This window comes from Protopterus annectens, chromosome 5.part0 (genome assembly GCF_019279795.1).
Source record: "Protopterus annectens isolate FY-2018-M chromosome 5.part0, PAN1.0, whole genome shotgun sequence".
Lineage (NCBI taxonomy): Eukaryota > Metazoa > Chordata > Ceratodontiformes > Protopteridae > Protopterus > Protopterus annectens.
In genome coordinates, this window is record NC_056735.1 from 1,633,033,505 (window position 1) to 1,633,105,593 (window position 72,089).

Sequence of the window (72,089 nt, forward strand, 5' to 3'; positions counted from 1 at the left end):
CCTACCTCTCTGGTAGACAACAGGCAGTCCTATGGCAAGACGAGCTATCCGCCCAGCTACCCATCACCCTAGGAGTCCCCCAAGGCTCTATATTAGGTCTCCTTCTCTTCTCCATCTTTATTAATGATCTCCACTCCGTCATCCCAAATGCCACTGCATTCAGTATGCAGATGATTCCACTTTGATCTGCTCAGCCTTCTCTCCGTCTGAACTAATGACACTAACCCAAAAACACTTTCATCACCATTGAAAATTGGCTCACTAATCAACTACTGCTCTTAAATCCTAACAAAACTAAGCTGCTTCTTTTCTCCCCCACCCACAGGTCCTCCCCTCCATTCTTTACAATAAACTCTAAAAATGGCACCATTATCTCTCTTGAAGTCCACACCAAGCTCCTGGGAGTTGTTATAGACAATAACCTCAAATTTGGTATTCATATCAATCAGACCATCAAAACCATTAATAAAAAACTTGACTCCCTCTATAAAATCAGACCTTTCCTTATGCCTCTTGCTATAATTTATTTTATTTATTTATTTATTTATTTTACATTTGTTGACCGGGATAGTCCGACTGGATACATGTCCATTTTCAGCGGAGGCCCGGGGAGAAAAGCTCCACAAGGAATGATACAATATAGTTACAAAAAAGTGAAATAGTAGTGCAATAAAAAATAGCAGAAAGGAGAAATAGGAAAATACAAAATTACAAAATTACATTCAATTTAGTTACTATAACCTAACAGTTTAATTAGGATTCTTAGTGCAATTATTACAGTAGTACAATAGAAAAAAAAATGAGACAGAAATTAAAAAGTAGTTCCAGTGGTGAGCAGATAGTAGGCAACTGGATTAAGTATCCCCTCTGAAGTTGTCCTATGGAGTAAGTGAAGTATCTGTTTGACTGAGGGCATTTAATCTGGATGTATGCATGGGCAGAGCCATTTTGCCTTAAGATATTGTTTTAGAGTTTTTTTAAATTGATCAAGGGAGGAAATTAGCCTAAGGTTGTTGGGGAGGGCATTCCATAACTTTCCAGTGGTGTTAGCAAAGAGAGCTTCACCACCCATATTGTTGGATTTGGTGGTGTGGACAAGGTGTCTATTAGAGGAGCGAAGGCAGCTAAGATTGGAGTAAGGAATAATTATTGTACTCAGTGCTGGGTTTTTTTCGGGTTGTTTTAGGATTTTAAATGCTTCTGTGAGTTGGTTCAACTTGAGAAGATTGGGTAGTTCTAGCCAGTCTAGTTTTTTCAGATTAAGGCAGTGATGTGTTCTAAATGGGGATCCAGTTACAAATCTAGCTATGTGGTTATAAGAGGTACAGAGTTTGTTCAATTCACATTTGTTTAGGTAAGAAAGAACAGGAGAGGCATATAGGAGAGTAGAAAGAAGGTGAGTACGGGCTATGGCTAGTTTGGCAAAAGGGGTGAGAAAGTTCTTTATTCTGTATAAGGATCCAAGTTTCTTATTTACAGTCTTAATAGTTTGATTGATATGCAAGTCAAATCTAAGTTTGTTGTCAATGACAACTCCTAGTAGTTTTGTATAGGGGTCAGGTGAGATGATGGTTCCATTATTGGATTGAAGGGTGAGATGTATGGGAGGAGGGGTAGGAGTGGGGAAAAGGAGAAGCAATTTGGTTTTGTTTGGGTTTAGGATGAGTTTACGCTCTGCAAGCCATTTCTCGACTGTAGTAAAGCAGAGTTGGGTGGCTACTTGTAACTTGGATACAGAGGCATCAGAACATATAAGGGTAGAGTCATCTGCATATTGGATACATGTGGCTTCAGGGATAACTGAGTGTAATTCATTTATGAAGACTGAAAAAAGAAGGGGTCCCAGAATAGAGCCTTGGGGGACACCTATGGTATTAGGTAACAGGTGTGAAAGCTTATTATGCCACTGGACAGCTTGTTGTCTTCCAGAGAGGTAAGCATGGAACCAATTAAGGGCTGAGCAATCTAGGTGAAGGGATTCCAATGTGTTAAGAAGTAATTGGTGGTTTACCATGTCAAAGGCCTTTGACAGGTCCAGAAAGAGGGCAGAGGATATTTTTTTATTGTTCCGGTTTTGGTTAATTGTATCGGTGAAGGAGAGTAGAGCTGTTGTCGTACTATGGTGAGGTCTGAAACCATGCTGGGAGTTGGTCAACAGATTGTTATGGGTAAGATAATGAATAAGTTGTTTATGTACACATCTTTCCATAATTTTGGCTAGCGGTGACAGTATAGCTATTGGTCTGTAATTTGATAATTCTGTGGAGGCACCACCTTTATGGAGTGGAATGACATAAGATATTTTCCATATAGAGGGGATTGTGGCCTCGGTTATGGCTCTATTGATTAGAATAGATATAGGGTAGGCTATAACATCTGCAGTTATTTGCAGGTATTCAGCTGGTAGTAGGTCTGCAGAGAGGGTAGTTGCTTTTAGTTTCTTCAATAAGGCTCTGATAAAGGATGTAGGGATGGGCTGGAAGGTAAAATAGGGAAGTGATTTTACTGCAGTGTTTTTAAGAGAGGAGGAGGAGGGGGGTAGTTGGTTGGCTAAAGACTGAATCGTCTCGGTAAAGAAGGAATTGAAATTATTTGCTGTTTCTTCAGGGTTTTTGCCAATGAGTGTCCCAGGGGTAGGTGTTGTTGATTTGCCAGAATGGAGAAGGTTATTTAAACCTGCCCAGAATTTCTGGGGGTTATTTTGGTGTTTATTTTGTAGGTGACAAAAGTAGTTTTTTTTGTCCAGGGTGATGGCTTTTTTCGTCTCATTTCTCAGCTGTTGGAATTTGATACGGTCTATAACTTCCATTGCCTGATCCCATTTACTCTCTACCCTTCTTTATGCCTCCCCTCTATTCACAAACCTGAACAAAACCAACCTAAATAAATTATCCTGCTGTTACAACCACATTGCTAGGTTTGCTACTGGCATGGCATATAGGACACACCACTGTCATAATCTAAATACTTTAGGGTGGCTTGAACTGCCTACTCTATTGTAGTTTATCCAGCTCATAGCAGCACACAAAGTCCTCAACCGACCAACTAACACACCTGTACTTAAAAACATTATCTGCCCCCATTATAACCACAGGACTCTACGCTCATCTAATAGACTACTGGTACTAACATTCAAATCCAACAACTTGGCATGGGATGCTGTGTTTGCCAACTCTGTTGGCAAAACTTGGAATTTACTTCCTGCCCACATTACCCAAGAATCCTCACTATCCCTATTCAAGAAAAGTCTCAAAAAATATTTGAAATCATACTGGCTATGTCCTTGCTCTACTCCTGACTAGTACCATCTCTATACTCTTCATAAGACATCTCAGTGGAATTTATCTATCTAAGTATCCTTTCATACACATGAATGCAAGTACGCTATATTACAGATGAATTGTTGTCATAAATTGCTTGCTCTGTCAATCTATGTAAAATATGTTTGTGCTATATTCACTTTTGTTGTGTTGCTATGTGGAGATTTTCTCCCCGGGCCTCCGCCGAAAATGGACATGTATCCAGTCGGACTATCCCAGTCAACAAATGTAAAATAGATAAATAAATAAATATACGTTAGTCCCCCAGAAAATCCAACAAATTATGAAAAAGTCTAATACCTATATTTGTCTTGTTAAGCAGAAACTTGGTTAGCTAACTTGTCTTTTCTGCATTCCTTTCTGCTAACTTGTATGTAATCCCTGCATTGTTTTTTTCTTTTTTACTACAGTTTGCCACTGCCTTTTTTGTAGAAAATTACAGTAGTAATTTCTAATGGTTTAATTTGTAATTAGTAGTCCTTTTATCCTTGTCTTTACTATATCTGCTATGCAGGTTTTTTCTTTCTTTTCTTCACTTTCTTAAATTTTCTTTTTCCAGCTCAGTATTCCACCACTGGCTGACTGAGTCACATTAAGCTGCCTGAATAACCTCGACATTGTCAGTGACCACCCCCATGTCTCTATACAAAGACTTTCCTTACATCCCATCAGGCAACACATATACATAGAATGCTGCAATCTCTCCAGCTGCAACACAGAACAGTTCAATAATATACCTAGCTCTATAAACTGGTCCTTCCTCCGAAGCCAACTACTAGAGGATGCAGTTCTGAACTTTAACCACATTTTCCTGGATACTCTTAACTCCCTTGCTCTTCTCAGTAAAAAGAGTCAAAGCTCGCCATGCACCTTGGCTCTCCCATTCTACCCAAATCCTTATACACAACAGGGGACACAGCTTGTAAAAACTGTCTTAAATCCAAATTCCCCAATCACCTTCAAACCTATAAACAACTTCATAACCATACAAGAAACAAGCCAACATAGATAAAAAAAGCTTTTATCTACAACCTCAAACACTCCATCGAAACAACCCCCAAAAATTCTGGTATACCATAAATTAAATCCTGAACCCTGGGTCTCCAGGGATACCAAACACATTCCCAAACCTCTCTACCTCTGAAACTGCCACTCTATTCAACTCCCACTTCATTGATTCCATCAACAAATTAATGCAAAACATCTCCAACCCTTACCCCACACCACCACCCTCACTCCCCAACAACATAGACACTTTCTCTCTTAAACCAGTCCCTACTGCATACATAAAATCTTTCCTTGCCAAACTTAAACCTTGCTCTCCATCAGTGGATAAACCTCCATCCTGAATTCCTCAAACTTGCTGCTAATTCAATTGCCTTTTGTACTTCCATCATAATTAATGTTTGTCTTCAAAAATCATTAGTCCCTTCTAGCTGGAAACAATTTTACATTGTTCCACTTCACAAAGATGGACAATCTATAACTCACTAAGTTAAGGCCCATTGCTGTTCTGTCCCATATCTCTAAAAATTTAAAAAAATGCATTCACAAACAACTTCTACAACATCTCCTAAACAGAAATCTACTCACATTAACCCAACATGGCTTCTACCCCAATCACAGCACAACTACCACTCTACTTTCCTTCACACTTACCATCATTAAAGCTAGAGAAAGCAATAACCTAGTATCTGCCCTTCTTCTGGACCTCTCCAAAGCCTTTGACACTGTCTCTCTCTTCTTCATAAAATGTCTGCCCATGGCTTCTCTAAATCTACTCTCAACTGGTTGTCTAGCTACTTTTCTAACTGCCAACTGACTGTTAAGTGGCATTCCTCCTTCTCCAACCTCCTCCCTATTAACAATGGTGCACCTCAAGGCTCCATTCGTTGGCCAATTCTTTTCAACATCTTCACCAAATGCCTTCATACATCCTGCTCTTCCTCTTCCCTTACCCAGTATGCTGACAACACAGCCATCATGTGCTGCTCTGACAATCTCAAACACATGCAAGCACTTACTAAAAAATTCTTTAACTCAATAGAACTCTGGCCAAACAAAAAAAACAATTTATTCTCAACCTCAAAAAAATCTGCTTCTATTCCTCCCAAAGTCACTATCTCACCAAAAATCATCTTTTACCATTACTTCTCTTGACAACACCTAAATAGAAGTAATGGCATATTCTAAACTCTTGGGTGTTATCATCGATGATCAACTAAAATTTGACCTGCATGTCTAAAACTGTATCATACAAACTCACCTAAAACTGGGGATGTGTTACATAGCTAAAATATTCCTCACCAGTGACACTAAACTTGCCCTTGCTAATGCTTATCTTTTTCCCACCCTCCTTTACACCTTTCCAATCCTAACCAATCTACAATCCACCCTTAAAACAAAGCTAGAACTCTGCTACAAGAAAATTGATAGATTTGCTGCTAACCAGCCTTATAACTCACACCACTGTATATCTCTAAATATCCTCAAATGGCTTGAGTTACCTCACCATCTCCTCCTCTTACTTCTCCTCTGTCACATCATAGTATATAAACCTATATCCTGTCCTTCCATTGCTCCACTCTTGACTTCCTGTACACCCACCTGCTCACTCCATAGCTCTGACCAATTCCTGTTAGAAATCTACAAGCCTACAAAATACCTAGGTCTTTCTCTATACAGCTACACGGTTGCTCTAGCCTGGAACAAAATACCTCTAACCATCCAATCTATGCCAGACTTGGCTTCAAGAAAGCATTAAGAGAAAAATTCCTTAACTCCTGGCTTTGTCTTTGTCTTAGAAACCCCTAACCTCACACCTATCTACCTCACGTTTCTAACTCCTCCTCTTATTTCCACTCCCTGATCCCCCCTCTACCCTCCCTACCCGCAATCACACTTCTGTGCTACTCTCTTCCCCATACTCACTCTTAATTTTCCACTATCTCCCCTCCCATCCCCTAGCAAGTCATCCTCTCATTTCCATGTCCCTACACTCTTCCTTTTTGCTCACATCTTTTTTTTTCTCCTTTTCTACTACCTTCATCCTTTTTTTCCTTGTTCTCAACTCCTCTCATCTACTTGTACAACAACTCTGCAGATAGTTCAGGTTCTCCCTTGAAACTTTTTCTGCTGTTGAAACTTATTACTAAACTGCACAATTCTCACTGATAACCTTCCCTGTCTTCTTATTCTGGTATGTGTACTCACACCATGTTTTTTACATCATTATGTTTAATCTGTCTTTGCTAATTAATTATGGAAATTTTTAAACATTATTGTCATTATTTTTATATTTTATATTTGTATCTTTTATTGTTTAGTATTATTCTTGTTTTGCTGGTGCTTTTTCTACTCAGGCCTTTGCTGTAAAAAGGCTTGTGCCCAGTTGGATGACTTATCCCGGTTAACAAATGTCAAAGTAAAATACATACATTTTTTCCAAGCTCCTACTGCTGAATTCATATTTTCTAAACCAAATATTTTCAAAGATTTCTTCAGAAATCTACCCTCTTTTCTTATATTTTCCCTTCTTGGTCCCCCAGATACATCCTCAGTGTTCCAAATCAAGTTCCAGTCCCCACCTATAAGTAATTAAAGCTCCATAATAGTAGTTTAAGTTAGAGGGAATATAAATACATGCCAGCATAATCCTCATCCCTTGCCAGTAGCCCCTTATTCATAGGTTTATAGGTTCATAGGTAGGTACTAGGCTATCTGCCCGAAAACATTTATAAGCTTAGCCGGAATGTGTTGGCTTTCGCCACCCCCTTAGATTAGTTCCCTGTGCCTCTGTCCAGCAGATCCATTGAAGTGATCCCTGGGGTAAACTTTCTGTTTCCCATCCACTTGTCAAGGTTTCTCCTGAAGAGGGTTAGTGAGGAGCTGTGCCTAATGTAGATTGGAATCTTGTTCCAGAGCATGGGAAGTCTCTGGGACAGGAATCTCTCCCTCCAGCATGTCCTATTTATATTGTTGTGGTGAGGTTTAGATCCCTGGAGCATGTGGCTCGAGGGGATATGGTTTTCTTTAGGTGGAGCATGTCCATCAATTCTGGGTTGGACATGGCCTTGTATGTCAGGCAGAGATCACCTCTGAGTAGGCGGTATGCAACCGAGTACAGCTGGAGTTTCTTCAGTCAAGCTGCATAGGGCATCTGCTTAAGGCCAGTGATCCTCTTGGTGAGGTACTTCTGTGGTCTTTCCAGTTGTTTTAGGTGTCTTGTAAGGTACATCCTAAATGGGGCATTGTACTCTATGATGGGTCTGAAGAGTGATGTGTAGAGGGGCACAATGACCTCTTTTGATCTGGATGCAAACCCTTTTGTAATTAGGTGGGCCACATAGAAGGATTTTCTAACCACTTTGGCAATGTGATTATCAAAGGAGAGGTTACTATCTACCTGGGTCCCCAGATCCCTTATTACGTCTTCTGTATTTAGGGGGCTACCACCTATGTGGTAGTTTGTGGGTACTTTGTTTTTTCCAAAGATGATGACGATGCAGTTTTTGGCATTTAGCTTGAGGCCAGGGTTTTGACACCAAGTATCTGTCTCAGTGAGACCCTTTTGGAGGATATCTGTGTCAGCCGGAGAGTCAGTTATAGCCTCTAGTTTGCAGTCGTCTGCGAATTTGGTCAGCCATATTCCTCCTGTGCTTGCCTGTACCTCTGAGACGTATATGCCGAACAGCAGGGGTCCTGGGACTGAGCCCTGGGGAACGCCAGTTGTAACCGGTTTAGAGTCAGACCTAGCTCCCACAACTCTTACCATGTGGGTTCTGTCTGTGAGCCAGTTGGCAACCCATCTTGTGATGTAGGGGGTTATGTTCAGGCTGGTGAGCGTATCTATAATACCTGAGTGGAGAATGGTGTCGAAGGCCTTTGCAAGGTCTAGGTGGGATGTGTGGACCACCTTTCCCTCGTCTATATCCTTGGTAACTGTCTCAAAGAAGTCCACCAGGTTTACCAAGCATGATCTGCCCTTAACAAAGCCGAACTGGGTAGGGTCCAGTGTTTGGAGGTTCCCAATGTCTCTGTTAATGAGATCCATGATGATGCGCTCCATAGCTTTGCAGACCAAGCTAGCCAGGCTTATAGGGCGATAGTTCCCGGGGTCCGTTGTGGCTCCACCTTTGCGGAATGGAATAATCATTGCTGTGCGCCACTCTGTGGGCACGTAGCCTGTGGAGAGGCTGAGTTTAAACAGTGTGTTTAGGTGAGGGGTTAGTTCATCTTTGAGCCCATGTAGGACGCAGCCTGGGACACTGTCCAGTCCCACTGATACTGTGTTTTTTAGCTTTGGAGAGGGCTGTTTTAACCTGAGTGTTTGTGATTTCAGGGGCACTACATTCTTCTGGTATAGTTATGGGCCCTTTTGGGGGTGAGAGGGGGGTGAAGTTTGCACTGAACCTCTCTGCCAGGATGTTGGCTCTGTTGGTTGGTTTAGTGTATTTTGCGCCATTCTGCACTAACTCCGAGCAGATCTGAGAGTTGCCAGTTAGATTTTTGACATAGCTAAAGAATGCCTTGTGGTTATCTTTGGAGTCCATGGCAGTTTTTCTTTTGAAGCTAGCCTGGGATGATTTTATGAGTTAACATAGTTTCTTGCTGATACTGATCAGGGGATGTCTTCCCTTCTTGGGATTTTACTTTTTTCTGTACTAGTTTCCTCCTTCTGTTGTAAAACTTGTTTATGGCAGGGGGTCCACCAGACTGGTTTCCTTTTCTTGGAGGAGTGAGTCTTGGTTTTGTTTGGGATAGCACAATCCATGCATTCTTGTCGGTGCCCGTAGAGTGCATTAGTAAAGGATTTTGCAGCTTGGACAGCGTTATCCTTTAGCATGGGGGCTTTGAAACTTCCCGCCTCCATCTTAAGTAATGTGAAGTATGCTTTTGAAAAGTTTTTCACGGTGGTTTCTTTGATCGGGGGTGGTGGCTCAATGTGGATATCCAGAGTGATTAGTTTATGGACAGATCTAACCAGCGAGGGGTTGACCTCTGGTGTGGAACACCGGTCGCACATGTTGTTGATGACCAGGTCCAATATGTTGTAAACTCTGGTGGGGTGTTGACCAGTTGATCCAGGGCATTTGAGTTTATAAATTCTAGAAAATGTTGGGCAAGGGAGTTTGTACTTGAGTAGTTCTCCCAGTTAATGTTTGGGTAATTGAAATCACCCAATATCAGGGTGTTTGGTAGGACCTTTATGTTTCCCAGTGTTTCCAGGAATGTGGAGTGGGGGTCCTGGGCCATGGTGGGTGATCTGTAGCAAGCTATAATTTGAATAGCAGTTTTGCTCATTGTTAGTTGCATGTGGATGATCTCTGAACATCGTGCTGTGCCACTAACCTGGAGGTGTGCATATCCTTGATGAATATGGATACTCCCCCACTTTTTTTATTTCGGTCCGGGTTTTGTGGCCGAAATGTATGGTATGAGTTGTAGCTTGGTAGTGCTGGGGTGCTCTCTGGAGCCTTAAACCAGGTTTCTGTTACTGCACATATATCGATTTTCTCCATACTGAGGAGTGCCTCGAGTGTGTGCATTTTGAGGTTTAGACTTCTGGCATTGAGTAGCATTATCCTCAGTTTTTTATTACTTGTGCTATTTATGGTGGTGGGTTTGCCTTGCCTAAAAAAGGCACTATGGGGGTGGCAAGAGCCTTGGCCAGTATTCGAAAGCCTAAGGGTGACAGGTGCAAGCCGTCTCTAACGAAGCAGAGTGGCTTGTCGAGCATGTCATCCCAGGCTGACAGACACTGGATCCCCTTTGAATGACACCAGAAGCTTAGACAGTTGTTGAAATTGATAATTTTTTTCTCTATACCGTGGTATCATTCTTGGTGAGGGTAGGATGCTACTCAGGGTCAGGGTCATACCGGACTGGGCTACGTGATCAGAGAGGGCCTCCATGTCTCTTTTCATGTAGTCCAGGGAGGTACGTCCCAGGTCATTCACACCAACATGGACAATGACAGAGTCATATCTGTACTTGTTCTGGAGTGACCTGAGTGCTTGTGTTATGTGGCAGATCCTTGGCACCTGACAGGCAGCTAACAGTAACCTTCTCCTTGTTCAGCCTAGTGAGTGGGACGTCAGTGTGCCTGCCTATAGAGTCACATATTACTAGTGTGTTGGGTATGTTATTTTGCCTTAAGGGCTGTGATTGCATGGCACACTGGTTTTGTGAAGTATGTGTTTCTTGTTTTGTGTTGGCGGGTGGAAGTTGCTTGGATGTCTGCTTTGGAGGTCTCTGTTGCTTTTGCAGATTTTTATTTAGAGCCTCCGAGTATGTTTTCATGTATTTGTATGTTTTTTGCCAGTGCTGGTTTCATAGGTCTATGTGCGACTGGTGGTGTGATGCAAGTAATTCCCTTCTCCTCTTGACTGCCTGGTCCAGTCTTGGGTTGAGAGAGGCTAGCCTCCAGTTTGGCTGTATAATTGCATCTCTTGCATGTATTAGTGTTTGGTGGAAGGACGAGAGGTTTGTCTGTGTACATGAGGCAGTTGTAACATTGCCTCAAAATGCCCAGATTCACCAGTTGGACCGGAGAGTACACCTGAAACTGCCCTTTGGACATGCCTGGATAGCAACAGTGAACTGTTTTACTGATTGGCTGGTAAGGTCAAATAGAGAGCCTTGTCCTTCTCTACAGTATAGGGGGGGGGTCTAGTGCTAAGGTTTATTAGTGCTTGCTATGAGTTTTGAGTGAGTGCCAGGATGAGAAGTGAATGGTTTGAGTGCTTAAGTTGAAGGTTTGTCTAGTTCCAAGGGAAAAATTGAAGAGTAGACTTTGTGGAGCTGGGAATAGTTATACCCTAGCTAACAGGCACTGCCCAGCGCGCAAAACTGCGCAAATGTGGGTTTTATAGCAGGGAAATGAAAGAAATGGAAAATTGCTCAAAATGGCCAATAAACTACTAATTTCTGGCCTGAAACTACTCCTCCAGGGACAGATAGGCTGCTCAAAGCTCCTTGTCTCACAATGAACAGAGAAACTTCCTTCTATCCAACTAATGTATGGGCAAACACAGAAACTTGTAACATAGCCCTGAATTCAGCACTAACCTGAAAGCTGGACTATACTAGCTTAGAAAGGTGGGAAAACAATTTTTTTGTTGTTTTTTTTTCAGAAAATAAAGCAGATACAATCAAAAAACACTTTAAATGCACAGAAATGGCTATCACACTTGAGTGTGTTGCCTACAATAGTTAAACAGGTAATTTAAACACAAAAACGACTTTGTTAAAGTGCAGGCAGTAAAATAAGTACAATATGTAGCTGAAATAAGCTTTTTAAATCACAGAAACTGTAGAAAATTTGTGTTTTAGGCAGAATTAGCTAAAGGCAGCAAGAAAATGCAGAAAAATGATACTTAATCATTCCAAAGTCTCTCTTTTGTCTCTCTGCTGCTGTAGAACTCTGCAGGGCACCAGACAGGAGCTTGCTGAGCTGTATACTAGTGCAAAACCTCACAAATGCAGGTTTTATAGCAGGGAAATGAAAGAGATAGAAATTAGCCCAAAATGACCAATAAACTACTAATTTCTGGGCTGAAACCACTCCTTATTACCAGAAGTATACCATTATTACCTTTTTTCTCTCTTCTCTTGGAGCTCCTCTAGCAATTAATATAAGTAATTTTCCTCTGTCGCTGATATTCTGTTGAATATCCATCCTGAAATCCATTCTTTATCAAGTTCACATGCTTACTTCTTCCAAATGTGTTTCTTGCAACATTGCTGTTTGTACTCTGCATTTCTTAATATAATTCAATACTCTAACCTTTTTTGTGTATAACTGTGAGGCCATTCACATTGAAAAATAATGTGGGTAGTGTAGCCATTATGATAGGAAGTTATACTAACTTGGTATAATGGTTAAGGTTTTTGCCTCCCATGCACAAGGTACAAGGTTCAGTCTTGACCACTGGCCAATACCTGTGTGGAGTCTTCATATTCTTTTTGTATCTCTGTGGGGTTTCTCCCACCTCTGAAAAACATGCTGAGTGTTTCCTTCTCAAACTCACTTATGAGTGGATCTGTGGGCAGCAACATAGACAACACATGGTGCTGTTAATGTACAAAGTAAGTAATAAAGAACTTTACATTTTGACTCAGTCAAGAATGACACGTCAGCATCTGCAAAGTACTTGTTTATTTCATAAACAGAGCTGGGAGGCTGCCTGCTAAAATCATTAGAATCATTCTTAAGAAACAAAGAGAAAACACACACACACACACACACATATATATATATATATATATCTATATATATATATATATAGATATATATATATGTATGTGTATAAACCTTTTTTATCAGTTGCATGCATGTACATGTAAAACTTTGATGTTACATTACTTTTAGCAAATCAATATTTTAATATATTTTTTGTCCTCATGATTCTCGCTTAGAGCTTTATGTGAACACTTCACAAATATGCATTTTAAAACACAAGCCACTTGTGTTAAAATTTATTGTCTTTTAACCTTGCAACATTCAGTACTAATCCACGCTATCTCACAGACAGCCTTGCAAAGACTCATACCCCAGACTGAGAAGGCCAGTGTGTAACTGTTGATTATTCTGGTTTCCACAGATACCTGCCACAATTCATTACCTCTTTGAAAATAAACTTTCCAACATAGCATAACATCCCTTAACTCCTTCAGCACTTACTTTGTCTTCAACTATTTGTCAGTACACTATAGTTTGCTAGTAGAGAGAATGCAGTTGTAAGTCATTTACAATATAAGACTACTACTTAAATCATAGGAAATATATTTTGCATAATTATGCATCTGTTTTTCAACGTTCCTTTAACATAAACTTATAAACATTTTTTTGACTAATCTGTGAAGAAATTAGAAGTTATTGCATATTTAGTGAAGAATAAAAATGAGACATAATATTTTTCTGCAACAGTGCCCAATAGGGGAAAAGTTGTATAGACCATCTGTTTTGGGCCTCTACTGTGGTGTACAGTATCCTCAAGATAGGAGAGCACAGATCACAGACAGTGCCATGGCAGGGCTAGAAACTCAGTGGTGTTAAATATGGCTCTAAGTATTTCGGTCATGTTGACTAATATCGCTAATGAGTTTTTGCAAGTGATAAGTGGGTTGAAGACCCGGTAATGGACTACATTAGCAAACAGGTCTGAGGGGGAAGATCAACAAAGTTGCTGCATGCAGACAATTGGCATTACAGGCAGACTCTGAGCAAGAACTTCAGCAAAGGATAGGGGAATTGAATACAAAACTGAAGACACATGAGATGAAACTGAGTACAGATAAGACAGTGGTAATGGCAGCAAACGGGAGAAACAGAAGAAGCTGAGATTTGAGATAGAAGGAAAGATAGTGGAACAGGTTAACTGCTTCAAGTATCTGGGAGGGGTAGCTGAGGAGAAGGAAAGTCTGAATGAAGAGGTCAAAGCTAGAATCAGAAGGGCCACAGCAAACTTGCATAGAGTGTCAGGTGTAGTGTATGACAGAAGAAAGCCAAATAAGCTGAAAAGTAAGGTGTACAAAACAGTGGCATGACCAGTACTACTGTATGGTACAGAAACTTGGCAGTAAAGGCAGAGCAGTTGAGGAAGCTAAAGGTTATGAAAATGAAGTGCCTGAGATGGGTGGTAGGGTGCACACTGTGGGTCAAGACAAAGAAATGAGGACATAAGAACAAAAGCCAAAGTAACTCCAGATTACAGTTGTTTGGGTGTATGTGCAGAAAAGCAGAAGACAATGTGGTGAAGAAGAGTTGGGACAGACAGGAAAAAGGCAAGAGGAAATGTGGGTGTCCAGCAAAGACATGAATGGATTGTGTGAGAGAAGATCTGTGACAGTCAGGCATGAGTGTCAAAGAAGACAGGAGTGTGGCATTGAATCAAGAGAGATGGCAACGGTTAACATGACACCCCGATGCCACATAGAAAATTGGTAAAAAGTGGGTTGGTGATGATGATTATTATTCCCATCAATTATACATGACGTCTTTTTTAATCCTCTATTTCCGACTCTTGTGTTACATGCACCCACTAATGTTTGGCAGGTTGATCTTTTATACAGTTGTTTCTTGTCATCTTCATTCAAACCTTTGTCACATTTCACAAGACTTTTTTTTTTAATAGAAATCCTCAGACAAAAATCAAACACAACTCCAGAGCACTTCCATAATCTATTAATTTAAAACAAACACACAAAACTATGTACATCTTCAAATAATGAAGTTTAATCCTTCTGATGGGAGCACTTGTCTCAAATCAACAGCTACACCCACAGACATTTAAACTAAACTTAATATTATCCATGCTAAGGCACATGTTACAGCCTGTGCTCTTTCTTACAGCAATTGCTGTCTGTTATTGTCTTATCTTTATTCCCCTTCCCGATGTGAAAAACAGCTTGTATGTTTTCAGAATATATTAACCTTTAGCCTTAAGAAAAGCTGCAGTGGCTATCTTTAAATAAAACTAAATTATACACTGTTCTAGTAAATGCAATGAGGTATTTGGGTGCCAGGAAAGCTGCTTTCTTTTATGCACTTCCAGTAATTTCAGACATTATTTTGTATTATGCTGCTTTACCTTGTACCTTTTAGTTGTATGATTCCCACAGCAAACAATGCACAGAACTCTCAAGATTTATTGTCTGTGCCTGTAGTCAGCTTTTTTTCCATACAAACATAAGAACAGAATGCACAGCTGCCTTCAGTTGCAGACTTCTCAATTCACAGTGAACATTTATTTACTAAAGGAAAGCTTTTCATCACATTCACAGTGTTCTCTTATTTTTAAAGCCCACATGCCTGCACAAAGGAAAAAATGGTTATTAGATTAAGCCAAGGGCATTAATCCAGACATTCACCTATGCAAAAGTAAGAGAAAATATCTTAACTCTACATACATTATTATCAGTGCACTGTTGCACCCTGTCACCCACCCCAACAGCCTGAGATTACAGCATATTAACTTGAAAATGCTTTTGTCTAGCCTTTCTTCTGCTTCTACATTGTAATGCCTACATTTCTTAAAACTAAAAAAGAAAAAAGTACTTGTTTACTTTAATATATTTATCTCTTTTAACAACCACTGAAAATGCTTGACTATACAAACATGCAATTTATATATAAAATGTATTATACTAATATTGTTAAGAACAAAAATAGTTTTACTTACATTACTCTCCTTTTCTTTTTCCCCTTTAGTGTCCTTTCAAACACTGATGACATGAAGTGGGGTATATGCCTTTCAGCCCCCCACAAGTAAAAGTCAAAAAAGTCCAATCTTTCTCAAGCACTTTTTCTTGTAAACTCATATTTCACACATATGATTGATCAAAGACATTTTTGATGCAGGACAGGCTAAAGATGAAATAAAAAGTATATCCAAAAAAGTGAGCCGGCAAGCAGAAGAGGGCTCTGCTTCTCATTCCTTTGACAATAAACCTCATAAAGAAATTTTGCCAATGAAACCTTTCTCCAATGTTCCAAAGGAAAATGCTTCAGAGAGACAGAAAAAAACACAAATATTGACTAGAAGAAGAATCAGGAGTACCTTGGACTTGAACTAGAGTCTAGTGTTGGGAGATAGAGATGATCAGGAAGAAGACTAGCAACACTGAAATTAATGAATAAATGTAAGATTAGAAAGCATCAATCACATTTGTGAGTTTATTAAACTGACTACCTTTTTCATTATCTCATCAGACAAATGTCTTGATAACCCATTCAGACATTACAATGTTGTGTCTTTTGGCTTTTCCCGGTTAGGAAACGCCACAGTGGAACTCCGGTCCGCTAGTGATTGGCAGTTGATTTTTATGTGCTGAGTTGCCAGCCCTAATGCACAGCCTTCAACGAAGGTACGCCCATTCACGCATGTCTCCACGCAGAAGACACTCTAAGCTGAGAGTCGAACCGGTCAGCGTCTTACTGTGAGGCAAAAACACTACCGCAGCACCACCACCGCGGATCATCCAGACATTACAATAAGTCTTTATAATTCATCCTCATACCCTAATGTACTATGTCCCTTCTATTTTATTATGTCTATTAGCTGCTAAACTAAAGCCCCCAGGTATGACTTCTATTGTATATAATGTACATAGTTAATTCTACTGTGTTATTTTTCTTTTTCTTTTTGTAAATACTTGCTATTTTGCTAGTGTTTAACCTTGCTAGAGGGACTCCAGTAGTGAAAGAAGAAGAAGAAAATACAATGATGGTAGATTTGTGGTAGTAAGGGGCTATTTGCAAGGGAAGAGGATTATGCTGCCATGTATTAACAATCCACCAAAAACTGCTGCTATGGAGCTTAACAAATACTTGGGAGAAATAATCAGTTTTCATTAAGGAATATTACTTATAGGTGGTGACTGGAACTTGATTTGCAGTAGTGAGAATGTATCAGGGATCTAGAAGGGTAAATACAACAAAAGAGGGTAGATTTCTGAAGAAATTTCTCAAATTATGTGGTATAGAAGTCATGAATTCCATAGTTGGAACTTGGACAGCATTGTATATTATTTCCTAAGGTACAGTAACTGGCGTAAACTGGATTGCAATTATATTTTACAGGAGCATGTTCATTTCATTGAAAGCTTCAACACACATCCAATAACAATTTCAGATCACACACCAATAAAAACTAAAATAAAAATGCAGGGTAACTAAGTAAAAATGAGACAGTGGTGCATTCCAACCTACCTATTAAAAAGAGGAATTTAAGGAATAGATAGTGGAAATTATTTGAGAGTTGTTAGGGAATACTGAAATTTCTTCAGAAGGAATACCTAGTGAAAATTAAATGGAGTAGAGTAGAAATAAAATATAAAGATATATGGTTAGGCAGTAATGTGAATTATTTAGAAGGGCTGGCAAGGATTAAAGTATTTCAGAAATAATGGAATTTTACAGATCAAGAAGAGGAGCAACTGCTGTGTACTAAAGATATGGCAATATTTAGATAATACATGTTGAGTTGAGAAAGATTGCTGTTAAGCAACAATTTTTTGCTAAAAACTTCAAAGCACAAAAACATTTTAGCACAGTGATTTAGGCAGCAGAAAGTAGAAAGGGTTTTGTCAAACTTAGGGAGCCTATAACAATATAATCAAAGATCCTTAAGCGGTATTAAAGATTTTGCGTACATTTTATGAATATTTGTATAACTCAGAAATAGAGAAACCAAGAAACAGCACAAATGGAAATATTTATAGAAGACTTAATTATGCCAAGATTAGAGGAAGATGACGTTCAACAACTAAATGTTAGGAGGAGATGAGATAAAAATGGTAATGCATAACCAATTGCAGGGAAGTCTCCAGGAACAGGTGGTATTCCTGTGGATGTCTGGAAATTAGGAGAGAAGAAAGTGAAAAAGATCTGGAAGATTTTGTTTAATAGTATTTTAAAAGCAGGGGAAGCAGCATAATATTGGAAGAAAGCCATAGTGCCTATATTATCCAAACAGGGTAAAGGCTCCTCAGATCCAACCTTATGTAGACTCATTTAAACTTAGAAAATGATTAGTAAGTCTAGTTTTCAGGTTAGTGCTGAATTCAGGGCTGTGTTACAAGTTTCTGTGTTTGCCCATACCTTACTTGGATAAAAGGAAGTTTCTCTGTTCACTGTGAGAGAGGGAGCTTTGAGCAGCCTATCTGTCCCTGGAGGAGTGGTTTCAGCCCAGAAATTAGTAATTTATTGGCCATTTTGGGGTAATTTCTATCTGTTTCCTTTCCCTGCTATAAAACCCACATTTGTGAGGTTGTTGCACTAGTATACAGCTCAGCAAGCTCCTGCCTGGTGCCCTGCAGAGTTCTACAGCAGCAGAGAGACAAAAAAGAGACTTTGGAGTGATTAAGTATCATTTTCTGCATTTTCTTGCTGCCTTTAGCTAATTCCGCCTAAGACGCCAATTTTCTACAGTTTCTGTGATTTAAAATGCTTGTTTCAGCAACATATTGTACTTGTTTTACTGAATGCATTTTAACAAAGTTGTTTTTGTATTTAAATTACCTGTTTAACTGTTGTAGGCTACACACTCAAGTGTGATAGCCATTTCTGTGCATTTAAAGTGTTTTTTTTTATTGTATCTACTTTATTTTCTGAAAAAAAAAAAAAAAAATACTTGTTTTCCCGCCTTTCTAAGCTGGTGTAGTCCAGTTTTCAGGTTAGTGCTGAATTCAGGGCTATGTTACAAGTTTCTGTGTTTACCCATACCTTACTTGGATAGAAGGAAGTTTCTCTGTTCACTGTGAGAGAGGGAGCTTTGAGCAGCCTATCTGTCCCTGGAGGAGTGGTTTCAGCCCAGAAATTAGTAGTTTATTGGCCATTTTGGGCAAATTTCTATCTCTTTCATTTCCCTGCTATAAAACCCGCATTTCCGCAGTTTTGCGCACTGGGCTGCATTGATTAGCTAGGGTAACTATTCCCAGCTCCACAAAGTCTACTCTTCAATTTTTCCCTTGGAACTAGACAGACTTTCAACTTAAACAGTCAAACCATTCACTTCTCATCCCGGCACTTGCTCAAAACTCATAGCAAACACTAATAAACCTTAGCACTAGACCCCCCCCTTATACTGTAGAGAAGGACAAGGCTCTCTATTCGACCTTACCAGCCAATCAGTAAAACAGTTCACTCTACCTATCCAGGCATGTCCAAAGGGCAGTTTCAGGTGTACTCTCTGGCCCAACTGGTGAATCTGGGCATTTTGAGGCAATGTTACAATTGCCTCATGTACACAGATAACCCTCTCCTCCTTCCACCAAACACTAATACATGCGAGAGATGCAATTATACAGCCAAACTGGAGGCATAGCTCTCTCAACCCAAGACTGGACCAGGCAGTCAGGAGGAGAAGGGAAACACTTGCATCACACCACCAGTCTCACATAGACTTATGAAACCAGCACCGGCAAAAAACACACACAAATACATGAAAACATACTCGGAGGCTCTAAATAAAAATCTGCAAAAGCAACAGAGACCTCCAAAGCAGACATCCAAGCAACCTCCACCTCCCCCAACACAAACCATGAAACACAGACTTCACCAAACCAGTGTGCCATGTAATCACAGCCCTTAAGGCAAAATAACATAATCAATACACTGGGTGACTCTATAGTCAGGCACACTGATGTTCCACTCACTAGGCTGAACAAGGAGAAGGTTATTGTTAGCTGCCTGTCTGGTGCCAGGATCCACCACATAACACAAGCACTCAGGTAACTCCAGAACAAGTACAACTATGACTCTGTCATTGTCCATGTTGTTGTGAATGACCTGAGCCGTACCTCCCTGGACTACATGAAAAGAGACATGGAGGAGCTCTCTGATCACGTAGCCCAGGCCGGTATGACCCTGACCCTGAGTAGCATCCTGCCCTCACCAACAATGATACCACGGTATAGAGAAAAAAAATTATCAATTTCAACAATTGGCTAAGCTTCTGGTGTCATTCAAAGGGGATCCAGTGTCTGTCGGCCTGGGATGACATGCTCGACAAGCCACGCTGCTTCACTAGAGATGACTTGCACCCATCACTCTTAGGCTTTCGAATACTGGCCAAGGCTCTTGCCACCCCCATAGTGTCTTTTTTAGGCAAAGATCAAAAGACAAACCCACCGCCGTAAATAGCACAAGAAACAAAAAACTGAGGGTAATGCTACTCAATGCCAGAAGTCTAAACCTCAAAATACATGCACTCGAGGCACTCTTCAGTATGGAGAAAATCGATATATGTGCAGTAACAGAAACCTGGTTTAAGGCTCCAGAGAGCACCCCAGCACTACCAGGCTACAACTCATACAATACATTTCAGCCACAAAACCCGGACCGAAATACAAAAGGTGGGGGAGTATCCATATTCATCAAGGATATGCACACCTCCAGGTTAGTGGCACAGCACGATGCTTCAGAGATCATGCACGTGCAACTAACAACGGGCAAAACTGGTATTCAAATTATAGCTTGCTACAGATCACCCACCATGTCCCAGGACCCCCAATCCGCATTCCTGGAAACACTGGGAAACATAAAGGTCCTACCAAACACCCTGATATTGGGTGATTTCAATTACCCAAACATTAACTGGGAGAACTACTCAAGTACAAACTCTCTTGCCCAACATTTCCTAGAATTTATAAATTCAAATGCCCTGGATCAACTGGTCAACACCCCCACTAGAGGTGACAACATATTGGACCTGGTCATCACCATCAAGGGTGACCAGTGTTCCACACCGGACATCAACCCTTTGTTGGTTAGATCTGACCATAAACTAATCACTTTGGATATCCACATTCCGCCACACTCCCAGTCAAGGAAACCACCATGAAAAACATTTCAAAAGCAAACTTCACGTTACTTAAGACCGAGGTGGGAAGTTTCAAAGCCCCCATGCTAAAGGCTAACGCTGTCCAAGCTGCAAAATCCTTTACTAATGCACTCTACGGGCACCTACAAGAATGCATGGATCATGCTATCCCAGACAAAACCAAGACTCACTCCTCCAAGAAAAGGAAACCAGTCTGGTGGACCCTGCCATAAACAAGCTATACAATAGAAGGAGGAAACTAGTACAGAAGTTAGTAAAATCCCAAAGAAGGGACAACATCCCTGATCAGTATCAGCAAGAAACTACATTCCCTCATAAAATCATCCAAGGCTAGCTTCGAAAGAAAAATTGCCATGGACTCCAAAGATAACCACAAGGTATTCTTTAGCTATTTCAAAAATCTAAGTGGCAATTCTCAGATCTGCTCGGAGTTAGTGCAGAATGGCACAAAATACACTGAACCGACTGATAGAGCCAACATACTGGCAGACAGGTTCAGTGTAAACTTCACCCCCTCTCTCACCCTCAAAAGGGCCCATAACTATACCAGAAGAATGTAGTGCCCCTGAAATCACAGACACGTAGGTTAAAACAGCCCTCTCCAAAGCCAAAAACACAGCATCAATGGGACTGGATGGTGTCCGAGGCTGCGTCATACAAGAGCTCAAAGATGAACTAACCCCTCACCTAAACACACTGTTTAAACTCAGCCTTTCCACAGGCTATGTGCCCACAGAATGAGGCAGAGCAACAGTTATTCCACTCCACAAAGGTGGAGCCACAACGGACCCTGGGAACTATCGCCCTAGAAGACTGACTAGCTTGGTCTGAGAAGCTATGGAGCACATCATCATGGATCTCATTAACAGAGACATTGGGAATCTCTAAACACTGGACCCTACCCAGTTCGGCTTTGTTAAGGGCAGATCATGCTTCCTAAATCTGGTGGACTTCTTTGAGACAGTTACCAAGGCTATAGACGAGGGAAAAGTGGTCCACAAGCCTACCTAGACCTTGCAAAGGCCTTCGACACCATTCCCCAACAGGTATTATAGATAAGCTCACCAGCCTGAACATAAACCTCTATGTCACAAGATGGGTTGCCAACTGGCTCACAGGCAGAACCCACATGGTAAGAGTTGTGGGAGCTAGTTCTGACTCTAAACCGGTTACAATTGGCGTTCCCCAAGGCTCAGTCCTAGGACCCCTCCTGTTCGGTATATACTTCTGAGAGGTACAGGCAAGCACAGGAGGATTATGGCTGACCAAGTTCACAGATGACTGCAAACTAGGGGCTATATTTGACTCTCTGGCTGACACAGACATCCTCCAAAAGGGTCTCACTGAGACAGATACCTGGTGTCAAAACCATGGCCTCAAGCTAAATGCCAAAAAGTGCATAGTCATCCCCTTTGGAAAAAACAAAGTACCCACAAACTACCCCATAGGTGGTAGCCCCCTAAGTACGGAAGATGTAATAAGGGATCTGGGGACCCAAGTAGATAGTAACCTCTTTTTTGATAATCACATTGCCAGAGTGGTTAGAAAATTCTTCTATGTGGCCCAGCTAATCACTAAAGGGTTTTCATCCAGATCGAAAGAGGTCATTGGGCTCCTCTATGCATCACTCATCAGCCCCATCATAGAGTACAATGCCCCATTTGGGATGTACCTTACAAGACACCTGCAACAACTGGAAAAGACCACAGAAGTACCTCACCAAGAGGATCAATGGCCTCAAGCAAATTCCCTATGCAGCTCAACTGAAAAAACTCCAGCTGTACTCTGTTGCATACCACCTACTCAGAGGTGATCTCTGCCTGACATACAAGGCCATGTCCATCCCAGAATTGATGGGCATGCTCCACCTAAAGAAAACCATATCCCCTTGAGCCACACGCTCCAGGAATCTAAACCTCATCACAACAATAAATAGAATGTGCTGGAGGGATAGATTCCTGTCCCAGAGACTTCCCATGCTCTGGAACAGGATTCCAATCTACATTAGGCAGAGCTCCTCGCTAACCTTCCTCAAGAGAAACCTTGACGAGTGGATGGGAAACAGAAAGTTTACCCCAGGGATCACTTCAATGGCTGTGCTGGACAGAGGCACAGGGTACTAATCTAAGGGGGCGGCGAAAGCCAACACATTCCGGCTAAGCTTATAAATGCCTTCGGGCAGATAGCCTAGTACCCACCTATGAACCTATTATAAAGTGTTTATACTAATTAAAAGAATGGCAAAGGTGTTACTAAAATTGATAGATATGGATCAGTGTCGTTTTGTGGAGGTGAGACATACATTTGACAACATTAATATAACAATGATGATCCAGAGGGAAGCAGAATCTTTTTGTTGGGTTCTGATGTAGATAAATCATTTGCCAGAGTAAGCTGAGATTTTATGAGTAGGATGGTGGAAGAATTTGCATTCCCTTATACAATAATAAGGTTAATTAAGAGGATTTATGAAGGACGAGAAGCAAGAATTATAATGGAAAGGTTTCTCTCAAGATGAAGCTCTTATTAAACAATATGGATAGTAAGATACAAGCAGTGCAACTGTTTTTAGTTCCTTTACTTTTATATATGGGTCAAGTATATATTTTATCAACCAGAGGAATAGTTGTGGACAATTAACAAAGAGTTGAAGTAATATAAGGGCAAGAGTCAGGTGGGATAAGTTAATACTCCCTGTAGAAAAAGTTGGTTTGTCATTTGTCATTACCTGATTTGAATGGATATTTTTAAAGCAACAGAGTTAAGGCTCATATGCATAACACAAGCAGAAGGTTATAATTTAAAATGGAAAGGGATGATGATGAAGCACAGAGTGAATTTAAGAAATAGAGAGAGAGAGAGAGAAGTATTTTGGATGCAGATCCTTAAGGAGAATAATAACCACCATACAGAATATTATATTTGCAGAGTTGCATTAAGTATTCTAGGAATTAAGCCAATATATAATGGAGAGAGGACGTTTTGCCAGTAGGGATGACTGCAAGTAGGGATACAGAAAACAGATGGGGGGGGTGGAATTTACTGGAGAAAACTGGCAAAAGAACTAAAGTATTGGGAGGAAATAACTAGAGAGGACAAGGTAATATAGTAGGATGAGGCTAAGAGGTTGTTTTGACTACAGGCTACAGACTGTTTTCCCTACTACTTATCTGATTTGAAGGGATATTTTAGAGATACACAGTTAAGGCTTATATACATAACATACTCAATTCTAGAACAGAAGCTGCTGTTAAAAATTGAATAATTAGTAGGGCATATAAAATATTGCATGATAACTATAAGAGTCAATGAAAGGAGGTTAGAAAGGATTGGAAGGGAGGCTGTAAACGCAATTTACAGAAGTACAATGGTAGGACATATATATACCTTCCAAGTACGCAACAAAGTTAATAAGATTTAGGATTTTTGCTTAGAAGTGTTTGCACAGGTATTTTTATAACCCAAGCAGACTTCAATTAAATTTTCCTCTGGTAGATACCAAATGTGGAAGAGTCATGAGAAAGGAAGATGTAACTGGAAACAAGTTTTTATGAGTGCATTACGTTGACAGATTTAAAAATTCCCACAGAATACTCTTGTTAGAAATATTGGGTGAGCAAATGGATGTAACTGAGAAAATGATTCTTTTGAGCTGGGACTTAGGATCTTAATTGCCTAGACATAGTAAGGCCTTATTAAGTTTAATTCTGTTGGCTGCTGAGAAAACTATTACTAGAAATGGAAATCAAAATCTAAACCAACTATATTTGAAGTACTGTATATTTTAGAAGAGATAAAAGAACTGGAAGAGGGATCTTTTGAAAAGAAGGTGCAAATTACAAATGGAATTTGTAAGAACAATGCATGCAGAATAATGTTCAGGAAGACAAGTGAGGTTTAAGGGAAAGCAGGGACTGAGTGATTTATGTAATGCTGGACTGAGACACAAATGTTATAAAGAAAGAAAATACATAATGTATAATGTGTGTAAATAGAAAATATAAATATGGTTTGTTTTATATTTATGCATATGCACCTATGTCTTAAGTGATATTTTAATAAAGGTGTTTAAAAAAGAAGGAATGATAGAGGTAGAAGAATTGTAAGGGTACAGTAGGGATAGAAGTGAGGTAGAACACTTAAAAAGGTAAACTAGGTAACTTTGTCTCCTTTTGTTGTTAAGCAAATGTCAAACGTCTGATTTATTCTTATTTTCTGAAAAGGTTTCCCTTTAAAAAGAACAATGTAAACCGCTCTCGTATGTTGAATCTTTAGGGTAAGTATCATTTTGGGCCTAGTTCCTCCTCTAAAGGTACCTGTCAGTCAAGGACACCAGCTCTTCTGGGGAAGTGAGAGGCTCAACTACTTTTGGACAACATTTGGTAACTTCTGAGAACTATTTTCCATTGCTAGCAGTTCTACAATGAGTGTCTGAGTTCACCTCAGGCTGTAGCTGCTTCTTAACCAGATGTAATGGATACTGTAACTGGGATCTTGTGGGGTTCACAGTACATAACGTCTATATGTAGAAGCAAGGACCCTCCTGGATGAGTCCTATGGCTGGTTTACCATGTTCAGAAGTCACAACAAGACATTCTTCTCAGAAGATCCAGTAAAGTGTGGCATGTGTACTCATTACCAATGAATGCTATGATGTCATACTCTAACTACATAAGTATATCTAGTCTGTCAGGTTCTTTTGTGCTATTTACATAGTTTGTATCTTGATCCTGACTTCTGTGAAAATTCCTGTATTATTGTCAAGACATAGCTAAACTAAGTGCCCCCAATAATCAGAATACAAGTTCATACCTGCTGTGGCTTTGCTTTATTTGTCTCAAGGAGAACTGCAATGTGAATCACTGCCATAATTAACAGCAGTTCAACCTTACCACTCACACATGTTGAAGAGAGAAGCTCCTTGCCTTCCTTGTTGCCATGGTAGTGCTTAAAATCTCCTTCCTGGTTATTAACAGGAGGGTTCATTTCACATCCTCATGCCTTTGCAGGAGCAGTATCACAAGAGCTGAAGCTCAGAAAGTCAGCTACAGCCTAGCCCTCTTTGAAATGCCTATTTCAAAAATGGCCTCCATTCCATACAGGAAAAAAGCTTACTCTCAATTAGCAAGAACTTAAGTTCATAACACTTTTATTTTGCTGAATGGTGAAGGTCCTGGAGAGGCACATCTCCATTTTCCATTCTGGGTGGTACTTTTAGGGGTGTAACTACTGCCCATCTCCTGGTTGATTGGTCAAAGCTTGAGGCTAACCAGCTTGATCCCACAGAGTGATTTCTGGGGCCACTTGATCATGAGTTAGGGGTACCTGAGGCTAATTTTCCCCTTGCAGTATGTCTCCCAGTTTTGTCAAGGTCTGTTAGCTTAGGCTAAGAGGGGATCACCGAGCATCAAGACTCACCATTCAGAACTGATATAGTAATGAGTAGTAAAAGATTCAGTCAAAACTTTAGGACCATGCCATTATGGAATATGGTCTGATGTTAATGCTGGGCCCTGTGGGGGGTCTCACTTTTCTACATGTCAGTTTCTCTCACCCAACACCCAGCAAGAGACTGTTACAAACTTGTTGTTTCATGTCACCTTTTGCAGACTAGCATCTGGAGGTATTGGACTGGGTAATCTTTCTCATTCAAGCTTCCGGGAATGGTCTGAACATTCAAAGACAATTATTTCAAATAAAAAAAGTCCCCTTGCCCCCTGTAGATGGCCCTTTTTAGAGAGAATATAAGGCTGATGAGGTCATTTATGGATTGGTCTTACACTCCTGCACCCTTTCCTAATGGTACCTATATGTATTTGGTGAAAAGGCAGACGTGTTGGGTCATTATCCTATGCTGCTGATTATTAAAGATATGATCCTGGTAACATGGCATTACTTACATTGGCTCATGGAGACAAGATAATTTCTTCCTTGAGTCAGAGCACAGTATGTGAAGGTCAGGAATCTTTCTGTGGGTTCTTTCTAGATGATATTTCATCTGGACAGAACATTCAGCTTATGAAATATATTACAAATGTAGGATTAGAGAATTAAGGTATGGCAGTCTAATGACTTCTGTAGGTTCCTAAGACTTTGACATTTCTCCAACAACTTTTATCTAGATTCTCCCAGCATATGCTGAATGTAGGTGTCAGGAATGTGGATTTTTCTTCTTTGACCTCATCTGGAGCCCTGATCCCATAGAGTGATTTCTGAGGCCACTTGGTCATAGGTTAGGGGGTGCTTGAGGCTGATGTCTGTCTTTGTACAGTCTCTCCCAGTTAAATCAAGGCCTGTTGGCCTCAGGTCATGATGAGGAGAGTTCTCATTGTCCTACTGCACCACCAGGGGCATACAGACTAGGCTGAGGTGTTGATATGCATCAGTTTTTAGATGTCTAGAGACCTGTCCTCAGAGGTATGGGATTGTGTACATAGGGAACAAAGGTTTAGTGCTATTCCTAGGCCTTGCACAGTCATTTTCTATAATGGCATAAGCTCCACTGTGTAGAAGTCTAAGTACCAGTGCTCCATCTTCTGAACTCTAGCACATTCCCATTACATGCTCAATCCCACATAGGCATAAGCATACCCAAACTGGTTCTGGGGAAGGGAGGGTCCCCTTCACTCTCACTGTTCTCTGAGGACTGAGAGGATCAAAAGGCTCTAATTTTGAGTCATTAGTTCACCACTTGGTGACTTCTCCTTGGTTGAGATCTTAAAGCTCATGAACCTCTGCATGGACTAGCCTGACATCCATGCCACCTTGCCAGCAATGTCTGAAGGTATATCAGGGGAAGGAGACAGAGGCACCTTGGGTCATCACTTCTTTGGATATGCCATTTTTGTAGCCCTTAAGTATGTAGACATTATTCTCCCCTATGAGGCGGATGCTCTCTTTAAGCTTCTAGGTCACACCTGAAAAGGGGCAGTCATGACAATGGGGATTACTCAGTTAACAAATTAAAAAAGCTCCCAGCTTAATGCATTAACAAGCTCTTAAATCATTTTAGCACCAAGTCTTATTTGATCTCTGCTGTCTAGCATAAGTCTCGGAAACTGCACTACCTATTCAACCTTATGCTTGATAAGGGGTCTGAAGATTTAGACAGAGTGAATAAGAAGTTGTTCTTTGCTGCAGTGATAGGGATTAACAGCAACTGACTTCACCTCAGGGTATGGATCCTGGTTATATCCCCTGATCCTACAAATCTACTGGCTGGAAATTTGGAGGTGACAGAAACTGCAGGATGTTTTGTGTCATTAGATATGTTCTGCTACGTGAAAAGAATTCCCATTTTGGAGGACAGGTTTCCAATGCTACCTCATTTTGTCAGCTTAGAGGTGGTTCTGAGAGTCAAACTCCTGTTTGAACTGAGTATGTTATTCCACAGTTATGGAGGTGCAATCTCAGGCATTTCTACACATCAAGACATCACAAAGGCCAGGGCTGTAGCACAGCAAGAGCTTGTTAAGCAGTTCCTTAAAGGGCACTGCATCTTCACCTCCCTCAAAGACCTCCTTGGGACTTCAATTTCATGATTGGCACATTAGGATATTGTCTACTTAATCTTGCTGTTCACTTACTTTGATGTTCATCTCTTTGGGGGATACTTTTCTTCTGACCATTACCTCTGTCTGTAGGACTTCAGACCATCAGGTAGTACTGCATCTAGGATGGGGTAAAGGGGTGGCTGCCCTGGGTGCAAACTGCTGGGGGTGCAATCTGCAGCTTAGTAGAGCTGCTGATCATGAATCAGCTGTAGTGCTGTGTGACTTGCTGTTCTCTGCCTAAGTATTGTTAGTCTCTGCATTTGATTTTGGATCGGAATTATTAATTTAAGGTTTGGTTACTTCCATTTTTATCTTTACTCCTATATTGCATTTTGTTTTGTTTTAGTTTTTTTGTACTTCTTGGAGTTTTAAGAGGTCTTAGCTATGGTCAGTTAGAAAAGAATTATTTTGAAACAAACAGTCTCTGTGGTGTCCCTCGAAGTCTTACAAACCCGGTATGTCAATATTCTGGGTCCAAAAACAAATAATGATAACTTCTCTCTGTGGAAGATCAAAGATTCCCTAGAATTCAGGCACATAATAAAAATCCAAAATAATAACAGGTAGCAGAAATACTTTCTTTAAAACTTTCCAAAGTATAAATCCACTATAGAAATTAGGGAAGCACAAGCTGGTTCAAGTCAAATTTTCTTTATTAAAAAAACACAAACAGACGATCCAAATAGTAGTTGAAAAACAGAATAAAAGTGTATAAAGTCACCATCCCATTTATAAACATGTTTAAAAGCATGACAGTGGCTTACTAGAGTAGCTGTGTTGTAACAGACAATTAGCATGTTTACTTGCTAAATACCCTTTCCCTCATACACCAGTGTGATATTCGACACAGTGCTGCCCTACTTCAAGCTCAGTGATCTCAATATATGTTAAACTAAACCAAACTAAACTTAAAGTTAAATTAAAAATTACACATTAATAATTGCTAAAATCTTCTGAAAGCAAAATCTTCAAATTTCCTTAGAAATATTTTCTAACGACATTCAGAAACATTTTTATTTTTACATTTTTAACATATATCACTTTCCTTTATTAGAACTTCTTCAGGTTTGTGTGTCAAGTGGGAAAAGCAAATAAAAATTAAAAATTAAATAACAATACATAACACTACATTTTGTTGGACTAAAAACAATACATATTATTTAAGAATATGTAGTACAAAAAACAGTCGCTCATGCTCACAACAGTGATATTCACTCAGGTCTGCAAACCCTAGAAAAATATGTAAACAGGACTCAGTTTAAAATTTATGAATGGTATGATATTAGAGCTAATATAAACATGTAGAATATCTGCTCCTAGTACTCAGTAAGTGTCAAGGTAAGCTCAAACACTGCGCATTAAAAAGTTACAACCTAAAAAGGCTAAACTGTCACAAAAATGATGCATGTGCTATATGGAATCTCTAGCTCTGCTTTTTTGAAAAAAAAAATTACAAAGTTAATAAAATTGTTAATAATTGCAAATAAATAAATGAAGTTCACACCTTCAGTCTTGTTAACAATGGGGCAACTTTCTTAGCTCTAGTACACTTTCCAGTGAGCAATAATACTTTAGTCCAGGATTTCTAAAAGAGTTCAGCCTTAGCTGCCACATAAGTTCTTGTTTTTCTAAAGTATTTGGGATGTCTCCTTCAAGTTCAGTGAGGTCTATGTGATCAAGTGTTTGAAATTTAAACCCCAAGTGTCTTCTGTGGCGCTGAAGGTTTCTGGCCAGGGCATATTTTTTCTACATTTAGACCGATCTTGGATAGGGGCGGCCGCGATGGTGCAACAGTTAGCGTTGCCTCCTCACAGCATTAGGTTCTCTGGTTCGATCCTCGGCTGAGTCTGCATGTCCTCCCTTTGGTCGCGTGGGTTTCCTCCAGGTGCTCTGGTTTCCTCCCACATCCCAAAGACATGCTGTAGCTGGATTGGATACTCTAAATTGGCCCTCGGCATGAGTGCGTGCATGTGTGTGCCTTCTGTGGAATTGGACGCCGGGCTGGCAACTCAACACTGTAAAACTCCAATGCCATCATGAGTGGACAGGTGATCCGCTGTGGTGACCCCTAATTGGAAAAAGCCGAAAGAAGAAGAAGCAGACCGATCTTGGATAGATGACCCAAAATCCTTTGTTTCAGTTTATTATTAGTCTTCCCACATAAAATGCATCGCATCCATTTCAACTAGCCCTGAAAATAACTTGTGTAGTATTGTAGTCTCTGCTTGCATTAGTCTTAATAAGCTTCTTTAAATATACGCAGTAAAAAGAGTCTCCCTCTTCAATGCAGTTGCAAAATGAACAGTTTGTTTCACATTTTTTCATGTTCCTTTCCTGTGGTTTAGGATGTTCTTCGTGTTTCACTGTTGCAGTCATCACATTTGGGTTATCTGCTTGCAGTAGCCCTCAGCTGGCCTGATTATCAAAGTCTTGGGTCCTGCATCGGTTGCTGTCTCATCTTCCGTGACGTCAGGTAGTCAGAGGTATAAAGCATGCAGCCGACACCATTACATCAGTCTTTCTTGCCGTGCGGTGCCCAAAGCAGAAGCAGTTTGCAAGTGCCGGTCGGCCGACTCTTGAAATTTTCATTTTCGAGTTTCAGTACCAAAGTCTTAAACTAAAGCTAAGTACCCCGTTGGGGAAACTTTTTCTTGCTCTAAACCGATGTCAGTAAACGTAAATAATTGTGTTTCTTGTGGAAAGCAAATACCTCATAAAGATTTCCATTCGTACTGAATTCCTTGCCTAGGCCCTGACCACAACGTTCCTAGCTGTCGGTTTTGTGCCTTATTTAAGCAACGAACTATTCATCATCGGTATATTTATATATCTAAATATTTTGGTGCTTGGTTTAATTATCCAGACATGTCTTCGGTAAGCCATCCGACTACCTACATTCTGAAAAAACGCAAAGATAAAGACAGAGACAGGCCGCCTAGGTCCAAAGCTGCCGACGAAGCTTCTCCTATGCCAGTCGCCTGTTCGCCGGTACTCAGTGAGGCACTTTCGCAGCCCCTGATATCCGCTACTTCAGATTTGTAGGCCTCTATTGAGACCCATTTGGAGTCCGGTATGCCGTGAGATGCTTCAACAGTGGAACCTGCGGATGTCTCTACCTTGGATAGGTCCGGAGCCGCAGGCCTACTGACTTGCATATTAAACCAACGCCATCTTTTTCTTCAAGGCATAAATCTTGAACCATGACTAGAAAACCGACACCCAGACCACATAGTCAGGCTTCTATGCCTAAAAAACAAATGATAATGGCTGAAGACCTTATTATTTTAATCAGGGGAAGCCAACCTCCCCCCTCCAAGAAACCTAGGACTGAATTTGCTTATGATACTTCTGACCAGAATTCTAAAATTTCTGTTTCCTCTGATGACCAGGATTTACCCTTATCTACCTATGAGGATTCTGATGCAGAGGACTCTATTCCCTCTGCTTCCCCCCAGAGGATTTATCTTTTGGTGAAACTCTGCATACTCTTAGGGAGCATTTTCATTGGAAAAGCCAGGATTTTCTGACTCTAAAAAGGGGCTTAGGGATTTCTTATTCCTACCCCAGAACAGGCCTTTAGCTATCCCTCCTGTACTGGACATTGTGGATGATGCCTTTTAAGAATCTAGTCTGGCCCCTGACTCTTTACTACCTGCTCCCAGAAAACCTGATAGATATTACAGGGTTCCTGACTCTCAAGTTTCTTTTTAAAAATCCCACTGCAGATCCTGAGACCATTTCACAGGGACCCAAGGGCATTAAGGCTGCTACTGCCAAAAATCCTACCCCTTCTGATAGAGACTCCAGGGCGCTGGATAGATGGGGTAAGAAGGTATACACTTCTGCAACTTTGGCCATCAGGGCCTTAAACTGCCAGTTTCATATGTTAAAGCATCAGCAGCATATTATGGGACTGCTTAAAGAGAAAATGATGTTGATTCCTGATTGTGCTGAAAATAAGGATTTACAGGATTTAATGCATTCTGCTGAACAGGTTGGAAAACAAATTTTGCAATTTGGTTTGATTCACTAGAGGCATCTTGCAGGGCTGCTGTCACTGGGTCTGTACTTAGAAGGCATGCTTGGCTTAAGGAGCAATCCTTGCCAGATCATATTAAAGCTAAACTACTGGATGCTCCCTTAAATCAGGACCACCTGTTTGGCACCAAAGCAGAAGAAGTTCTTAAAAAGATGGAGAAAAAAGCTAAATCTATGCAAACTGTTAAAGATTTCCTGCAAGTACAGCCTCCAAGATTTAGTAGGCATTGTCCCTCTAAAAATTGGTCCTTTCCTGCCTCTTCCAAGCCTTCTCAGTCCAAACCCAGATCCAGCAGACCCCCCAGGCTTCAGTCCCAGGGTACGCACAGGACTAAGAAGTGGGAGGCTACCACTTCCAAATCAGGGAGTAGTAAGACTCCCCCCTATGGTAAATTGTCTCAATGACCTAACTTTAAAACTTCCAAGCACTTCTCAACTGATTGCTCCTTTAGGCGGAAGGATTGCTCCGCAGGCAAAAAACTGGGAACTCAATACCCAGGACAAATGGGTTTTAAATATAGTTTCCCAAGTATACAGATTTCAATTCCATACGTTACCAACCCCAAATGGTTGGCTAGATTTACCCCCAAATCAGTGGGCAGAAGCTCAAAAGCAAGTACTTTCTCTCTTAAGCATAAAAGCTATTCATACTGTACCAGAAGAGGAAAAGGGACAAGGTTTTTACTCAAGACTCTTTCTGGTACCCAGAAAGGACAACTCATGGCATCCTATCCTGGACCTATCTAAATTAAACACTTTTTTGGTGATTCCAAAATTCAAGATGCTAACTCTTCACCAGTTGCTTCCTATGCTAGGCAAAGATGCCTGGTTAGCAACACTCGATTTAAAGGAAGCCTACCTGCATATCCCAATCAGGGAATCCTGCAGAAGATACCTATGCTTCAAAGCAGGCTACTTGCACTATCAGTTCTCTGCACTGTCCTTTGGCTTATCTATTGCGTCCGGGGTATTCACAAAGTGCCTAGCTCCAGTCATTGCATTTTGCAGGCAAAGAAATATTCAAATATATCCATAACTGGACGATTGTCTAATTCAGGCAGAAAGCCAGGACATACTTTTGAATCATCTGGCATTTGTATAAAAGATGCTAACTTGTCTGGGGTACACCATAAATGCAAAGAAATTACATCTGGTACCCTGTCAACAAATTATATTCCTGGGAGCAAGCTTGAATACAACTTCCCAGATGGCTTTCATCATGCCAGAGAAACGCATTTAATTGACAACTTACTTCAAACTAATGGTCGCAAAAACCCTGCTATCTGCAAGGCAAATACTGCAAGCCTTGGGGTTCATGGCCTCCTGCATTCTACTAATTCCCTATGCAAGACTGCATATGAGGAAACTACAATGGTATCTAAAAAGCCTATGGTGTCAACATTCTCAGGACCTAGAAGCAATGATTTCTATCATACCTTGCCTACGGTTAAAGTTCCTTTGGTGGGCAGAGGCCTGCCACCAAATTAAGGGACTACCATTTATTCTACCCCCTGCCACCCATACCCTAACAACAGATGCATCATACTATGCATGGGGGGCAAACCTGTCAGGGAAGTGCATTCAGGGCAAATGGAACCCAAGTCAAATGCACCTACATATCAATAAAAAAAAATGTTAGCTGTACAGAATGCTCTGACAGCCTTCAAGGACCACATTCTTCCAGGACAATTAGTGGTAAAGATGGACAACACCACTGTTATGTGGTACATAAACAAGCGGGGGGGGGCACTCATTCTTACCCCCTCTGCAGACTAGCCATGGCTCTGTGGAACACAGCCTTGAGATACCAAGTGCATCTACAGGCTCAATTCCTGCCAGGAAAACTAAATACACTAGCAGATGAACTAAGCAGAAATCTCATGGTCCCACACGCATGAAAACTGGAACCAAAGACTTTCAACATGTTGACAAATTAATGGGGGAGCCCAGATATAGACCTGTTTGCCTCCACCCAGAACTACAAATTGGACAAATTCTGCACAAGGACTCCCCACAAGCAAGCTTGGAAAGTGGATGCTCTATCCTTCAGCTGGAAAAAACTATCAGTTTAAGCCTTTCCTCCTCTGCCTCTCCTAAACAAGGTACTACTAAAGATCAAACAGGACAAATCAAGGATGATTCTCATTGCACCAGACTGGCCATGCCAACATTGGTACCCCCTCTTGCGCAGTGTGTCACTGCTGGCTCCATGGCACCTGCCTCAGACCCCTACCCTGTTGTCTGAACAGGAAAACAGGATTCTGCACCCTCAGCTTCAAACCCTGAACCTGGCAGCCTGGCTAATTACCTAATCTCTCCACTACCATCCCTCAGTAAACAAGTCCTGGATGTCGTTTTGTAAGCAAGGAGGCCTAGTACTAGAAAATCTTATGCTGAAAAATGGAAAAGATTCTGTGCCTGGAACCAAATTCAAGGGATGGACACAGCAGCACCCAATTTACCTCAGATTCTTCAATACCTAACTGAGATGCTTCACAAGGGCCTTTCTTTTTACTCAATTAAAATTCACGCCTCAGCCATTTCAGCTCATTATAACACAGACCCACCCCTCTTCTCTCACCCACTACGCAAGCAATTCCTCAGAGGGGCCAAAAACTTAAGACCACCCAGGAGAGCCCCAACTCCAGCCTGGGACCTCAACTTTGTATTGGAAAAACTCACTCTTCCTCCTTTTGAGCCAGCTACAAGTGCAGATTTAAAATTCCTTTCTTGGAAAACAGCCTTCCTTTTAGCAATCACTTCAGCAAGAAGGGTATCTGAATTACAGGCCCTTATGGCAGTGGACCCTTTCATCATCTTTCATGCGGACAGGGTCTCCCTCAAGACCAATCCCTCTTTCATGCCCAAGGTGGTATCCAGTGTGGCTCTTAATCAATCCATTCATTTGCCTACCTTCTTTTCCAATTCACAGAACAAAGGAGAATGGATACTGCACTCCTTAGATGTGTACAGACAACTTAGATTTTACTTGGACAGGACCAAACCTCAAAGGAAATCTGAACAACTGCTGGTGGCATTTGCTGCAGGGGCAGAGGGGAAGGCTATCTCAAAGCAAACCATTTCTAAATGGATAGGCCATTGCATTCTTTTCTGCTATAAGCACCATGGAAAACCTATCCCATAGGGGATTAGACCCCATTCAACCAGGGCTGCATCTACCTGTACAGCCTTTCTCAGAGGTGTACCTACCAGGGACATCCTAGAAGCTGCTACCTGGAGTTCTGTACATACTTTCACCAAGCATTACCATTTACCAATTTTCTCTAAATCCAGAGCTGGCTTTGCCACTGCAGTCTTGTAGGGCCTTATAGCTAGTCCTATTGCTATCTAAATGCCTCCTCCCATCCTTAGCTTTGGGAATCTACCCAGCTGTGATGACTGCAACAGTGAAATACGAAGAACATAGTACAGTTGTGTACAATTACCATAAATGTAGATGTTCGAGTGTATTCACTGTTGCAGTCCTGGGTACCCTCTCTCCAGCCCCCTGACTTCTTTTGGCTATACTTTTACTCTCCTTTATTCTGCTTAAAAGCTTTTTGGTGTATTTGCTTTTTGTTGGAAGTGTAACCTTGTATGTATATATTTAATTGCTCCCCATTGGAGGGGGGGGGCACCTGACATCTGGGGCAAGAAAAACTGATGCAATGGTATCGGCTGCATGCTTTATACCCCTGACTACCTGACGTCATGGAAGATGAGACAGCAACCGACGCAGGACCCAAGACTTTGATAATCAGGCAGACTGAGGGCTACTGCAAGCAGATAACCCAAGTGTGATGACTGCAACAGTGAATACACTTGAACATCTACATTTATGGTAAGTGTACACAACTGTACTTTCTCCTTTTTCAAAGCTCCTAATGTTTCTAGCCTTCCTATATACAAAAGTCGGGGCTTCACCCAAAATGTCTACAAGATATGGGCTTTCTGTTGTTATGGCCCAGTTCTCCTTGATAATATTCTTGATACAATGAAAATCCATAGTATATATCAGTATGCAGCTGTCTTTTGATTTACTGTCCACAGACTTCTTAAAAATTCTTCCAATGGGTCGGTTTAATATGGATGCATTGGTATTTTTAAGCTCGATGATCAGTTCAAAAATGTTTCTTAACATTTGTTTCTCATACCCCCTTGCTAAGAAATCATTTTCCAAATTGTTAACCTTTTTCAGAAGAGGTTCCATCTTTGTGGTTATTATAGCTAACCTATATCCCTGGGACTTAATCTTGTTATATTTTGTCTTGGTGGGATGCAGACTTTTACTGTGGAGTAAGAGGTTCACTCTCATTGGTTTTTGGGCATGATCAGTGAAAATTATGCCGTTGTTAATGTACTTTTAATGTACTTGTAAATTGGTATGTCTAAAAATGTGGTTGAGCTGGAGCTGTGGGAGGAGGTGAAACACAGAAAGGTAGTAGTTAGACTGACGTACCTAATAAACTCTTCTAGCTGTAAAGTGTCACTTTTCCATACAATATATATATTGTTGATAAAATTAAGATAATATGAGATGTACTGCATGAAATTTCTGGCGGTGAGCACAAAATCCTCCTCCCACTTGCCCAGGGCTATGTTGGCTAAACTGGGAGCCAACTCCGCCCCCATAGCTATTCCAGTTTTGTAATGTTTTCCTTTGAAAGTAAAGAAATTAAAATCCAGCACCAAATTAAGGAGTTTACTTAACTTTTCTAGCTGTGTTTGTGTACTATTATGGTGTGTTTTAAAAGAATCCACGGCTGCTTCTATTCTGAGGAAGCACAGTATAGAATGACTTTACTTTGATTGTTAGCAAGATGCTGTCAGCTTCAACTGTTTCTTATTTTTCTCAAAAAGTCCATAGAATATTTTATATATGATCTGTTTTTTTTTTTTCTGGGCTACGGGTTTCAAAAAATAATCTAGGTGTATGGTCTTTGCTTCCATAGGGGATCCCCTGCTTGCCACCACTGGCCTTTAGGTGGGTTCATTTTATTTTTATGATGTTTCAGTATTCCAAAAAACTTAGGCAAATGGGGCCATGGGGTCCATAAATAATTGTACAAATGCTCTAATTACCATGCTGATAATACATCCATAAGAGTTGACCCAGTGATCAAGGATCTGGGTACTCACGTAGACAGTAGCCTTACATTTGACCACCACATGGCTACAGTGGTGAAGAAATCCTTTTATGTTGCACAACTTATAAGTAAGGGCATGGCATTTAGGTCCAAAGAGGTCATTATCCCACTGTACTCTGCCCTTGTAAAACCAATCGTAGAGTACAATGCCTGCTTTGGTATGTACCTGACCAGGCATATGCACCAACTAGAGTGACTTCAGAAGTTCATTACAAAAAGAATGCAAGGGATAATAGACCTGCCTTACACAGAGCACCTTAAAGCCCTTTCCCTGTACTCAGTCTCTTATAGATTACTGAGGGGTGATCTATGTCTGGCTTACAAAGCATTTGCAAACTCCACACTTATGAATCTCCTGCATATTTGTAAATCAAACAGTACCAGAAATACAAGGCCTAAGGACCTGAATTTTTTTCTGTGGTTTAAACAGAACATGCTGGAGAGACAGATGTGTCCCAGAGACTGCTCCTCCTATGGAACAGGATTCCCATCCATGTGAAACTGAGTTTGTTTATTACCCACTTTAAGCACAACCTAGAACATCGGTTGTGAAATAGGATAGTTATACCAGGCCTGGCAACCATGTTCCTTATGGACAGAGGTATCTTATAAATGCCTAGCCCTTTACATCCTATTTGGATACAGTACATCATTATTATTTTGGGAAAACTTGGCTAGGCTTAAAAAGGGCTCCTGGGTCATTAGCCTAGTAACAATCTATGACTCTATAAATCTATAAGTGCAGTAATGGTAATTATTTAAGCAGCCATGGCTGATATTGCAGCTTCTTAAATAAATGTGCTTAGTTGTTTGTAGGATCTATGTCATATAATCTTCTTTTTAAATAGTTGAATTTCATTTGCTCAAACTCATATGATCGACTATTTAAAAAGTCAAACATATGTAAAAACTCAAAAGCAACATTTTTGCAGGGGGCAAGCCCCCTTGCACCCCCTAACCCCCTGATAATTACATATACCAACTCTGAGGTCATACCACAGTGGGGAAAGGGCCCTCATTGTGCCGTGATCTCAAGACAATTCACTGTTTAAGTGAATAGGGATACATTTAACTTTTTAAGTAGTTGATCATATGAGTTCGATCATATGAAATTTGACTATTTAAAAAAGTCAAACTTTTAACATAGACCTGTTGTTTGTAATATGAGTGTGCATATGTAACTATAGAAGGAGATGTTTTAAGCTCTTTGCTTAATTTACTAATCAACTTTGGAACATTCTTTTTTCCTTTGATCCTTAATGTTGGTTGAGGCAGGCGTCAATCTGAGGATTGCCTGGGGGGGGTGTCATTTCACTTAGCCGTGGCTTTGCCTTCAGGACTGTATTTGCAGGAAACTATACATATTTTATTGTTTTGTCTTTCTGTTTTTCATTTTCACATACTCCATTTTCATACTTTGTACATAGTGCAGACAGATGCAGCACAAATATGGACTGGATTATCCTCTACATTATACTCTGTTTGTTACATATTTGCACTGCTTTTTGGCTCCTGATTTAGTCATGACTGTGGCACTGAAATGAGAGCAATGTCAATAGTTGGCATGACACCCTGACACTGTGTAGAAAATGGCAAAAAGGGGATTAATGATGATAAAAAGGTGATTTAGCATTGCTATGGCATCCCAAATCCTTCTGTTTTGAACCAGCCTCCTTTCACATTTTCCTTTTTCAACCCACCTTCCCCATTTGTACTGCTCCTCCTGAATGTTCACCTCTCCCATCTCCCCAGTACTATTTCTTCCTTCTCTGTCTCTACATAACAGGCTAGACTCCTGTTCCCTATGATGCCCACTGCCCTGCTTTCTCAGTATATGCCCACAATCACATTATCATCAGCCTACACATTTTACTACTATGGCATTCCCTCCCCTGCTGGTATACTCCTGTCAACACTCTTTCCATGTTTTCTCCACTTGCTTGAAACAAACCTCTCTCCAGATTTGTGTCACATATCACACAACTCCTCTTTCCCTTTACACTCCTAATACATATGTAGTTGGTCTGCACACTCCTCCCACCTCCAACATGCACTAGCTTCCTGTCTTCCCTCTCCCATCTCCTGGCTAGTATCAGATTCCAACAGTGTGGTTGCCTTATGCTGATCATGTACTCGTCCCATTAATGTTACTGTTTTACTATCAATGTCTACTCCAGGAATTCCACTTTTCTCCATCCTTTTGTGCCCTCCACCAGTCCCATTGCTCTCGTTGCTTTAATAACTTTCAACATCTCCTCCATGAATAATATGTTTCAACATCCATCTATGCCCTTCACTGGTCCCATTACTGTCACTGCTTTAATGACTTCCAACATCCCCTCCATGACTTCCACATTTGTCCATCTTTCTATGCCCTTTGCCTGTCCTATCTGTCACTTATTTACAAACTTCCAAAACTTCTGCCAGGAGTTTCATATTTCTCTATCCTTCTATACCATCCATCAGTCCCATTACTGTCACTGTTTAATAACTACCAACATTTCCTCCATGAATTCCACATTGTTCCATCTTTCTATGCCCTACACCAGTCCTATTACTGTCACTGTTTAATAACTTCCAACATCTCCCTCAGGAATTCTCCTTCCGACTGCGACCTTCAAGGTCCCACTACTGTCACTGCTTTAATACCTTAAAGCACCTTCTCCAGGAATTCCACATTTCTCCATCCTTTTGTGCCCTTCACTGGTCCAACTTATTTAAGAAGAACAGCAAGATGCTGATGTTATGTAGTCCTATTTCGCCTACATTCTTCACCTGTGGGTTCGGAGCCAAATGTTAGCTCCGACTCGGCCTATTTTACTAGCTCGAAAGTCTTTGATTGGCTGGGCTAAGATGGTATCCCACAATACACTGCTCCACATCCCCAGATCTCGTTTGCCACTTGTAGAGCTCGGACGTGGTCTCGACTTGGCTGTGGCTAAGTATTGCTATAAAAAAACTTTCTTGTGGAAATTTTTGGCTAATTGTGTTTAGACAAATATAATCGTTCATAGTGTTGTTGCTGCGTTTCTTTTGGTAGGTTGCGAGTGTTTTGTGTGTGGTATCCCTTTCTCCTTCAGGCTAGGCCCATTTAAGTTAGAGGACCTAGTCCTCCTTGTGGTGTTTGTCTGGCTGTCTTAGGTGCGTTTCTCTTAGTTTAGTTGAGAACCGGTTTTTTAGAGGTTCTCCCCTGTGCCTTGATTGTTGATTTTACTTGTTCTCCGGTTTCTGTGTTAGCGGTTTTCCCGCCTTTTGTGAGTAGCGGCTGCTACAATTGTTGGCTTGGCATGTCTAAAAAACAAAAAGAGCATAAGCCCTCGGGCTTTAAAAAGTGTACTAAGTGTGCCTATAAAATGTCTATCATGGACGGACATTCGGTCTGTGTTTACTGTCTTGGAGCCATCCACCTTCAGGAGTCATGCAGTTTCTGCCACGCCTTTAGTCCTTGGGTGCTCCAAGAGAGGAAAAACAAATTGATCCTAAAGGGACTGCTAAAACCATCCTTTGCGGAGGATTTAGGTTCGACTCCCAGCTCCCAGTCGAAGTCTAAATCCTCCAAATCCAAGAAAAGGTCTCCAGCTCCATCTATTGCTTCGGAGCCACCTTGTAAAATTACCATTGTCGAGTCTGCTTCCTTGGCTCCACCGGCATCGGGGCCGCAGGAGGTAGCTGTGTCGACTGAGCCTGCGTCCACTCCGATAATTTTGGAACTGATTCGGAGCCGGTCGCCAAGTTTGAGGCAAGGTTCTCCAGACAGGAGGTCTAGGTCTCCATCCATTTCCTCCAAATCCTCCAGGCTTTCCGATTTGGATGTGGATAGGGTGGTGCAGAGGCTCCTCCAGTCGCCAGTGTTGGCCAAACCTTTCTCGGCTCCGACCCAGTTGTCTCCAGAGCCAGCTCTGTTAGTTGTTCCTGCTATTCTTCCTCCGAGTGCATCCTTGTCATTGGAGCCGGTAAGCTCCACTCCAAGGGACGTTCCTGTGCTGGCTTCGATCCCCCAGCGGGGTTTATCGGTGCCCGCATCGGCTCCGACCTTGTCGGTTCCGTCCACAGGGTTTGAGACTCGGGTCTCCTCGGTCAGGCCCGAGGGGGACCCCTCGGAACATCCTTCGGTTCCGAGCCTCCCTCTCCGTGCCTCGGCTGCAGGCACACCGGTCCCGATCATGGCCTTGGAAGGTGGTCAGTCCTCCAATTCGGGGGGGTCCCACCTTCGAGGCTATGCGGAGCACGCTGGCTAGGTCAGCTACTTCTCTTGGATCGATTCATCTGTCCCCCACAACACCGGCGAGAGCTTCTGACACCCACCTATACTTGGATAGCAGAGCACCAGGGCCTAAGGATACCTCCACGAGTGGTCCCCTTCTTTCTGAGGGGCCCTCAGAGCCTGTGCCTGAGGAATCCCCCAGAAAGAAATCATGCAAGAGGAAGCATGTAGACTCCCAGGACAAGTCTCTCACTTCTGATACTGACCTCGAGGAATCGGAGGGGTCCCCTAAGTCTTCCTCTGAGGATGTTTTGTTCTCCGACATCCTGGAGATCTTGAAACAAAGAGGAGACTGGCCCTCCAAACCCCCCCTCCGAGGAGGAGTCAGTATTCCTTAAGGCATTTGGCGCTCAGCCCTCTGCCTCCTGGGGGTCTCCACCCTTCGACGAGCTCCTGGACCTTATTTGTCGAAGGGTGTGGGAGACTCCTGACTCCGTGGAGCCTGTTCCCCGACGCCCCAACAAATATTTGTCTGCTCCCCAGGGGAAAGAATTTTTAACAAAGGGAGTCCCGGTAGATGCTATGGTGGTGGCAGCTGCCACACAGAAGGAAGTTGCTGAGTCTTCCTCTTCGGTCCATCCTCCTAACAAGGAGTCCAGGACTATGGATCGGTACGGGAAGTGTACTCTGTCTTCAGCGACCTTTACCTTGCGGTCGCTGAATTATTTGTCTCATTTCACGTGGCTCCAGAGAGATCTCCTTAAGGAGTTAGGAGATACTCTGACGGGTAACGTGCCTGAGGCGGTGGCTCAGACTGTCAACGCTCAGCTCTCTACCCACCACTCCATTGCTAACTTGTCCATGCGACTGATTTCGTATGTGGCCGAGGGAGCTAGTAGGGCGGCTAGCTCAGGGGTGGCCCTCAGGAGGCAAGCCTGGCTACGCCTGTGTCACTTTGCGGAGGCCTTTAAGTCTTCCTTTACTGATGCCCCCTTTGATGGTTCCGCCTTGTTCGGGACCAAAGTGAAAGACACACTCACCAGGTGCGAGCAAGAGGGAAAGACCTTGTCTGCTGTGGGAGTCTGTTTTTCCTTCCCGTCGAGACCTTATCCCAAGGCTCAGCGAGGGGGAAAGATGTGGCTCAAAAAATCACAAAGGTTTTTTTCCTACCGCACAGGGTGAAACCCTCCCGAGGCAGGGGAGGGGGGTCATACTCAGGGAGACATCGCCCCAGAGGCAGAGGGGGCTCCCACAATTCTGGGGACCGCAATTCCTTTCGTGGTTCCCCATACTCTCATTCCTGAGGGTGTGCCTGGCTGTGCTTCTCCGGAGCCAGTCGGGGGTCGAATTTCCCGGTATCCGGAAGCCTGGGTCAACATCACCCAGGACAGATGGGTATTAGGGATAATCGCCGGAGGTTACACCATCCCATTTCACTCCACACCCCCTCTCATCAAAAGGATCCCAGACTTTCCACCCAGTCAAAGGGGTCATGCAGCAACAGAGGTTTCTCAGCTGCTAGAAAAAGGAGTCATCCAACCAGTCCCCCCAGACCAGATCAGATTAGGGACTTCCTCGAGATTATTTTTGGTGCCGAAAAGAACGGGGGACCTGAGACCAATTTTGGATCTCAGCCAACTCAGTCATTAGGTATACAAGTCCAAATTCCAGATGGTCACGCTACAATCGATTCTCCCATTGTTGGGAAAAGAAGTATGGATGTGCTCCATCGACCTGAAGGATGCTTATTACCACATCAAAATGGACAGAGCATCCAGATGTCATCTATGCTTCCGGCTGGGACCCAGGCACTTCCAGTTTCGAGCCCTGCCCTTTGGTCTCACCACAGCCCCCAGGGTGTTCACCAAGTGCATGGCAGTGGTGATGACTCACCTGAGACGTCTAGGATTCCAGGTGTTTCCTTACCTGGATGACTGGCTCCTATCCACCCCCGCCAAGCATCTACTTCTTCAAAACAGAGATTTTTCGATCTTTGTCACCAGTTAGGCATCACAATAAACTGGAAAAAATCTGCCTTGCTACCCTCACAGTGTGTCTCATTTATAGGAGCAGAGTTGGACACTATTCGGTTGAGAGCATTCCTACCTATGGAGAGGATCACAGGGTTGCAATGACAGGTTCGGATGATAATGCCTCTGACACGTGTGAGGGCTAGACTAGTTCTTCAGTTACTGGGGATAATGGCGTCCTCTATCATGATGGTCCCATTAGCGAGGTTACATATGAGGATCCTACAATGGCTCCTATTCGCCCAATGGTCCTTCCAAAGTCTACCGCTATCCCATCCTATCTTTATCACAGGCAAATGCAAGCAGGACCTCAGTTGGTGGCTATGCACCAACAACTTAGACGTAGGGAAACCCTTTGTTCCACCCAACCCGGTAGCCACAGTGACCACGGACGCCTCCCGGATAGGATGGGGGGGGGCATTATCTCGGCAGGATGGTCCAAGGCACGTGGCAGGAGCACGAGATAGACTTGCACATAAATGTCCTGGAGATGAGGGCAGTGCTCCTAGCATTGCAGGCACTTCAGGATGTCCTCCCTCTAGGGACTATTGCGATACACTCAGACAACATGTCAGTAGTGTGGTATCTCAACAAGCAAGGAGGAACCAGATCGTACCCCCTTTTCAGGGAGGCCATGAGAGTGTGGAACTGGGTGATAGCTTCCCAGCGGGCCTTGGTGGCAATGCACATCCCGGGGAAGACCAATTGCGATACTCATGCCTTACAAGTGGTCCTTGAACCGCCGAGTGGCGGACAGCATATTCAGCAAATGGGGTCAGCCTTGCTGCGACCTGTTTGCCAGTCCCCTCAATGCGAAATGCCGCAGCTACTTCTCGCTGATCCCCCCACCGGGGGAATCTCCAAGGGACGCTCTTGTGCACAATTGGCCCTCGGGTCTGCTGTATGCTTTCCCTCCATTTCCCCTTATCTCCAGGGTGATTCAGAAAGCACTATCCCTGGGAAGCCGATTAATTCTGATCGCACCACACTGGCCTCGACAAGTATGGTTCCCCTTCCTTCAACCTTACATCGTGGATGCTTCTTGGACTCTGGACCCCCGTCCAGACTTGCTGACACATATGTCGGGACAGCTCCACTCCTCCCTGGAGACCCTCCGGCTGACCGCCTGGCTGCTCCACTTCCATCCGTAGTCAGGTGTCATGATTTTTCTCCAGACGTAGTCCATATTCTTTCATCCTCTCATAAACCGTCCACTAGGAAGATCTACTCTAGCAAGTGGAAAAGGTTTTCGATATGGGCCCATTCCAGAGGTGTTGACCCCTACACAGCCCCCATTGATTCTGTTTTGGAATTTCTGTCTCATTTATTCTATCAAGGGTCTGCCTCAGCCACCATCAAAGTTCAGCTGGCGGCTATTTCAAATTATCATGTGGCTTATGAACCAAGCTTAATGGCACACAGGCTGTGTAAAGCGTTCCTGAAAGGCACTCTTCTCCTTCGTTCCCCTGTATCTCAACCTGTTATGCCCTAGGACCTCAATGTTGTTCTGCAGGCTCTCACTCTCACACCCTTTGAGCCCGCGGCTTCCTGCGATTTAAAATTTCTTACATGGAAATCTGCCTTTTTGATAGCTATCACATCAGCTAGACGTGTATCAGAACTGCAATCCCTCTTGGTCAAGCCTCCATATTTGATATTCCATAGAGATAGAGTCTCTCTCAGACCAAATCCGTCCTTTCTTCCCAAAGTGGCTTCTTTATCTAATATTAATCAGTCCATTGAGCTGCCGGTCTTCTTCCTCAACTTCTCCAATAAGGCAGAGTACCAGTTTCATCTGTTGGATGTTCATAGGCAACTACGCTTTTATCTACACAGGACTAAAGATTGGCAGAAGTCAGACCAGCTCTTCGTTTCATTTTCAGAGAATCGCTTGGGGTCTGCAGTTTCCAAAGTCACCATCTCCAGGTGGATAGCTGGTTGCATCTCCTTTATTTATCAGGCAGGAGGAAAGAGCCTGCCCTTTCCAGTCAGAGCACACTCTACCAGAGCAGTTTCCACTTCCACAGCCTTTCAGGCTAGGTTATCGATGGATGATATATGTGCGGCTGCAACATGGGCTTCTCCTCACACGTTTGTTTCCCATTACAAATTGGATGTGGTGTCCAGGGGCAGATCATCTTTTGGCTCCACAGTGCTCAGGAGTATTTTCCATTGAGCCACCCAGGATGTAGGTGCTAGGGACGCTGTCCCACAGGTGAAGAATGCAGGCAAGATAGGACTACATAACATCAGTAAGTTATGTACTCACCGTAACGTTAGATGTATGTAGTCCATCTTGTCTCACATTCTTCATTACCCCCCCACCGTCCCCCACACCTGGAGGATTTGGAGGATCTCCTTGTACTTCTGATGTTACAGAGTCCCTTTGGATAATTTGTTGGACCTCGTTGTTATGTGCGTGTGTGTGTGTTTGGGCTATGGATACGATACTTCAGTTGGCAGCAAACTAGATCTGGGGATGTGGAGCAGTGTATTGTGAGATACCATCTTAGCCCAGCCAATCAAAGACTTTCGAGCTAGTAAAATAGGCCGAGTCGGAGCCGACATTCAGCTCCGAACCCACAGGTGAAGAATGTGAGGCGAGATGGACTACATACATCTAACGTTATGGTGAGTACATAACTTACTGTTTCAGCATGGAGCCTCCAAAGCAAAGCAAAACAAGTGAAGGTATAAGGGTATATTGCACATACAGAAATTTAGAGCTGCTGTTTTCACCCATTGTCTCCTTCTGAAATAATCTGAAATATGAAAGTAGAGTTAGTTATTAATAACTATGCAATTTCATTTCTTATCTGCTTTGTATTTCCTCAACATTGTAGCTATCCTTCCAAAGGTTTGACCGCTTACTTTTTATAGCCGAGACTTCTCTCTGAATTGCTCGAATTATGTGAATTATAAGATCCACTAGACTATCCTTCACTATCTAACTTTCCTAGAGCTTATCAAAGAATAGAGAATTAATATAATTAATAGAACTCCAGCAAAAGTCTAATAATATGGAGATATATAAATTATAATGATTTGTTTTTCCAATGAGACAACTGAATAAATTTGGATATGAGAAGAAGAGATGAGATGATAAATGTATGCTTGTTCTCATATATTAAATCTAGAAATCCAAATGAGTGAAGAAGTATCAGTCGCTTCAAATTTTATATATCTAATATATAAACATATATATATATATATATATATATATATATATATATACACACACACACACACACACACATACATGTGTGTATGTGTATATATATATATATATATATATATATATATATGTGTGTGTGTGTGTGTGTGTGTATGTATGTATATGTATGGGTCTACTTTCATTTATCGAAAGCTCATTATTTTGACAAACGTATGACCCCATTTATGTGAAAGTGCACTTTTGTAAATACTGGTTCACTGAACTGGTAATAACAACAAAAGAAACACTACAAAGGCAGTTTTGCGGGGAGACAAGCCCCCCTGCTCCACCCCACACTCCTGCTACCTTATATATACTAACTCCGAGAACGCACTACAGTGAGGAAACAGGTATGTTCCCTTGCCCCACTGTAGCATGCTTTGGTGCTGCAGTGTTTCTTTTTGTTGTTATTACCGGTTCGGTGAACCGGTATTCACAAAAGTGCACTTTCGTTTAAGTGTACTTTCACGTAAATGGGGTCATACCTTTGTTTGTCGAAATAATGAGCTTTCGACAAATGAAAGTAGACCTCTATATGTGTGTCTGTATATATATATATATATACATACATATATATATATATATATATATATATATATATGTATATATATAATATATATATATATATGTATATATATAATATATATATATATATATGTATGTGTGTGTGTGTGTGTGTGTATATATATATATATATATATATATATATATATATATATATTTCTCTCTTATTCTGTCTCCTTCAACTCATATACTGTCCATTTCCATTGTCTTTCCAATTTTTTTCTTTTTTCATACTCCTATTTATTTAGTTAGTTATTCCTTTCTCTCTTACCCCTCCATCTCCCTCTCTGATCCTTTACTTTAAATCACGTAAATTCCTCCTACTCAACACCACAATAAAGTACTGTGAATGAGAACAGATACCCAGCATGTAACTCTTCCACTCTTCGGCTCCTCCTGCCTTGAAACACTGTTATGGCTTATAACAATACTCTCTATGATCCAAGAATGTACATAATTAGGTTAAAGAAAGGCAATCTCCATCTTGTGCAACATTTTCAGCCTAAACAGATTAGAGAAACACAAGCCCTTCTCTGCCAAAGATAACTCTGCTCACTATGTCACCAATAAAACACAACAGGAAAGAGAAGCACACATGCACTCCAATCAATTGAGTGAAATCTCCATTTTCAACAAAACACAAAGCAAGCAAACAGGAACAAGATCAATACTAAAGTAAACAGGCAATCACCTTTATGCCAGAAAAAAAAAACAAGATTCACAAACAAAACCTCTAGAAGCATGTTTAGCACTTTCCAAAATGGTTCACTTTATCCACAGTGAAGATCACCACATGAAAGTAATAATGACTCACAAAATGCCAGCCAGAGCAAAAAGTAGATGCCAGCAAGACAATTCCACAAGTGCTACACACTTCATCAGATCCTACCAGACATGATAAAACAAGTGCCACAACAGAGCCTATGGAACTATTAACAACTGTCAGTTGTTAACATCAGAAGTAATCTACTAAGTGACTGATACATGAGTGAGAAAGAAAGAATTTTGTGAATTCCATGTATTTAAAAGAATTATTCTTTTTGGTTTATTACTATTGTTCCTTTTTATTTTTTATCATGCCTGAAATATTGGTTTTAACCCTGCATTTATAATTTTACAATATTTAGTTAGATTGACTTATGCTGATGATTATACTATTGTCTTAACATGTTTCATAGATGGACTTAACTCTGTTATCTTTGAATGTCAGTGATTTAAATAATCCAAGGGAAAGATCTAAACTGCTTCATTATTTAAAACTGAAGAAAGCTCAGTTTATATGCCTTCAAGAAACACACTTTAATTATGCCGATAATAATGTATGGAATCACACTAATTATTAAAGTTTGGCACAATCCTCATTTACAAGCAAGAGAAGAGGAGTAATGAGTTTATGGAAAAATGCTATTTTACCACAGATCATTAATAAATATGAGGACCAAGATGGCATTTTATAAAACATAACATATTCTTGACTCTAGTAAATATGTATTGGTTTCCTGTGATGAGTCAGAATTTAGACAGAAAGCATATTGATGCTATTCGTAACAAATATATATATGCACTATAATAATAGGAGGTGACTTCAATTGTTTATTAGATGATTCAGATTATAGTAATGAAAGCAAACTAAGAATTACTTCATCTGCAAAAGTGCTTAAAAACTAGACTGAAAGTTTTAACTTGAAAAGATACATTCCCTGTGAGGGACTGCAAATGATTACTCTTTACTCATTATTCTTATAAATATGATACACAACCTAGAATTGATTGAGAACTGGTATCCCAAGACATAATTTCATAGATATCCACATTGACTATCATACCCTGCCCTATTTCCAGTCACTATGCCTATACACTAAAATTCCATACATTCTTCAAATATTACCTTATTTAACCAGGACATCTGCCTATATAACAAAATTAAAAGATTTCAAATTCTGGCTCCTTTCTGAATTGAATATGTATTTAGAAACAAATAATACTGATACTAATACATAATATAATTATGATCTGGGACTGTTTAAAAGCTTATAATTTTGGTAAAATTCTAGTTTGGTGTAAGGAAAGAAAAGAATGGGAATCAGAACTATCAAACTTACAATCACAACTTCAAGAGACGAAAGCTAAATATAAAACAAATGATAAGCCTATAGTCATAGGAAGAGAAAATCTAAATAAGAGATATATGGATATATTGTCACATAAAACAGCCATAGCTCTGGAAAAAATAAAAGTAGCCTATTATGCTATATCTCAAAAATATGCACAATCTAACTAAGAGAGTCAAAATACAATAAAAAAAGCAATAACATTTTAGAAATAAAATATATTAATAACAACAAATTGTAGACATTGAGGATATCCATGATATTTTCAACCATCATCACATATCTCTGAATCAATAATCTGAAAATGAAGGCATTGTCCCAAATCTAGATCTTGATTTATCCTTTTTTTAAATTGTCCTCTAAACTAAAAGAAAATTTACACAAGAAGATTACTTTTAAAGAGATCCTAAACAATATCAAACAATTTAAACCTAATAAAGCCCCAGGTGTAGAAGGACTAATAATAGAAATATATACATTATTCATCCATCTGTTATCTCACTTTTCCATTAAACCTTTATAGAAGTTAATACACATGAGATAATTCTCCCCTCGTGGAAATATTCTCTGAATGTTAGCAGGGAACTTAAAGCCATCTCAGATAATATCGCTTGTACTGGTGTTAGAATGTATTTTTCACAAATCAGGTATAGAAAGGAGGGTCAGGTTACCGTGAATGAAAATATTTTTTTGGGTAAATACCTACTTGAAAAAATGTCCCGTTTTAAAAAAATGGAAATGTGTACAGCATCTGAGCCTTATATTGGGTACACGTGTTCAGACAGGATGGCATGCATTTATCAAGATCAGGGAAGAGAATTTTTGCAGCAGATATTTTGTAATATTTGACAAATGCAAGGCAGGTTTTTTGCCCAGTCAGAAATTTAACTGTTCACAGATAGCAACATTTGATGCATTTCTGATGATTGTTAATGCTAACAGCATTAATACTATAGCTTTTGTGTTGGAAAATGTGCTATGTTCCACAAGATTGATGTTGTTTTTGTTTGTGAAACATGGTTATTAAACAATGACTGGAAACCATTTCTGGCAGGGTATAAATGTTTTACTGTAACAGACATTCTAACAAAAATCATGTGAAGGTATTATGACGGGGATCAAAGATAGTTATGAGATCTGTGTTTACTACATGTTCAGTGATAACATCAGTACTATAAATTGTGTAACTGTGACAATAAAGACAATCCTGGAACATATAACAATTGTTGGAGTGTATAGATCACCAAAGTCAAGTGCAGATGACCTAGAGGAATTTATAAATTTCTTCCATGAAACATAGGATGGAAGAATAATAGTGGCTGGAGACTTAAATTTAACAGAAACAGATTTGTATAATATTGATTCAACAACATTAGTAAGGAAATTATTCATAACGTATGTTCAGGAACAACAATTGCTTTAGATTGTAAGAATGCAACATAGTATGTAAAACTAATTGGAGTGGGACAACTGTAGAAGGAATGTGGAAAGTTTTGAAAGAGAATTTCTTTGAGTGCAAAAAAATATATAAAAAAATATTTAACACCACAATCTATGCATACAACTTCAGGGGGATATATTTCCATAAGAACAAGATACCTGAATAAGGTGAGAGACAAAAAATATAAGAAATGGAAAAGAGGTTGAACTGCAACTTTGAAAACTGAAATAAATAAGCTAGACAAACAAATTAAGCATATTGTGAGACAAGATTAAGAAACATTTGAAGAAAATGTATGTAAAGATATTGAGCATAATAGGAAACCATTTTATAGAGATATAAGATGTGGAAGGAGGAAAGACATACACATTGATAAAATGTGTGTGGATTCTAAGACATAACAGATTGTAGATATACTTACAAAATCTTATGCAAAACAGTTTGTCTCCACAAAGGGTGATAAGTTGTTCTAGTGCTATTGTGGTAACCTCAGATACTGGAATCAAAATAGATTATACTAAAAAAGAACTATGCAAACTGGACCCAAACAAAGCAATGGGAGGAGATGGAATTAGTAATAATGACATGAGAACTCTTCGACAATAACTTATAGTACCATTGTATCTATTATTTACTAGGCTGTATAAATAAGGGGAGATTCCTCAAGATTGGAGACATGCATTTGTTAAATATGTCTTTAAGGGGAAAGGGGAGTAGGACAAACCCAGAGTCTTATAGACCTTTAAGTCTACTTTCATGTTGTGGAAATATAACGGAGAAGGTAATATTTGATATGTTCTTGTCAGAATTGGAAATGTTGGGACTTGAGACCGTATATCACCATGCATATGTAGAAAATAGATATATCACTACCTGTAACATAATGTTCAATAACAATATAATAGCAGCTGTGAATGAAAAATTGGGCTAGGATGTAATTTAGATACATTTAACTTCAGCATTTGATAGGGTCAGACACAAGACACTGATCAACAAATTAAACAACTAGGTATTTATTGATTTACTCTTGGTAAGATGGATAGCTGCATGGCTTGCAAATAGGACATGACAAGTACTATACAGCAATTTGACAGCTGAAATTCTTGGTTACAGTCAGGGTGCCCCACAAGGATCTGTCCTGTGCCCTTACTTGTTTAGATTGTATCTTTCAGACCTATCTTTTTCATCTGAGGTGTTCTACAGTATATATGCAGATGAACTGAAATTGAGTAAGATGATTACATATGTTATAGGTAGGGTCTGTCTGCAAAAGAACTTGACTAAATCAAACATTTGAGCACAGGATAATAATATGCTAAGTACATCAAAAACTGAGCATATGAGATTTGGAAGACATAAAATGAAAGGTGAATATTTAATACAGCACACAGTGATTGAAACTGCATATTACTTTAAGAACCTGGCTATATGGGTAGATCCAGCTTTGAATTTTCCTAATCATATCCACCAATTGGTTAATTACCGTTATAGAACTGTTGGTTGTATAAGAAGATTGATAAAGTCTCAGATATCAGAAATGATGAAGTCATCATTTGTTAATTACATAAGACCTAAACTTGAGTATTGAATAACAATATGGTAGCCTTATAAGAAAACAAGTATGAGTAAACTGGAAAGAGTACAATGGAAATATACCAAGGGCATCCATGGATGTGAAAATTTAAGTTATTAAGAAAGAATAAAATATCTAAACTTGTACATTTTATCTTGTAGATGTTTAAGAGGAGATATTATTTAGGTATATAGGACATTTAGAGATGACTACCACTGGGAATGTGTGGGGTTATCAAAAAGTAGTAGAGAATCATCAGACAACCTATGTAGAAGATTCTATAGGAAGGAGAAGTATAATATTGGTTCTCTGACAGAGAAGCTGATGCATGGAATAGACTATCAAATTACATTACAGCAAGCACTGGTTTAGATATTTTTATGAATAGCCTGGACAGTTATTGTGGGAACAACTATTTTGGTATATTGGCAGGCTAGAAGGGCATTAATGCCCATGCTTGAAATATTTGTATGTATGTATACTCACTAATCACACTCATACTAAAAGAAAATAAAAATACTCAACTCTACTCTTCATACAGACCCATACCACTTCTAAACAATGATTATAAAACGTTCATGTCTATCTATTCAGATAGATTAAAACAAAACAATTAATTTAGACCAAACTAGATTTGTATATCCAAGACAAACCCATGACAATACTAAAAGATTGTTAACTTTTATAGATTTTGTAAATAACAAAAATTAAGATGTTCTTCCTATTAGTGACATTGAAAAAGCCTTTGACTTTTTAAAATTAGACTTATTTATTTAAAGTCTTAGAATCATTTGTTTGTCCTTTTCAATTTGTTTCCCTTATTAAAATGCTTATAAAGATAGCAAATCTTACATTACATTAGATCCTTTCATATCTGAATCCATTTACCTGACTAAGAGTGATAAACGGGGTTGGCCCTTGCTCCTATTTTATTTGCTCTAGACATTGAAGTTCTAGCAATTTTAATTCAAAATAATGCAAATATCAAAGGTATAGAAATTTCAGAAAAGTATACTTCCAGAATTACTGTTTGCTGATGATGTACCACTAACACTTCCCAACTCAAGAAGAATTAGATTTTATGATAAAGCTGTTTCAGTCATGCTCAGGTCTACAGTTTAAAACTCTAAAATCCAAGTTTATATTTCTAATCAAAAAAGGAAATTACAAACCCACAAAAATATTATAGGTAAACATGTCAATTCCTTTATTCATTTGCATATTTACGACTAATTATAATGAATACTATTAAAGGAGTAAGAAATACAAATTATAAAAAACATTTTAAACATAATCTCAAGTCCAAATAATCACTAGAACAAAACTATAATATAATTTGATGATAGACTACAATTAACAAAAATGATTCTCATTCCTAAATGGTAAGTCCCTCACTAAAGACATTAGTAAACAATTAGTGAAATTCCTATGGTTTCCAAACAAACCTAGGGTAGCCCTACATCATACTAAACCTGGGAATTTAGGAGGTATTAATTTTACTGATGTAGAAAATGATGTTAAAGCAACATATTTTGAAACTATCCTAAACGGGGTTGATCCTAATTATAACTCGAATTGGAAAATCTTACATTTTGACCTACTTAATACTAATGATGACTTAAAAGGAAATAATAGCACTATAAATTAAATTATTTGGCATTATCTTTTTAACAACATACAGTACAACTCTCCTTCTGTTATCCTTTTCTTTTATGAACCACATCTTAAATTCTTTTAGAAATGTCATACTCCGCAAAATAGACTTAAAACTTTGTTTTGAGACTACCATTCCATTTAGTATAACTAAATCGTTCTTTAATAAGATCTTCATACTTAAACTTGACTTCCTGGAGACTAAAGGCTTTTCTTCCTGGTATCAGTGTTTTAAAGATCTAAAAGGAAAAGATCTTCAACAGCTTATAAATGATTATGATTTGGATCCTCAAGACTGGTTACTTTTACAGAATATTAAAATTCACGTTCCAGACAAATGTTTATTTCTTGGACATTCGTGTTATAAAAAACCCTAAACCAATTCAACTTTTCTATAATATATTATGCAACAAATCTAAAACCTTATCTCTAAATTATATAAAATTCTGATGGAGTACAACAGTAATTTAAATGAAAAAATGTTGAAACATAACATTGGATCATAACTCTTTACTTAATTAAGGGCAGAAATCCCAAATATTAAATTCTATTAAAAATGCATTTTGGTCTCAACATTGGTGTATATTTACTTGGATTTTTTTATACAGATCTTTTTTAACTCCAAATAGAATGGGCAAAATAAATAAAAACAGCACTATTAAATGTTGGAGGTGTACCAAGATTTGTAGTTCAGATTGGATGCATATATTTTTGACTGGCCTTCTTTGAAACATTTTTGGAATTTCATAGAAGATTTCAAGAAAGCTTTAAGGTATAAAATTCTTTTTCTTTAACTTGTTTTTTTTTTTTAGTTCTGTTTAATGGTAATCACAAGTTAAATAATAAAAATCTCTATCTGCTCTGGATCCCTTTGGCAGTGGCAAGGAAAAGTATCATTAAGCACTGGCGATTAATTTCACCACCATCCTTTGAAGAATTGTTATCTTCCTTAAAATAAATAGCCTTGACTGAGAATAAAATAAAGGAAGGTAGGTTATTTCTTAAGGCACCTGTCAAGAATCCTTGGACAAAAGTGTTATCTCTAATTGATTTATTTCAGCAGAACTGTGCCTCCTGAGATCCTATAGAAATATTTTGGAAATGCTATGAAAATTTGTATAAAGCAGAGGAATGTGGAAACCAAGAAAGAACACAAATAGAAATATTCATGTAATATGTAATCATGTCAATTAGCGGAAAACGAGCCTCAACAACTAATATCTAAGGTAGGAAGAGATGAGATAAAAATGATGATGTATAATCATTCAACAGGAAATTCTCCAAGAACAGATGGTTTTCCTATTAAAGTTTGGAAATTGGGAGGGATGAAACTGATAAATGCTGGAAGGTTTTGTTTAACAGTATTTTAAAAGGAGAGGAAGCACCAGCATGTTGGAAGAAAGCAGTGATGGCTTTATTACCCAAAGGTGGCAAAGACCTTTCAGACACAGCTTCATATAGACCAATTTTAATTTTAAGCTATGATTAAAAAGTGTTTATGTCTATACTATCTAAAAGAATGATAAAGGTGTTGCCAAAACTGACAAATATGGATCAGTGTGGTTTTGTGGAGGGGAGGCAAATATTTGACATTAACGGAACAGTGATGACCTGTCATTGCTGGGTCTTCTTGCAAAAGAGGCATTCAGTAAAATCAGCTGTGACTTTATGACTACGACAATGGAAGGATCTGCATTCCCTGAGAGAGTAGTAGAGTAAATTGGAATGATATATTAAGGGTTGGAGGTAAGAATTAAGGTGAGAGGATTCCTCCCTAGCAAGCTGTGTTTGAACTGAGAAATGAGACAGGGATGCCCTATTTCTGCTTTATTGTTTGCTTTATATTTTCAGCCACTGGTAAAGAAAATAAGGGGGTCAGTAATTCAAGGACATAATAAGTATGTTGCTCATTGATTTGCAGATGATATTAATTTGTATTTGATATATCCTGAAAAGGACATGCTGGTGTTGTAGAACATTCTGAAACAGTTTCAGATCTTTTCTGGATATAAAATTACTGAAGATAAAACAAAGGTTATAGTGATAAACTACACACCCACACATGAAATGGTTCAGAAATACCCATATTTATGTCTACATGATAAGATGGAGTATTGAGGTGTATGGATTAAAATGATTCTGTTTTGGCAGCTAGAGATTTGCTAGAAGAGAGTAAACAAAAGATAACACAAAAATTAAGGAACTCAAAAGTGTTGATTATAGATATGAGTAGTAAGATGCAATTTTATATGTGGGTCAGGCACATTTCTATCTACTACAGGAGAAGTTGTGGATGCTAATTAATAAAGAATTGAATTAAATTGTTTGGGAGGGGAAGAGGACAACAGTTAAGTGAGATAAGCTGATTCCACCCCCACCCCCACCCCTGTAGAACAAGGTGGTTTAGGATTACCTGACCTGAAGGGATACTTAAAAGCTATGCAGTTAAGGCTCATGTATATATAACATGTATAAGGTTATAAATCAAACTGGAAGGAATAATGATAAAATGGGGGTTAGAGTTCAAGAAATAAGGAGAGAGTAGGATTTTGCAAGCAGATCCTTAATGAGCATAATAGCAAGCATATAGCACATTATGAGGGTCCAAATGGAGAGATGATAAATCAGCAAGTAAAAGAGAGTTGTATTTCTGGAATTGAATTCATCCTCAAGTCTTGGTGAGAACCTTCATGAGGTGGACACTGTTTTTCACAAAATTTCACCAAGACAACACTGATATATAAACTGTATTTTATATAGAAAGCCCATGAAGCACAGGACCCGGATTCCACAAAAATGAAGTAGTGATAACCAGTAATGGTTAAAAAAACTGATTTATTACACAAAAGGACAACTTCAAGTTGTTCTTTTGTGTAATAAATCAGTTTTTTAACCATTACTGGTTATCACTACTTCATTTTTGTGGAATCCGGGTTCTGTGCTTCGTGGGCTTTCTATTTTTCTTGGTCCTTTCAGTTTTGAACACTTTGTATCTTATATAGCATATGGACAGTATCCCACATTCATGGATAAAAGAGTGCTTAAAAATGTATAAGATACACCCTACACTGATCGATTACATTACAGTGACCATGGAACAATGGCAAACCACTTTGTAGTTAAGCCATGATAAAAGACGAATTATTATTCCAGAATAAAAATTGAAAGGGGAATATTCCAGAGTGACTCTGTCACCACTGCTCTTAATTCTTGCCCTTAACCCATTAAGCTTTCTACTTAACAGATTGTCATGGCTACAATTTGGCATCCAGAAAACAAAAAGTATAAAGACTTATCTTCTCTTTGTTGATGATTTAAAAGTGTATAGCTCATCAGATAAGGAACTGAAAGCACAAGTGCAAGTGGTCAAAACTTTTGCAGATGATATAAGAATGTCATTTGGTCTTGACAAATGTGCAAAAACAAAAATTAAAGCAGGAAAACTGCAGCACCAAGAAAACATCAGTTTGGGACAGGAATATGATATAAAAGAACTTGAGCAAGAGGGAGTATATAAATATTTGGGAATTGATGAAGGATAAACAATAAAACATGAACAAACATGAATAAAACTTAGTAAGAAATATTTTAGAAGACTAGAATTAATGCTGAAAACAGGATTGATATCTAGGAACAAAGTCCAAGCTTTAAACCAGTTTGCTATTCATGTCCTAACAGTTCTGGAGTGACTGACTGGCCACAAAAGGTGTTGGATAGATTTGACAGGAAAACAAGAAGGATGATTCATGCTCATCAAATAATTTATAAAAATCAGTGCATACTGACTATATATTACCTGTTCTAGGATCGAACACAGGAATGGTTAAGGAGAGGCAGATTTTAACCAAAATATGAAAGGTTAATACCGGCGGCCGAAGATAGTGGACTATGAACTGGTTGGTTTACAAAGTCCAATGAACGTGTCGGAGAAACAGATAAATGTAGGTTTTGTAAAACAGAATTGGAAACAGTCACACATCTTGTTGCTGATTGTGATATACTAATGGCAGAAGGACTGTATACTGAAAGGTGTAATAATGTGGAAGACTGTTGCATTGGGAATTGTGCACACATTATAATATTCAAGTAGCTGAAAAACACTGGAAACATGAACCACAAAGCATTTTAGAAAATGATGATGTTTTAATCACATGGGATCATCCAGTACCAGCAGTTCAAAAAATACATGTGAGAAAACCAGATATAGTAGTCCATGAAAAGAAGACAAAAGTAGCATTGATCATTGAAATTGCTGCACCCAGTGACTTCAGTGTCTTACGTACAAAGAGACATAAAGTCATAAAATGCCATGATTTGCAGGCAGAAATGAGGGAAATGTGGAAGAAGGATACCCAGACATTCTAATAGCAGTAGGAGCAACGGGTCTTATAAAAATTTACAGTTGTGCTTACATATATTGCCGATAAATGTAATGCCATACAAATTGCAAAAAGAGTCATTACTGGGCACATTGCAGGTGCTGTGAAGAACACTTCCAGCCAACATCAAAGATTGAAACAATACTAATTTATTGAACTTTAATCATACCCATTTCAACCATAAAAGGCCACTCAAACTGCTGTCATTATAATCCATCAATATCTGTATTCATCTACAAATATGATGTTGCATTACAAAATTGGTGTGCTGATGATACTGCCGTAAAACTTCCTGATCTAGATCCGTTATGTAATATGGAATGACTGGCAAAAAACAATAATAATTTCATTGTTAATATATAGAGACCATTAAGGACCTAGCCCAGATTCACAATTTCTCCGAACAATGTCTGGTTAAGTTACTTGCTCAAAGTTACACAGAAAGCAAATGAATAATTAAACCTAGCACCCTTGGCACAGGAAGCAACCCATTAACAAGTCAGAGCTTTAGTCTTCTGTACTAACGGACAGACAGAGTAACAGCTTTTTAATAAACTCAGAGATCCTTTACAATTCAGTCTTGTAGAGAAGGCTGTATCACAGTAATATGCAACAATAACTGCATAATGGATGCTAAAGATTGGACAGTTCTGAGCTTATATCCAAATAATGTAGACAATATGACCTAACAGATGTCATCTTCTTCTCAGTTATTGGAGGTTGTAAAGAAAGTACTGCAAAAATATATTATTAAAATGCTGGCTGTTTCTATACATACTGCTCACATCCAAGAATGGTGTCTGGAAATTAAAAGATTTATGAGTGTGGACACATCTAGCAATACCTCTCAACCTGTTAGAACAAGAAATATGGACAAAGCCATAAATAAAAGTGGGACAAAGGCCCCAAAATAGGGACAATTTTTAAATATTGCTGTTACAAAGTTAGAAAGTTGATAGAATAACAAGTTTTCCATTAGAATGAATTTTCTGAAGGGTGTGAAGTCTGAAACTCAAATATCTGTCATCATTTTCTAACTTCAATCTTTCATGAGTTTTCCACTAATTTGCCAGAAAAACACAATTTTATGAAAAATGAACCATAAACATGAAGCAAAAATCTGTACAGTTGAGAGTTATGCTAGCCTGTTTCTCTGATGTATAGAGTGTGCCCCAAGTTCTGAAATGCTTTGCTATCAATATTGAATCTAGCATCACAAGGCCCATGAAAAATAGTTCCAAAATATACTGTGTTTCAAGAGAATCTAAATGTAAACAAGGTAGAAGTGCTATAACACATTTTCATAATTAATACAATATGAAATTGATCTTATTTCTAATATACTATTATACACAGTAGAATTTAGAGTTGTAAGTTTGTGGAATATATTTGAAATTTTAATACAGCAAGCAATACCTGACTAATGAAGTTTGTGTTATTTGTGATAATGAGGTGAATAATAAACCCGCCTTAAACAACTTCTTCTTTCGGCTTTTCCCAGTTAGGGGTCGCCACAGCGGAACTCCGGTCCGCTAATGATTAGCAGTAGATGTTTACAGTGCCGAGGTGCCAGCCCAACACCCAACCTTTAATGAAGGCACGCCCATTCACGTATGTCTTTTGAATGCCACTCGACCACGGGGAGGACATGCAGACTCCACACAGAAGGCGCTCCAGCCGAGAATAAAATGGGAGAACCTCTTGCTGTGAGACGACAATGCTACCGCTGTACCACCACAACTATTAATATAAAATAAAAAGAACAGCTAATAATATGTTTAGCACACTCTGAGTTTGTACAGCTATAACTGTATCAGTGTGAGCAATATATGTAATACAACAGTGTACTTTGAAGAATGAAAATGTGAACAAAATGTGTTTGGAGAAACGCTGGACACTAAAGCAGGAAAAGTAAACAGTGTCCATAAAGTGATTGCGATTAATAGTTCTATTTTGACAAAGCTGGTTTAATACTTACAACACAAAAACAAGAAAGAAACATGTGAAAGGAGTTAAGAATGTCTTGATTGTCTTGAAAACATGTATAGGTGTTTGGTGTGAGGGGCAAAAATATATGCAATTAATGGAATCAGATATGTACAGTAAGGTAAAGCTGAAAGGTAGAAGAACAGAGTCAGAAAAGTCCACTATAGAGAACTAAGAGGAGGGAATATGGTAAACATAAAAAAGAGTAGCATTATGGAATGTTTAGATTTCATCTTCTACAAAACTGTACTGCAACGCAACAAAGTAGAAATGAGTTTTGTAGCTGTACTGGAATGTCATTTCTTCTTTCCCCCTCCCCTACTATCATTCTGATAGCTGTCCCATTGCCCTATAACCTATGCTGAGTATACTGACACTTCAGTTCACCCCCCCCCCAGTCCAATGCCCAAATTTTAAAACAGGGGCAGTGAAGAATCTATGGGCATCTGGGGGGTGGGTCCACTGTCTATCCTGTAGCCAGGATTTTTTTTATGTATGACCTACCCACTTTCCCTGCCACCTCCCACAGAGCTTGCCAAATACATCCCAAGACAGCTTCCCTCTTTGGACCACACCTCCCGTTAGGGAGTGTCATGGACGAATGCCCTCTTCCCAGGATGGACACTCTCACCCCACTCTTTCACTCTGTCAGCTGCCCATGCCACTAATCAAACCTGGGTCACCTGAGTCATAATTAGGGCTTCATATCTCTATGACACTGAAGTGGCTCTAAACCGGAACGTTGATCAGTACACTTAAGAACCACGTAAAAACTTATGGCTGCATTACTTCTCACCACTTCTTTATTATTATCTTATTCTTTCTTGAAATAAACGTTAAGCACTTAAAAATAAAATGTTTTATTTTATTTTATTTTAAAACACACTTATCTTGGGTATTAGAAACAAAAGGTTTTACTTTAAAACACACTTCTGCTAGGTATTAGAACCAGCCTTTCCACTTTTAATTAATTTTTATGTCTAAATCCATGATTAGAGTACCAGAAAATAAACACAAGTAATGTGTTGTGGACACATTGCAACATTAATTGGAAAGTACATATAATGCACATCATAAATACATTTCCTTGATTTGTAACATGACAGATAGATGGAACTTTTTTAAATAACTCCATTATAAAATAACAATACCCTACAGTGAGATAGTAGTTAATTCATGTTTCCCTCATTGTAGGAGAGACTTTGGTATGTCTATTTCTTCAACAGCCTCATGATCAAACGATACTCCTCATTATAAGTAAACTGTGAAATATAGACTGTCCACTGTGGTGACTTTGTCGAGTATCTCATCAGAAAAGCTCAGTTACTGAATGCTGCAGAGACTCTGATGAAATAGGATAAATGGAGTCCATAGACAAAAAGAGACAAAAGGCTGGACAAAGGCATGTTTCAGTTAATATGCTGTAATCTTGGGCTGCTGGGGTGTAAAAGTGCACTGATTATAATATATGTTTTGTTGAGATATTTTCTCTTACTTTTACATAGGCAAATGTCTGGATTTATGCCCTTGGATTAATCTGAAACAAATATTTTTGTGTAAGCAAGTGGCTTTAAAAATAAGAAAACACTGTGAATGTAAAGGGAGTCCATAGACAGTGGTGTTATGAGGTTTTACACAGTAGTGGTTTGGTTCATATGGGGAGGGCAGGGTAGGTGGGTAAGAAGCATGGGCACATGTCCAGGGATATTACTGTTTAGGGGTAAGAAGCAAGAGGGGTAATAAGGTGCTGCCAATAGGTTCAGAATATTAAAGAAGGTTGTTTGAAGAAACCAGACTTTGGATTAGCAGTAGGTTATAAACCATTATCCAAAACAACACCACTGAATTTGATCAGCTTCCAAAATAAGTTAAGAATAACTCTAATTATGTGATTTCACATGCAAAGCTTTTTAAAGATCTAAGTGTATTGTACCTATGTAACTGATACAAAGAACATAGATAAATAATATTTATCTATTTGATAAGCATCTTCTACCATGTTTTCTTTATGTATGATAGCTTTTTGTCAAAGTATTACATGTAAAAGTATTAAGAAATTTCATTTTCTTTGGTCTGCTGTTGTCAATTTGCTAATCATATTGTTTTTTATTATAACTGCCAACTTCTAATCGTTTGTATGTCTTCATGTTATTGTGCCTTTCTGCTAGTGTATTGTTAGAAAGCATCCAGGATCCACCCCACCTGCAAATAAATAAAGCAAGGCAAGATACATGTGCAGTGTTAGAACTGTGAAATATAACCAAAACCTGAACCATGTTTCAGGATGTAAGAAGAGGATAAGTGATGATAGATTAAGAAGGAAAGGAAGAAGATTTACAAGAATGTATAAAAAGAATGCTTTTCAGATAAAGGATATGATTAATGGGATATATTCCTGGTTAAACAATAGAACGGGCAGGATCGGGTTTGTTGACTAACGTGATTAAATGCTGCCATAAAAGCAAGTTTTTAGTTACAAAAAAATTGACTTGACTTGTGGAACAGTTCCAGTGTTTTGGGATATAAAATTAATGAAAATAAAACAAAGGCTATACCTGTAAACTATGTACCCACACACAAATTGATTCAGCAGTACCCATATTTTTGGAGACATTATAAAATGAAGTATTTAGGAATATGATTTAAAAAGGATTTTGTTATGCAGCTAAGGATATGTGGGAAGAGACACAACAAAGGATTATACAAAAACTGAGAAACTAGAAGTTCTTGCCTATGGATATGGATAGCAAGATAGAAGCAGTAACATATATTTAATCCTTTTAGTTTTATACACAGGTCAGGCATATTTTTATCAACCAGAGTGGAAGCTGTGGATGGGAATTAATAAAGTGTTGAAGGATTTCATTTGGGAGGGAAAGAGAGCAAGAGTCAAGTGGGATAAGTTGATCCTCGCAATAAAACAAGGAGGTTTAGGACTACCTGATTTGAACAGATATTTTAGAGCTACACAGTTAAGGCTCTTATACATAATATAAGCAGAAAGCTACAGAAAGTGGAAAGGGATGATGATGAAAAAGAAGAAAGAGAGGGTAAGTCAAGAAATAAGGAAAGAGGGGGGATTGCAGACAAAACTCCTTAAGGAGAATAACAACAGTCATACAGAATATTAGACATCCGTGTGATATAACAGAAGTAAACAGGGCATATTACTGTACACCTAAATTAGTAACTGATAAAGTTCTACCACAAGAACACAGTGTAGTGAGGGAAAGAAGGGGAGAAATAGAATACCATCATGGAAGTATCGAACAGAGAAAACCATAAAGCAATTAAGACAAGAAGTCTCACTGTTAGAAGAGTATAGGAGAGGGAACAGATCGACAAAAATACTTAGAAAGATAGACATTATAAAAGCAATGCAGAGTATTAGTGTGGATCAGGATCTGTCATGCACTAATGCAAATAAACTAAACATTTCAGCACAGGTGGAAAAGCTTAGACGATACAAAGATAAATATAAAGGGAAAGCGCAAAATAAGCAATTTATTGATGACCCAAAAAAGTTTTATAGAGAATTGGGAAACAAGATAAAAGGAATTGAAAGACCACCAAAAAAAGAAGAAATAGATACATTTTGGAGAAGTATTTATGAAGGTCCTGTGGAAAATAGCAAAGATGCTAAATGGATAGAAGAAGTAATAAAAAAAGAAAGAATAAGAAGTTTAAAGGTACAGGATAAGAAATGGGATGAAGTAATAGCCAGATTGAAACAAAGTTAAGAAAAGCTTTTAGTTGGAAAACCCCAGGTCCAGATGCAGTACCTAACTTCTGGTTAAAAGTACTAACATCATTGCATGAAGATTTAGCCATGAGGAAGAATTATTTATATGCACACCATGAACAGACACCAACCTGGCTAACAACAGGAAAAATAATGCTCCTACTTAAGAGTGAACCTGCAAGCTACCCTAAAAATTATAGACCAATAACTTGCCTTCTGATGACATATAAACTATACAATGGAATTGATGTGATGACGTTTATAGTCATTTAGAAGAAAATTCAATTATAGCAATAGAACAAAAGGGCAATAAAAGAAAGTTATATAGAACAAAGGATCATTTGTTGTTAAATAAAGTCATAGTGGAGATCTATAAAAAGGGGAAGAATCTAAGTATGGCATGGATTGACTACAAAAAAAAAATTGATTGTATCCCACATTCATGGATAAAAGAGTGCTTAAAATGTATAAGATGCACCCTACACTGAGTAAATACATTACAGTGACCATGAAACAGTGGCAGACCACTTTGCAATTAAGCCATGATAAAGGACAAATTATTATTCCAGGGATAAAAATTCAAAGGGGGATATTCCAGGGTGACTCCCTGTCACCGATGCCATTCTGTCTTGCCCTTAACCCATTAAGCTGTCTACTTAACAGCTTAGGCCATGGCTATAATTTGGCTCCTAGAAAATAACAAAGTGTAAAGACTTCTCATCTTCTCTTTGTCAATAATTTAAAACTGTATAGCTCATCATATGAGGAAGTAAAAGAACAACTGCAAGTTGTCAAAACTTTTTCAGATGATATAAGAATGTCATTTGGTCTTGATAAATGTGCAAAAGCAACTTTTAAAGCAGGAAAACTGCAGCACCAAGAAAACATTGGTTTGAGACAAGAATGTGATATAAAATAACTTGAGCAAGAGGGGGCTGTATAAATATTTGGGAATTGATGAAAGATCAACAATAAAACATGAACAAATGTGAATAAAACTTAGTAAGGCATATTTTATTAATCCTGAAAAGAGCATTGACATCTAGGAACAAAATTCAAGCTATAAACCAATTTGCTCTTCCTATCCTAACTTACAGTTTTGGAGTGATTGACTGGCCCCAAAACGTGTTGGATAGATTAGACAGGAAAACAAGAAGGATGCTTCATGCTCACCAAATGATTTACAAAAATCAGTGCATACCAAGATTATATATTCCCCGTTCTGAAGGAGGTATGGGCTTCCTTGAACTTGATTACATGTACAGATCTACAATTGTGGGACTGCATACATATCTGCTGACCTCACAGGACCCAAAAGTAGTGAAAGTTTTGAAACATGAGGAGAATAAATCTAAGATGTCTTCCCTGCTTAGTGTAGTAGAAGCAGGAAGAGAAGTCTAACCAGAAGTAGATAAAAATAAGGCAGAAACTGAATGTGCCAAAAAACAAAAGAAAGAATATAAGGTGAAGGATCAGATGAGAATGCAAGAAATATGGAAAATGCATATAGCTGCAAGTATAGAAAACTTCTGGAAGAACCTCATGTTGATCTGGATCGAATACAGGAATGGTTAAGGACAGGCAAATTCACACCAAGAGATGAAAGGTTAATATAGGTGGCCCAAGATAGTGGGCTACATACACATTGGTTTACAAAGTCCATTGAGCATGTGGGAGAAACAGACAAGTGCAGGTTTTGTAAAACAGAATTGGAAACAGTCACACACCTTGTTGCTGGTTGTGATATAGTAATGGCAGAAGGACTGTATACTGAAAGGCATAATAATGTGGCAAGACTGTTGCACTGGGGATTGTGCAAACATGATGGTATTGAAGTGGCTGAAAAACTCTGGAAACGTGAGCCACAAAGCATCATAGAAAATTATGAAGTCTACATCACATGGGATCACCCATTACCAACAGTTCAAAAGATAGATGCGAGAAAACCAGATATTGTGGTCCATGAAAAGAAGACAAAAGTAGCGTTGATCATTGAAATTGCTACACCCAGTGACTACAGTGTCTTGCATACAGAGAGGTTCAAAGTCATTAAATATCAGGATTTGCAGGCAGAAATGAGAGCAATGTGGAAGAAAGATACCCAGACAGTTCCAATACTAGTAGGAACAATGGGTCTTAGAATCTACAATCGTATTTAGATGTGTTACCAATACATGTAATTCTGTACGAATTGGGCACATTACGGCTGCTGCAAAGAGCACTTTTGGCTGACATCAAAGATTGAAACAATACTAACTTCATGAACTTTAATCATACTTTGACTTAGGAATGGGGTCCATTCCCACCATGGTATTAGAAACCCAAAAGATTTGGAGAAATTAAAAAATGGAGAAAGACCATATAAATATCGTGAGTGCACTAAATGTTATCTGTACAAGAGTGAGCTGCAAAAACATTAAATGGTTCACTCTATGGCATGGATTGACTAGAAAAAAGCATTTGATAGTATCCCACATTCATGTATAAAAGAGTGCTTAAAAATGTACAAGATACACCCTACACTGATCGACTACATTACAGTGACCATGAAACAGTGGCAGACCACTTTGCAATTAAGCCATGATAAAGGACAAATCATTATCCCAGGGATAAAAATTCAAAGGGGGATATTCCAGGGTGACTCTCTGTCGCTGTTGCTATTCTACCTTGCCCTTAACCCATTAAACTGTCTACTTAACAGCTTAGGCCATGGCTATAATTTGACTCCTACAAAACAACAAAGTCTAAATACTTCTCATCTTCTCTTTGTCAGTGATTTAAAACTGTATACATCACCAGATGAGGAACTGAAAGCACAGCTGCAGATTTTCAAAACTTTTTCAGATGATATTAGAACGTTGTTTGGTCTTGATAAATTTGCAAAAGCAACTTTAAAGCAGGAACACTGCAGCACCAGGATAACATCAGTTTAGGACAAGAATGTGATATAAAACCTTAGTAAAGAATACTTTAGATGACTTAAATTAATCTTGTAAACAGAGTTGATGTCTAGGAACAAAATCCAAGCTATAAACCAATTTGCTCTTTCTGTTCTAATTTACAGTTTTGGACTGATTGATTGGCCCCAAAACGTATTAGATTAGATATTAAAACAAGAAGGATGCTTCATGCTCATCAAATGATCTGTAAAAATCAGTGCATACCAAGATTATAGATTCCCCATTCAGAAGGAGGGATGGGCTTTCTTGAACTTGATTACATGTATAGATCTGCAATCGTGGGACTCCACACATATCTGCTGACCTCATAAGACCCAAACATAGTGAAAGTTTTGAAACATGAGGAGAATAAATCTAAGATGACTTCTCTGCTTAACCTAGCAGAAGCATATCAGCGTCGTGCAGGAATGGAAATCAAACGTTAAGAAATGTGGAAAACACATAAATATAGTTGCAAGTATAGAAAACTTCTGGAAGAACCTCATGTTGATCAGGAACAAATGCAGGAATGGTTAAGGAGAGGTGAATTCAAACCAAGAGATGCAAGGTTAATATTGGTGGCCCAAGATAGTGGGCTATGTACACGCTGGTTTACAAAGTCCATTGAACATGGAGAAACAGACAAATGTAGGTTTTGCAAAACTGAATTGGAAACAGTCGTACACCTTGTTGTTGGTTGTGACATACTAATGGTAGAAGGACTGTATACTGAAAGGCATAATGTGGATACTGAAAGGCATAATGTGGCAAGACTGTTGCACTGGGGAATGTGCAAACATTATGGTACTGAACTGGCTGAAAGACACAGGAAACATCAGTCACAAAACATCATAGAAAATGATGAAGTCTACATCACATGGGATCATCTATTACCAACAGTTCAAAAGATGGATGTGAGAAAAACAGATATAGTGATCCATGAAAAGAAGACAAAAGTAGCATTGATCATTGAAATCGCTACACCCAGTGACTACAGTGTCTTGTGTACAGAGAGACACAAAGTCATAACATATCAGGATTTGCAGGCAGAAACAAGAGCAATGTGGAAGAAAGATACCAAGACAGCTCCAATAGTAGTAGGAGCAACAGGTCTTATAAAAAAGAATATACAATTGTATTTAGATATGTTACTGATACATGTAGCCCCATACGAATTGCAGAAGAAGTCATTACTGGGCACATTACGGGTGCTGCGAGGAGCATTTCTGGCTAACATCAAAGATTGAAACAATACTAATTTATTGAACTTTAATCATACTTTAACTTAGGAATGGGGTCCATTCCCGTCATGATTATTAGAAACCCAAAATATTTAGAGAAGTTAAAAAAAGTGTGAAACAATATTATATTTATAAAGTAACAGAATGTATACTAAGAACTAAGCCAACAGAGGGAAGGAGAAAGGAGGTTCTGCCTATAGTGATATCTGCAATTAGGGGTACATATAATAGGCAAAAGGTGGCTGGAATTTACTGGAAGAAATTGGTAAATAAATCAAGGTATTGGGAGCAAATAATTCGAGAAGGAAAAGTAATAGAATGGGAAGAGGCCAGGAAGACATTTGGACTGCAGGCTAGAGATTGCCTTCTCTATAGGGATTGATATCAGAGTATAGACATCCTAAATGAAAGATCTGCATTGGTTGTTTTTTAAGTGAATCAAGAATAGAAGCTGCTGTTAAAAAGGGATAATTAGTTGGGCATATAAAATATTGCATGATAACTATAGGAATAAATCAGTAGAGTTCAGAAAAATTGGGAAGAAAGATAAGAAATTCATAAAGAAACAATGGGAGGAGATATGTATGACTCCCAAAGATGCAACAAAATCTAGAAGATTTGGGATTTTTGCCTGAAAGCATGTGCATAGATACTTTTATGCTCCAGGTAGACTTCAAAGAATTCTTCGTCAAGTAGATGACAAATGTTGGAGGTGTAATGGGCAATAAACAGGCACCTGGGAACATATGTTCTCAGAGTGTAATGAGATGGCAGACTTTAAAAATTCCCTACAGAGTACTCTGCCAGGAATACTGGGTGAACAAATGAGTGTAACTAAGGAAATGACCTTGGATACAGGATCTGAATTGCCTAGATGTAATAAGGCCTTGTTAAGTTTAATTCTGGTGGCTGCCAAAAAAGCAGTTATTAGAAAATGGAAGTCAAAGTCTAAAACAACTATAGTTGAAGTAGTGAACATTGTAGCAGAGATAAAAGAACAGGAAGTGTGATCTTCAAAAAAGGGTAGGAGTAAATTACATAAAAAATGGAAATTATGGAAACAAGACATGGAGGAATGAGATTTAAGAAAAGGCAAGAACTGAACAATTTCTGTTATTGTTGCTTTGATTATATGGTATAGAACAATATATGCATTGTGTAATGCTTGTAAATGTGAACTTGTTAATATGGTTTGATTACTTTTATATAAATGTAAGTTTGCCTATGTCACAAGTGATAATTCAATAAAGGTATTTGAAGAAAATGACTTCTGCTTAAAGTGGAATATGACATTTAAGCAGTGCCACTGAGTTCCAAGTTTTGGCTACATAAATGGGATAACTCATATCAATAGGGTTAGCTGAACGTAGTGTCTGAATGGTCAGTACTTATTAGAGAAAGACTGAAGATGTAGTCATGCTTCAGTGCTATTCATATCCAAACTGACAGCACAAGTGTGTACCACTATGGCATACAGTTCACTGTAGCTGCATATGTCTTTACCTAATGCTTAACCAGTCAACTTAAGTCTAACAATTTATCTAAAAAGATTATATAAAATATGAAATGAAATTAAAACAGATATGCTGCACATACTAAAACAATGCAATCAAATCTCATAAAATTGTCACTACTACGTGATTCTAAGCTTCTATAACTAACCCTACCACTTGTTAGCCTTAAATAGCTACTAAAGACTCTGTATCACTAATAAGAAATCAGGCCACACCAACTCATCTGAAATCTGCATCACCAACAAATCAGAAACCTAACTGAGTCGATTAAATAAATTACATAGACTGTTATCTCTAACCCATAATTCTATAAAAAAGGACCCTAACTACACTATAATATGCTTATCTTAAATTCCCATAAAACATAATCATTTACCTTAGCAACTAGTTACAAAATCAGCCATGAGAAAGTACATTTGAAAAAAAATGGTCAATTTATACAAAGACCTATTCAGCAGAACTATATATAATTAAAGTAGCCTACCTAAGGCAGTGGAAAGTTCAACACAGAAAAAAAATAGAATATAGGTGGGATGTAGTGGGAAATAATTGACCTATCTGGCCTTTTATACTATGTAAGCTCAAGTTTTTTTGTCGTGTGACTGTATTATTCATCAAGCAAGTCCTTTCTGAAATTAAGAGTACCAGACATTTGAGTTTTGCACATTAGACCCTAATTCACACACACACACACACACACACACACACACACACACACACACACACACACACACACACACACACACACACAAATACATCTGTATCTCTCTCCTCCACGGAGACAGATGTCATCTTCTATCTGCTTCTCGATCATTCAAAGCCATTCAGCTGCTGCTCATGCAATGTGTGGCACCTGCACAGGTATAAAGCTTGACTCCCATTTCAAAGCAGGCTAACTCCTGATTACTGCACACCATTCTGCTCATTCAAAGCCATTCTGTTCATTAGCCCCAACCCAGGTGCACTGCTACTTCCTCTTCACTGGTTGCTACTATTGGCTGTACTCTGGTGCTGGGGATGGTGGTGGAACTTTCTATGGACTGTACTTCCCGTATATCAGTCGGGGAGAGAGAGAGAGAGACAGAAAGTGTCTGTTTTTAGTTATCCTGCATTAGGTCACACTATAAGACTGAATGAGTTTTAAACTTAATTTGTTTTGTTGGCTAACCATAGGCCCCTCTGAAGCTGTGAGCCCTGGTTAGCTGCCCATTTCATCACTATCATAATCTGCCACTGGCTATTCATAAACAGGACCTTCAGTGGTGGGTACTTAGAGAAGCTATAGAGGTAAAAATAAAGGAACTGCCAAAATCAAAAGAAAGTTAATAGCATATGTTGCTTTTTGTAGATTAATTAATAAAAGAAGGAACACCTATACCTGGATTTGTTATACCTTCTACTATACATCAGTGTGCTGACAAAAATGTTCTTGACTTGGGAGATTTGCAGACAAGCAAAGAAGTTTTTTAAGAAAGTACAGTGGAAGGGCAATACATAAGCAGGGCTGAAGAAAATGTAACCAGAGCAGAAGGTGAAACAGATGAGGAGATTGGCTGCATCAAATACCCACATTTTGAATTGAGAAATGACTAGTTAGGGTAAGCAAAGAAGAAATACTGCATCAACTGTTTGTTCCAAAAATGTTTAGAACACTTGTGATGAAACTGGCACATACACATATTTAGGGAGGACACCTAGGGATGAACAAAACCAAAGCTATAATTTATTTAGATTTTAGTCACCCCAGTATAATGAAAGACATTGAGAAGTTCTGTGCAGCTTGTCCAGAATGTCAAAAGATGTCACCCCATCCTAAGTTCAGAAGCACATTTATATCTATACCTATGATAGATGTCCTACTTGAGTGGATAGCCATGGATCTTGTACATCAACTAGTAAAGCCCCATAATGGCTACCAGTACATTCACATTCATAGGTAAGTACTAGGCAATCAGTCTACAGGCTATTGCAAGCCTATCCAAAAACCTCCCTTCAAAACTGGGATCATCCATTACCAACAGTTCAAAAGATAGACGCTAGAAAACTGAATATAGTGGTCCAAGAAAAAAAGGCAAAAGTAGCACTGATCATT